A 72089-nucleotide genomic window follows, 5' to 3' on the forward strand; every position below is an offset into this window, starting at 1 on the left:
AGCTTTGCCCCGTCCCCAGAGGTGGAGTCTACAGAGACAGGCAGGCCTCCTTGAGCTGCTGTGGGCTGTACCCAGTTCGAGCTTCTTGGCAGCTTTGTTTACTTAAGCCTCAGCAATGGCGGGCACCCCTCCCCCAGCCTCGCTGCTGCCTTGCAGTTAGATCTCAGACTGCCGTGCTAGCAATGAGCGAGTCTCCGTGGGTGTGGGACCCTCCTGGCCAAGTGTGGGATATAATCTCCTGGTGTGCCGTTTGCTAAGAGCCTTGGTAAAGCATAGTATTAGGGTGGGAGTTACCCGATTTTCCAGGTGTTGTGTGTCTGAGATTCCCTTGGCTAGGAAGGGATTCCCTTCCCCCTTGCACTTTCCAGGTGAGGTGATGCCTCTCTCTGCTTCAGCTCTGGCTGATCGGGCTGCACCAGCTGACCAGCACCGATTTTCCGGCACTGCCCAGTGAGAAGAACCCTGTACCTCAGTTGAAAATGCAGAAATCGCCCATCTTCTGTGTTGCTTGCGCTGGGAGCTGGAGGGTGGAGCTGTTCCTATTCAGCCATCTTGCTCCGGGACTCGTTTCCTCATTTTTGACATTCATTTACTTGAATTCTCTTTCTCTTGTATGTGCTAGAAACTATTCACAAATGATTCAAGCTGCGGCGTATGGCAGCTTGAATGTGTCACACAGGTGGATTAGTAATTCTTTTCTGGTTTTTTATTTTTGCCTCCACAGAATAACTGATTACATTGTAAGGTTAAGAGTAAGAATATATGAGAAAAAATACATTGGTTTTTATTCTGCTAACAGTAGACCTAGGATTTCAGTGCCTTCACTTGCAAGGAAAAGGCTCCCCCAGAGCCTCTTAGAGGCTCCCAACTGTGTGAGCAAAGTTAAGGATAAGAGTGGAGTCATATGAGAAGACCTTAGAATTTATGTTATAGATGAGAGTGTTTGAAATCTTAAGATAATAAGAGGTACAGCGATCACACCACAGATGTGATAGGAGACCTAATATTCTCATTCTGAACCAAAGGTGTCTTCTCCTGTCACTGCCTAAGACAACTGGCATTGAACCCCATCCTCATTTTAGAGGACAATATTCATTTTATCAGGCCATTGTGAGAGATCTCAGCTTAGCATAATGGACAGCTTCCCATTACACTGGGCCACTGGGTTATTCTGGGACTTAACTACCCTGAGTTTTCTCACTAGAAAGTTAGTGATCACACAAGGAAAAGGCACCAAGTACCTAGTGGTCTGGGGTTTACTCCTCTTCTCCAGTCTACACAATCCCCTCTCTCTGCATCTTTGCATACATTTGTATAGGTTTTGGAACCTTTTGCCCCCAAACAAATGTCTACTGTTTGTCCAAGCTCTTGCCGTAAGGCTATAGTTCTTTCTCTTACTTGGGAAGAAAAGTGCTTTGTAATGAAGTAAATGCCGATTCCTAGGAGTTGAAGAGTCCGAGGTCTCCCAGGAGCAACTCAGAGGCTTCATTCCTGAGAGCTGGAACTGGCATGCCTGATAGGGTGAATCCTTGATCTTTAATAGAGAGTACCCTGGCCAGGGAGAACTAAGCTCACTCTGGTTCTTGTGTTTTGGAGGGCTGTTATTTATGTAGAAGCAGAGCCTGTCCTTCCCTTGCCGGTCAAAAGGATTTCAAAGCTGCTGTACCAAGAACTGTTTTCAGATTACTGGTTTCAGAAACTGTTGACCCTTGTCTTCCCTTTCAATAGTGAAATCCCAAAATGGTCCTAGGAGGGACAAGTAAATTCTGACAGCTGCTTAGAGGTCATCTTAGAACTAAATTCCAAAGAAATACTTTTAGGCTGATAAAGAGTCTAGAAAAAGGAGGAGGGAGAGAAAAAGAAAAAATTAGATTAGTGTACAGAATGGTAGCTATTTGCAGCTCACCCAGGTGTGCTCTGAAGGTCAAAACCCTACATCAGCAATTTGTAGCAAACTCTTGAGCTCCTCTACCTCTTAGAAAGCACAATTGAATCAGATATCATGCGAAAGACATACACACTTCATATAATGCTACCTGCAAGTCTCCCTAGAAAAGCAGTTTTCGTAGGTGAAAACAATGAAACCAGGTAATATTCCAAGGAGGCTGTAATTTTTGCAGACCTACCAATAGCACTGATGTAGGAAGCTCATTATTTTAATTTCTGGAGCCTTTTAATTTTTTCTTTAGAAAGTATATAAATAGTTGCAGTGCTGCTTTGCTTCCAAAACTGGGGGTGAGTTCAACAGCGACAACAGCAGCAGCAGCTCTTATCCTGGCCGTCATGGAGTTTCTTGAAAGAACTTATCTGGTGAATGATAAAGCTGCCAAGATGTACGCTTTCACACTAGAAAGGTAAAAGATGTCTGTGTCTGCTTCACAGTTTTCTCTCTTGAATATCATGCAATTAATTCCTATAACTTGTTGCTTCTGAACTGTAAACCTTTACTCTGCTACTTGGGGCACTCTGGAACATTTTTTAAGTTGTTGACTGACATGTATTTTATATTCTGAAAAATGCAATACTTTATATAGTTGATTTGATTCCTTAAATATCCTGAGTGCATAAAGAGCACATTTTATTGATGTGTTTTTCATCTGTAGTGTTTATTCCAAGAAATAGACCTATATAATCTAATGTGTTGACTTTTCCTTTTCTCAATTATTCTCAGTTTTATGATAGATAGTACATTTTATTTAGAAAAAATTAAGACTTCAACTATATGGCATAATTGTAGTTATATTGATCTTAAAATGAGTTGTTGCTTTCATGCTCATAAAATATCATTATTAATATACATACCTATAATAAATATAGCTGATTCTAATGTTCTACAAAGTATTTCATTTCTTTTTAATGTTTCCCACAGTGTCACATGCAATACATTCATTCATTTTTCACTTGGTTAACAATTGTTGATTGAACACACCTGTGCGAAGTGCAGGACTTAGAAAAAAATGTCTAGTCTCAGATCTCTGTCCTCTTGAAACTTAGTCTAATGTGAAATACATATTAGAGCTAGGCAATTACAAAACAGTGTATTTGTGTCATACTGAGGGCATTCAGTAAGAATAACTGGACTTTGGAATCAGAGGAAGCTTTTTCAGAATTAATAGGCTAAGAGCTGAAAAATAAAAAGGAATTAAAGTAGGGTTAGGGATAACCTACATAGAAAATAGGTTTAAGGAAAGGTTTGCAGACTTAGATAATTGCACAGTAAATATACTTTCACATACATAAGATGTGAGCTTGGTTTGTTTGAGGAGTTGAATCCGAATGGGGTTCAAAAAAGAAACACATTCAGTGAATATAAATGAGCTAATGAAAATCTGAAAAGAATTCATGTTAGAAGAAGAATTTAAGAGAATACTTGCCCATTAATAATATGTGTAATGTTCTTGTTTGTTTCACAAAGCCAAATTAATATTCTAAGGAGTAGTGATACTATGTTTGATAGCATTAAATATTTTAGCAACAGCAAAGAGACTTTATAAAAAGGATATTTATAACTTGTCTTAAAACAGAGAATCTAGCAGTCTCACATTGGAATAATTATTTTTCTTAGAAAATAATATTAGATATGATTTATTGAGGTTATTAACATAAAACACAAAGCCTCGTGGTAAGTCAGGCAGAAATTTTGGACAAAAAATTGTTAGCCCTACAGATACTATCAAGAGAGCACCTCCACATTACTGAAATAACAATATTTCCCTTCTCAGTAAGGTAGACTATTATCATTTTGTTGCACAAATAAGCCAACCACTTATAGTTACAAAGTCTCATTCACCCAATAAATAGGTATGGTTTTCAGGACACAGTGTTTATAAGAATTGTCAAACTCATTTGTATTTTCTTGTCAAGGGAAATAAATTAAATCTGCAAGAGATTATTTATCTCGATCCCTCATTTTACCATGTAGGAAACTGAATGCCAGATAGAACAAATGCCTTTCTTGAGGTCAAAGTAAATGCCTTTCTTGAGGGCAGATGGCTAATTACAATGGAACTGTGCTGTGGACCCAGGCCCCCTGCTTGTTAATTTAGTGTTTGCCTTCTCCCTCTACATCTCCTGTCCTCATACGTCCACCATCTGGGCTCCTGAATCCTTAATCTATTTCCTCCTTAGGTCACATGTCCCTGAATTCCCTCACTTACTCACTTTTTCCCTCACCTCTCCCAATCTATCTCATTTATTTTGTTCTGTCTCTATTAGTCATAGACAACTTTGTCCCCTGATATTCCTCCTCTTTTCTCTTTCTACTTCTTTTTCTTTCTACTTATGATCAGTTTTCTATTTAAACTGTTACCAGCTGGTAAGAAACTTAATCTGAAGAAAACTTTATTACCTAATTCCACAAATGGAGTGTTCCATTTATCTATTGCTTTGCAACAAACTACCCCAAGACATAGTGGGTTAAACAACAACTTTTTAAATTATGATTCTGTGGGTCAGGATTTGGGCAGCATTCCATGTGATATTAGCTGGAATGGAAAGCTGCATTCTGCTGGTATCTGGGCTACGCTAGAAGGTTTAAGATGGCTTCACTTACATGACTGAGATCTTTGTGTTGGCTTTTTGCCTGGGGTGGGAGTCTTAATTCTTCTTCCCATGGCTTCTCTCTCTGTATGGTGTCTCACTTTATCTGGTTAGCCTGGAATTCCTTATGTGGCAGTCCAGAGTAGCAAGAGAGCAATAGTGGAAGCTGACCATTCTCAGATAGCTTAATCGCAGAACTGGCAGAGTATCGTTTTTATCACAATTTATGGGTTGGTTAAAGCAAGTCCCAAGTCTCAGATTCCATGGGTGAGGCAATAGATTCTATCTCTTGATTGCATGTGCATATTGGATGACGGGAATTGCTGGAGGTAATCTTTATAGACATTTTACTACAGGAAGTAGTAATATTGGACCCAGTAGGTGCCATGAACTATGTTTTTTACCCTCTCCAGTCTCTCCAAATGTATTTCATTGATGGGATTCTCTGGGCTTTGGGTTCATTGTAGCAAAAAAAAAAAAAGCTGTGTAAACTTGAACTGCAACAAGAAAAATAATCAATGTTTTTCTTGATGCTAGGTGGAAGGAATCAAGTTTCTCTTTTCCCCAGCCATATGTTGAAGAAGTGCAGAGGAAGTAAGGGTAGGGACAGATGATAGAGGTAAACTGCTAGAACATTTTCAACAACTATTTAACTGGTAAAAGTTATAAAAAAGAAATGAAAATCTCTGGAAGTTGTCTTAAGGTCATGCAGAAAATTAAGTATTATTTATTCTAGAAAATCTAAATCTCAGTAAGAAGTGACAGTCTATGGCATTTGAGCCAGGATCTGCTCCATTAACCTCTGCTCTTCCCCAAGCTCAGTATGATGGGAGCTCAACTCTTGAGTGGATGTAGCCAAAAGACAAGGCTCCCTCTCCTCCCAGCTTCCAGTTAAAGATCATGGCTCACCCCTAGAGCAAAAGGCTGTTGGAATCTCTTATTGTCCCAGCCTCAGGTTGCAGAAATTCTCTTCATTGTAGACATGACCAAGAAGACTATGGTTTCTTTCCTTCACCCAGCCTCCTCACATAGGGTATAATCTCTAGCCCAGGAGCAGCAAGGTCCTGAATATCCCTGCCGTGGATCACTCATAGTGTGCAGGACGTATTCCAGGAGGCACAAGCAAAAAAGACTAGGGACTACTATCCGTAATCAGTGCTGTACTTGTGGAGCAAGAATATGGCTCCAGGAGAAGTAGGTCACGGTCTCTTCTGCCAGCTCTGGTGCAGTGGTGTAAAGGTACTATGGGAGAGGCAGGCCATAAGAATAGAGGGTTATGTATCTTTCCCTTAGAAGACTGATGATACACAAGCTGGAATTTTATTTGTGAGAGAGCATGGGGCATTTCAAGCATAGGGACACTGTTGAAAACAATGAAGATTCTTTTGGTGAGCAGTTAAGAGTAGGCTTGTTGCTTTATGATAGCAATAAGCTATTGGCAGACCGGCTAGAAGTTAAACAGAGACAGAAAGAAAAAGAGGTAAGAAATGCCCTCCTGGATTTGGCACTAGCCACAAAATTTGGCCTCAAATATTACCCCTATACAGAAGCCTGTTATAGATTGAATGTTTATGTCCCCCCAATTATATGTTGAAGCACAAATGCCAGTGTGGCTGTATTTGGAAATGGGGCCTCTCAGGAATAATTAAGGTTAATTGGGGTTATAAGAGTGGGGTCCTGATCTGACAGAAGTAATGTTCTTATAAGAAGAGACTCTAGATAGCTCACTCTCTCTCTCTTTTTGGGTGCATACACTAAGGAAAGACCACACGAGGAAGTAATGAAAAGGCAGGCATCTATCAGTCAGAAAGAGAATCCTTACCAGTGAATTTGCTAGCGCCTTGATTATGGAATTCTATCCTCTGGAGCAGTGAGAAAATAACATTTGTGTTATTTAAGACACACAGTCTGTGGTATGTTGTTATAGTAGCTGAAGCAGACAAATTTAATTGGATCAGATTGTTGGTCCATTCATACCTTAGAGTATTATTGAAAACCATAGAGCAACAATTCAGCAAACAATTAAGAAGGCCAAAATCTGGGTGTGATACCAACACAGGCAGAACAATCACTTAACAGCGAGACCATGGAAAGAAAGAAAGTGAACACAAGTAAAGTGATTATTATCCTTTGGAAATGGGAGAGGATAAGAATGACTGTGCGTCTACCCAGTCATGCACCCTCTGAGGAATGACAAAGAGGCTGCACATGGAGGGGAAGTCAGACAACACCTGGTTTAAAAAAAGCAGTTAGTAGAAACAGTCCAGGTGTTGTATTTAGAATTCGAATGTTTCAAAACAGCTATTATAACTAGGTTAAAAGAATTAAAGAAAATCAAAGAACAAAGAATTAAAGATAGGTATGATTAAAATGTCTTATAAAATTGAGAATATCAATGAAGGGTTAGGAACTATTTTTTAAAAAAGAACCAGATGAAAATTCTGAAGCTGAAAAGTACAATAAGTGAAATTAAAAATTCACTAGAGGGGTTCAACAGTAGAACTGTACTCATAGAAGCTGGCAGAAGAAAGATTCACTGAAATTGAAAATAGATTGGAAGATATTATGCAACATGAAAAACAGAGAGAAAACAGAATGAAGTAAAAAAATCAACAGAGCCTCAGAGAAATGTGGTACATTGTTAAATATATTTACATATGCATAATAAGAGGGCCAGAAGGAGAGAGAAAAAGGAGAAGAAAAATAGTCAAAGAAATAATGGCCCCAAACTTTTGAAGTTTGTTGAATATTAATCTATACATTCATGATGGTCAATGAACTCTTAAGAAGAATCAAGCAAATAGTAGATTTACACGCTCACACATTATAGTAAAACTACTAAAAGCAAAACACAAATAAAAAACTTTGAAAGCAGCAAGAGAATAAAAAAGATGCATTATGTGTGAGAGCATCCTGATCAGATTAACAACTGACTTCTACCAGAAGCAAAGGAGGATGGCAGTGAGATGACATTTAAAGTGGTAAAAGAAAAAGAAATTCCTATCAACCAATAATCTTATATCCACCTAAACTGTCTTCCTAAAATAAAGGTGAAATAAAGACAAACAAAATCGAAGATAATTTGTTGTTGGATTCACTTTACAAAAATCAGTAAAGAAAGCAATAGTAACAGAAATATTAAAGAAAACAAATGACACCAGATATTAAGTTGAACCAATACTAAAAAAAAATAGCACCAATAAGGATAATAATGTGGGTAATTATAAAAGACATGATTTGTCATCCTTTTTCCTCTTAACTGATAGCCGGGCGCGGTGGCTCAAGCCTGTAATCCCAGCACTTTGGGAGGCCGAGACGGGCGGATCACGAGGTCAGGAGATCGAGACCATCCTGGCTAACACGGTGAAACCCCGTCTCTACTAAAAATACAAAAACTAGCCGGGCGAGATGGCGGGCGCCTGTAGTCCCAGCTACTCGGGAGGCTGAGGCAGGAGAATGGCGTAAACCCGGGAGGCGGAGCTTGCAGTGAGCTGAGATCCGGCCACTGCACTCCAGTCCGGGCAACAGAGCGAGACTCCGCCTCAAAAAAAAAAAAAAAAAAAAGAGGAAACTGCATAAAATAAAATGTATATAATCTTAGATGAAATGGATAAATTCATAGAAAGACAAACTGCCACATGAACTTAAGAAGAAATAGAAAATCTGATAAGTAAAGATACTGAATTATTAATAAATTTCATAAAACCTTATACAAAGAAAGCTGAAGTCCAGATGTCTTCACTGGCGATTTCTACCAAAATTTAAAATAGAATTAATATTAACTCATCACAAATTCTTCCCCAAAATAGAAGAGGCGTAAATACACTTCCCAACTCATTTTATGAGGTCAATATTCTGCTGATAGCAAAAAAGGAGGAAATATCACAAGAAAATAAAACTATAGAACAATATCCCTTATGAATACAGACGCAGTAATCCTTGAAAAAGACTAATGAACTGAATCCAGCAACATATAAAAGTAATTACAAACAATGATGAAATGGGATTTATCCCAGTAACGCAAGCTTAATTTAACATCTGAAATATAATCAAAGTGATACAACATATTAATACGATACAGAACAAAGCTCACATGATTATCTCACTAGATGCAGAAAATGAATAGACAAAATTCAACACCCTTTAATTATATAAACACCTGCAAAACTAGAAATAGAATGAAACTTCTTTAAAAGCATCTATGAAAAACCTGCAGCTCACATCATAATTTTTTTCATTAGGTTTTTTGGGAACAGGTGGTGTTTGGTTACACGGACAGGCTCTTCAGTGGTGATTTCTGAGATTTTGGTGCACCCATCACCTGAGCAGTGTACACTGTACCAAAGTGCGGTCTTTTATAGTAATTATGGTGAAAGCCTGAACATTTTCCCCTAAAATCAGGTACAAGATAAGGATGTCCACTTTCATGAGTTCTACTCAACATGGTACTGTATGTTCTAGCCAGAGCAATTGGGAAGACGACAAAATAAAAGACATTCAGATTGGAAAGAAAGAATTAATATTATCACGGTTTTCTTTTCTTTTCTTTTTTTTGAGATGGAGTTTCACTCTTATTGCCCAGGCTGGAGTGCAATGGCATGATCTCAGCTCACCACAACCTCCGCCTCCTGGGTTCAAGTGATTCTCCTGCGTCAGCCTCCCGAGTAGCTGGGATTACAGGCATGCGCTACCACACCCAGCTAATTTTTGTATTTTTAGTAGAGACAGGTTTTCTTCATGTTGGTCAGGTTGGTCTCGAACTCTTGACCTCAGGGGATCCACCTGCCTCAGCCTCCCAAAGTGCTGGGGTTACAGGCATGAGCCACCGTGCCCAGCCTATCACTGTTTTCAAATGACATTATCTTATATGTGGAAAGTCCTAAAAGATCCATTTAAAAATTTTAGAACTAATAAACAAGTTTGGTAAGGTCACAGTAAAATAGATCAATATACAAACAGTAATTGTATTTTTATACAGTAGCAATGGAAAATCTGAAAATGAAATTAAGAAATCAACTTCACTTACAATAGCATAAAAAATGTATTTTAGAATAAATTTAACAAATGAAGTGCACAGCTTTTACACTAAAAATTATAAAACAGTGAGTTAGAAATATTAAAGAAAGAATAAAAGATATAAATCAATGAAAGATATACCATGTTTGTGGATTAGAAAATGTAATATTGCTAAGATGACATTATTCCTAAAATTAACATGGAAATTTGATGCAATGACTACTAAAATCCTAACTGTCTTTTTGAAGAAGTTAAGCTAGCCTGATAATTTATATGGAACCAGTAGGGGCCTATGAAAGGCAAAAGAATCTTGAAAAAGAATACATTTGGAGGACTCACATTTCCTAATTTCAGAATTTAATACAAAGCTATAGTAATCACAAGAGTGTGATATTGGCATAAAGACAGACATATACACCAATGTGATAGAATGTATAGTCCATAAATAAGTTCTTATATGTGTGGTCAATTGTTTTTCACCAAGGATTCCAAGACAATTTAATGGTAAGAAAAAAAGAATTTTATTTATTTATTTATTATTTTTTATTTATTATTATTATACTTTAAGTTCTAGGGTACATGTGCATAATGTGCAGGTTTGTTACGTATGCATACTTGTGCCATGTTGGTGTGCTGCACCCATCAACTCGTCAGCACCCATCAATTCGTCATTTATATCAGGTATAACGCCCAATGCAATCCCTCCCACCTCCCCCCTCCCCATGATAGGCCCCGGTGTGTGATGTTCCCCTTCGCGAGTCCAAGTGATCTCATTGTTCAGTTCCCACCTATGAGTGAGAACATGCGGTGTTTGGTTTTCTGTTCTTGTGATAGTTTGCTAAGAATGATGGTTTTCAGCTGCATCCATGTCCCTACAAAGGATGCAAACTCATCCTTTTTTATGGCTGCATAGTATTCCATGGTGTATATGTGCCACATTTTCTTAATCCAGTCTGTCACAGATGGACATTTGGGTTGATTCCAAGTCTTTGCTATTGTGAATAATGCCACAATAAACATATGTGTGCATGTGTCTTTATAGCAGCATGATTTATAATCCTTTGGGTATATACCCAGTAGTGGAATGGCTGGGTCATATGGTACATCTAGTTCTAGATCCTTGAGGAATTGCCATACTGTTTTCCATAATGGTTGAACTAGTTTACAGTCCCACCAACAGTGTAAAAGTGTTCCTATTTCTCCACATCCTCTCCAGGACCTGTTGTTTCCTGACTTTTTAATGATTGCCATTCTAACTGGTGTGAGATGGTATCTCATTGTGGTTTTGATTTGCATTTCTCTGATGGCGAGTGATGATGAGCATTTTTTCATGTGTCTGTTGGCTGTATGCATGTCTTCTTTTGAGAAATGTCTGTTCATATCCTTTGCCCACTTTTTGATGGGGTTGTTTGTTTTTTTCTTGTAAATTTGTTTGAGTTCTTTGTAGGTTCTGGATATCAGCCCTTTGTCAGATGAGTAGATTGCAAAAACTTTCTCCCATTCTGTAGGTTGCCTGTTCACTCTGATGGTAGTTTCTTTTGCTGTGCAGAAGCTCTTTAGTTTAATGAGATCCCATTTGTCAATTTTGGCTTTTGTTGCTGTTGCTTTTGGTGTTTTAGACATGAAGTCCTTGCCCATGCCTATGTCCTGAATGGTACTACCTAGGTTTTCCTCTAGGGTTTTTATGGTATTAGGTCTAACATTTAAGTCTCTAATCCATCTTGAATTAATCTTCGTATAAGGAGTAAGGAAAGGATCCAGTTTCAGCTTTCTACTTATGGCTAGCCCATTTTCCCAGCACCATTTATTAAATAGGGAATCCTTCCCCATTTCTTGTTTCTCTCAGGTTTGTCAAAGATCAGATGGCTGTAGATGTGTGGTATTATTTCTGAGGACTCTGTCCTGTTCCATTGGTCTATATCTCTGTTTTGGTACCAGTACCATGCTGTTTTGGTTACTGTAGCCTTGTAGTATAGTTTGAAGTTAGGTAGCGTGATGCCTCCAGCTTTGTTCTTTTGACTTAGGATTGTCTTGGCAATGCAGGCTCTTTTTTGGTTCCATATGAACTTTAAAGCAGTGTTTTCCAATTCTGTGAAGAAACTCATTGGTAGCTTGATGGAGATGGCATTGAATCTATAAATAACCTTGGGCAGTATGGCCATTTTCACGATATTGATTCTTCCTATCCATGAGCATGGTATATTCTTCCATTTGTTTGTGTCCTCTTTTATTTCACTGAGGAGTGGTTTGTAGTTTTCCTTGAAGAGGTCCTTTACATCCCTTGTAAGTTGGATTCGTAGGTATTTTATTCTCTTTGAAGCAATTGTAAATGGAAGTTCATTCATGATTTGGCTCTCTGTCTGTTACTGGTGTATAAGAATGCTTGTGATTTTTGCACATTAATTATGTATCGTGAGACTTTGCTGAAGTTGCTTATCAGCTTAAGGAGATTTTGGGCTGAGGTGATGGGATTTTCTAAATATACAATCATGTCATCTGCAAACAGGGACAATTTGACTTCTTCTTTTCCTAACTGAATACCATTTATTTCTTTCTCTTGCCTGATTGCCCTAGCCAGAACTTCCAACACTATGTTGAATAGGAGCGGTGAGAGGGGGCATCCCTGTCTTGTGCCAGTTTTCAAAGGGAATTTTTCCAGTTTTTGCCCATTCAGTATGATATTGGCTGTGGGTTTGTCATAAATAGCTCATTATTTTGAGGTACGTTCCATCAATACCGAATTTATTGAGCGTTTTTAGCATGAAGGGCTGTTGAATTTTGTCAAAAGCCTTTTCTGCATCTATTGAGATAATCATTGGTTCTTGTCTTTGGTTCTGTTTATATGCTGGATTACGTTTATTGATTTGCAAATGTTGAACCAGCCTTGCATCCCAGGGATGAAGCCCACTTGATCACGGTGGATAACCTTTTTGATGTGCTGCTGAATGCGTTTTGCCAGTATTTTATTGAGGATTTTTGTATCGATGTTCATCAGGGATATTGGTCTAAAATTCTCTTTTTTTGTTGTGTCTCTGCCAGGCTTTGGTATCAGGATGATGTTGGCCTCATAAAATGAGTTAGGGAGGATTCCCTCTTTTTCTATTGATTGGAATAGTTTCAGAAGGAATGGTAGCAGCTCCTCTTGTATCTCTGGTAGAATTCAGCTGTGAATCCATCTGGTCCTGGACTTTTTTTGGTTGTAGGCTATTAATTATTGCCTCAATTTCAGAGCCTGCTATTGGTCTATTTAGGGATTCAACTTCTTCCTGGTTTAGTCTTGGAAGAGTGTAAGTGTCCAGGAAATTATCCATTTCTTCTAGATTTTCTAGTTTATTTGTGTAGAGGTGTTTATAGTGTTCTCTGATGGTAGTTTGTATTTCTGTGGGGTCAGTGGTGATATCCCCTTTATCATTTTTTATTGCGTCTATTTGATTCTTCTCTCTTTTCTTCTTTATTAGTCTTGCTAGCGGTCTGTCAATTTTGTTGATCTTTTCAAAAAAACCAACTCCTGGATTCATTGATTTTTTGGAGGGTTTTTTGTGTCTCTATCTCCTCCAGTTCTGCTCTGATCTTAGTCATTTCTTGCCTTCTGCTAGGTTTTGAATGTGTTTGCTCTTGCCTCTCTAGTTCTTTTAATTGTGATGTTAGAGTGTCAATTTGAGATCTCTCCTGCTTTCTCTTTTGGGCATTTAGTGCTATAAATTTCCCTCTACACACTGCTTTAAATGTGTCCCAGAGATTCTGGTATGTTGTATCTTTGTTCTCATTGGTTTCAAAGAACATCTCTATTTCTGCCTTCATTTCGTTATGTACCAGTAGTCATTCAGGAGCAGGTTGTTCAGTTTCCATGTAGTTGAGCGGTTTTGATTGAGTTTCTTAGTCCTGAGTTCTAGTTTGATTGCACTGTGGTCTGAGAGACAGTTTGTTATAATTTCTGTTCTTGTAGATTTGCTGAGGAGTGCTTTACTTCCAATTATGTGGTCAGTTTTTGAATAAGTGCGATGTGGTACTGAGAAGAATGTATATTCTGTTGATTTGGGGTGGAGAGTTCTATAGATGTCTATTAGGTCCGCTTGGTGCAGAGTTCAGTTCAATTCCTGGATATCCTTGTTAACTTTCTGTCTCGGTGATCTCTCTAATGTTGACAGTGGAGTGTTGAAGTCTCCCATTATTATTATATGAGAGTCTAAGTCTCTTTGTAAGTCTCTAAGGACTTGCTTTATGAATCTGGGTGCTCCTGTATTGGGTGCATATATATTTAGGATAGTTAGCTCTTCCTGTTGAATTGATCCCTTTACCATTATGTAATGGCCTTCTTTGTCTCTTTTGATCTTTGATGGTTTAAAGTCTGTTTTATCAGAGACTAGGATTGCAACCCCTGCTTTTTTTTGTTCTCCATTTGCTTGGTAGATCTTCCTCCATCCCTTTATTTTGAGCCTATGTATGTCTCTGCATGTGAGATGGGTCTCCTGAATACAGTAGACCGATGGGTCTTGACTCTTTATCCAGTTTGACAGTCTGTGTCTTTTAATTGGAGCATTTAGTCCATTGACATTTAAGGTTAATATTGTTATGTGTGAACTTGATCCTGTCATTATGATATTAACTGGTTATTTTGCTCATTATTTGATGCAGTTTCTTCCTAGCCTCGCTGGTCTTTACATTTTGGCATGTTTTTGCAATGGCTGGTACCGGTTGTTCCTTTCCATGTTTAGGGCTTCCTTCAGGGTCTCTTGTAAGGCAGGCCTGGTGGTGACAAAATCTCTAAGCATTTGCTTATCTGTAAAGGATTTTATTTCTCCTTCACTGATGAAACTTAGTTTGGCTGGATATGAAATTCTGGGTTTAAAATTCTTTTCTTTAAGAACGTTGAATATTGGCCCCCACTCTCTTCTGGCTTGGATAGTTTCTGCCAAGAGATCTGGTGTTAGTCTGATGGGCTTCCCTGTGGGTAACCCGACCTTTCTCTCTGGCTGCCCTTAACATTTTTTCCTTCATTTCAACTTTGGTGAATCTGGCAATTATGTGTCTTGGAGTTGCTCTTCTTGAGGAGTATCTTTGTGGCGTTCTCTGTATTTCCTGAATGTGAATGTTGGCCTGCCCTACTAGTTGGGGAAGTTCTCTTGGATGATATCCTGAAGAGTGTTTCCAGCTTGGTTCCATTTTCCCCTCACTTTCAGGCACCCCAATCAGATGTAGATTTGGTCTTTTTACATAATCCCATACTTCTTGCAGGCTTTGTTCATTTCTTTTCCTTCTTTTTTCTTTTGGTTTCTCTTCTCGCTTCGTTTCATTCATTTGATCCTCAATCGCTGATACTCTTTCTTCCAGTTGATCGAGTCGGTTACTGAAGCTTGTGCATTTGTCACGTATTTCTCGTGTCATGGTTTTCATCTCTGTCATTCGTTTATGACCTTCTCTGCATTAATTATTCTAGCTGTCAATTCTTCCACTTTTTTTTCAAGATTTTTAGTTTCTTTGCGCTGGGTACGTAATTCCTCCTTTAGCTCTGAGAAGTTTGATGGACTGAAGTCTTCTTCTCTCGTCTCGTCAAAGTCATTCTCTGACCAGCTTCGATCCGTTGCTTGCAATGAGCTGCCCCTCTTTGCAGGGGGAGATGTGCTCTTATTTTTTGAATTTCCAGCTTTTCTGCCCTGCTTTTTCCCCATCTTTGTGGTTTTATCTGCCTCTGGTCTTTGATGATGGTGACGTACTGATGGGGTTTTGTTATAGGTGTCCTTCCTGTTTGATAGTTTTCCTTCTAACAGGCAGGACCCTCAGCTGCAGGTCTGTTGGAGATTGCTTGAGGTCCATTCCAGACCCTCTTTGCCTGGGTATCAGCAGCAGAGGTTGCAGAAGATAGAATATTGCTGAACAGCTAGTGTACCTGTCTGATTCTAACTTTGGAAGCTTCCTCTCAGGGGTGTACTCCACCCTGTGAGGTGTGGGGTGTCAGACTGCCCCTAGTAGGGTATGTCTCCCAGTTAGGCTACTCAGGGGTCAGGGACCCACGTGAGCAGGCAGTCTGTCCGTTCTCAGATCTCAGCCTCCGTGTGGGGAGATCCACTGCTCTGTTCAAAGCTGTCAGACAGAGTCGTTTGTGTCTGCAGAGGTTCCTGCTGCTTTTGTTGTTGTTGTTTAGCTGTCCCCTGTCCCCAGAGGTGGAGTCTACAGAGACAGGCAGGTTTCTTTGAGCTGCTGTGAGCTCCACCCAGTTTGAGCTTCCCAGCGGCTTTGTTTACCTACTTAAGCCTCAGCAATGGCGGGCACCCCTCCCCCAGCCTCGCTGCTGCATTGCGATCGCAGACTGCTGTGCTAGCAATGAGGGAGGCTCCGTGGCCGTGGGACCCTCCCGGCCCGGTGTGGGATACAATCTCCTGGTGTGCCTGTTTGCTCAAAGCGCAGTATTGGGGTGGGAGTCACCCTATTTTCCGGGTGTTGTGTGTCTCAGTTCCCCTGGCTAGGAAAAGGGACTCCATTCCCCCTTGCGCTTCCCAGGTGAGGCGATGCCTCACCCTGCTTCAGCTCTCGCTGGTCGGGCTGCAGCAGCTGACCAGCACCGATTGTCCCGCACTCCCTAGTGAGATGACCCCAGTACCTCAGTTGAAAATGCAGAAATCACCAGTGTTCTGTGTCGCTCGTGCTGAGAGTTGGAGACAGGAGCTGTTCCTATTTGGCCATCTTGCTCCGCCCCCCAGAATTTTCAACAACTATTGCTGGGACAACTGGATGTACATAAGCAGAAGAATTAATTTGTATACCTTTCTGACACCATTAAAAAAATTCACTAAGAAATTGATTATAGACCTAAATGTAAAAGCAAAACCTATAGAACTCTTTTTTTTTTTTTTTTGAGATAGAGTCTCGCTCTGTCGCCCATTCTGGAGTGCAGTGGTGCAATCTCAGCTCACTGCAAGCTCTACCTCCCGGGTTCAGGCCATTCTCCTGCCTCAGCCTCCCGCTGGGGACTACAGGTGCCTGCCACCATGCCCGGCTAATTTTTTTTGTATTTTTAGTAGAGATGGGGTTTCACCGTGTTAACAAGGATGGTCTCGATCTCCTGACCTTGTGATCCACCCGCCTCAGCCTCCCAAAGTGTTGGGATTACAGGCGTGAGCCACCACGCCCGGCCAAACCTATAGAACTCCTAAATGAAAACACGTGATCTTGGGTGAGGCCATGGTTTATTGCTATGACACCTAAAGCATAAGTGATAAAAGAAATATTATATATATTGGAGAGCATCAAAATAAAGTATTTTGTTCTGTAAACAATACTAACAGGAAAATAGATAAGGCACATATTGAGATAAAATATTTATAAATTACATATATGATAAGGGATGTGTATAAGAATATGTAAAATAATTGTTATAATTAATAACTATAAATCAATTAAAATACGTAAATAATACTGATAGACATTTCTCCAAGAAAACATACCAGTGTATAATAAGCACATGAAATATGCTCAACATCATTAGTCATTAGGGTAATGCAAATCAAAATCACAATGAGATGCCACTTCATACCCACTAGAATGGCTATAATAAAAAAAAATAATAATAAGTGTTGGCAAGGATTTGGAGAAATAGGAACTCTCTTACACAGTGTATGGGAATGTCTAATGGTACTGTGCTTTGAAAAAGAGTCCAGCAGTTCTACAAAATATCAAACATAAAGTTATCTTATGACTCAGGAATTCCATTGCTAGATTGGAAGAGAAGTGAAAACATACTTCTACAAAATACTTTTATACAACTTTTTATAACAACATTATTTGAAATAGTGAAAAACAACAAAAAAAGAAATGACCCAATATCCATCAACTGACTAGTAAAATTTTATGTATCCATACAATGAAATACTATTTGGAAATAAAAGGCAATGGAATACTGATGACATACTGATATTTGCTACAATATGGATAAACCTTGAAAGCATGATGCTAAATGAGAGAAGCCATTCAAAAAAGTCCTCATATTATATGATTCTATTTATATAAAATGTCCAGAATGGGCAAATCTGTAAAGACAGAAAGTAGATTAGTGGTTGCCTGGGAGAGGGTGCAAGGAGAATGGGGAATTACTGCTAATGAATATGAGTTTTTTTGGTAATGGTTTCACAACTCTGTGAATATACTGAAAACCATTAATTTATATAGATCAAATAGACCATTTCCATAATGTGAAAATTATATCTTTTTTTTTTTTTTGATATACAGTCTTGCTCTGTTTGTTGCCCAGGCTGGAGTGCAGTGGTGTGATCTCAGCTCACTGCAACCTCTGTCTCCTGAGTTCAATCAATTCTCCTGCCTTGGCCTCCCCAGTAGCTTGGATTACAGGTACCCACCACCACGCCTGGCTAATTTTTGTATATTTTTGGTAGAGATGAGGTTTCACTCCATCTCTAGTGAGTGGTCTTGAATTGCTGACCTCAAGTGACCTGCTTGCCTTGGTCTCCCAAAGCACACAAATTTTATAATTTTATCTTGATAAAGTTGTTTAAAAAGGGGTGTGTGATTGAATGCCTGTCTAGGACAAAACATGACATCTGATTCTGTAAATGTTTATATTTCCCACTTTCTCTAGTTCTCACCCTTCAAACTATTTCTTCCACATCACTCATTTATTTCATAAACATTGAGTGAAATATAATCTCAATAAATATGTACTGAATATCTGTTATGCTCAAGACAGGGTCTCAGGCATTGAGCATACAGGACTATTTCTAGGGCAGACAAGGAGAATGGTGAAGCAGGGAAACAAGTGAAGAACTGCTAAGGGATTACAGGAATGTTATTTCCCTCTTTGATATTTATCTTCTGTTTAGGAATGAACAGTCAATCTTCAGGGTCAATTCATGTAAGACTGATGTCATGTCACTGGTGTAAAATCTGGAATAGTGGATGTAGGCAAAAGAGAAACAAAAAATTGGTTTGCTTTTTTGTTATCTAAGTCTTGTTATAAAAATGCATGTCCTGAAAGTTGTTTTGCAGTATAGCCTACTTAATCCTTCCTAAATAACAATGATAATAATGTAATGTGGTTCATGAATATGGTAAAATAATTTTAAAATTTGTGCATGTATCTTGTTCCAGTGACACTTTGAAGTGATTTATATGAATTAGCTAAAATCTCTCAACCAGCATATGAGAGTGATGCTATCATTATTCCTATTTTCAGATGGGGAAATTGAGGCACAGAGAGGTTAAGTAATTTTCTTAAAGTCATATGACTAGTGAGTGGTAAGGTTGGGACTGAGGTGATGCGTTGCCAGAGCCCAATCTCTCAGCCTGTGTACTGCACTGCCTGCTACTCAGCCCCATCTTGGGAACTGGCATTCCTTCCTCCTGGTTACTGTAACCAGAAACCAACAAGTCATCTTTGAGTCCCACCTCTCTATTATTCTCCCTGAACTAATGCTCTTGATTAGCAAGTCCTGTTGACTCCACCTCTCAAAAGTCCCTTAAATATAACTACTTCTTTCCATTTTTATTGTCACTACATAGGTCCAAGCCACCAATGTGTTGGCTGTAGTCATCTCCTAAGGGTTTCTATGTTTTGATCTTCTACACTCTAGTCTTCCAGGCAGCACCCAAAGCGATCATTTTAGAAATGTGAACCATGTAATGTTACTTCCCAGCTCAAAACTTTCCAAATTTTTCCTTTTAGACCTTGAATTAAATTGAACTCTTTATAATGACCTGAATTGTTCTGCAAAATCTGATCCCTTTTTTGACCTCTTTCCATTTCACTCTTTTTTTATGCCACAGGGGCCACCTATGTAGTTTTCTTTCTGTTCAAGACAAGCACTTGAACAAGAAAATCCTTCTTGTCTTTGGGCTTTTGCTCTAGCAATGCCCTCTACTTGTGATAGCCTTCACTTACGTAGGTTTTCTCCTGGTAATTCTGTAACTTGCAGCTGACATGTCACCTCCACAGAGGTGCCTTCCTTTCCCACCACATTTAAGGTAGTTCATCTTCCCTCTTCTGCTCACCATTCATCATACTATATAGCCTCTACTAAAGACAAAGTAAATTGATTCATTTACTCTTTGTCTCCCTCTACTAAAATACAAGCTCCTTAGAGAAGGACCTTTGTTTGTCTTATACAACATGGTATCATTAACACTTCTGCTGCTGCAGGCCCTTTTTAGGCATGCAATAAATATTTAATGATGAATGAATAAAATGTTAAAAATTCATGGTGAGGCTGAAGCTTTTATCTCCCCTTCTAACAGGAATAGTGATTTGAGGTTCTTGGGGAAAGTGATGTGAAACTACAAAATCAAAGTGATCTTTATGTGCTCAACATTTGAAATAAGAGGGTAAAAAATAAAAATTTTACCAACATTATTTTGGAGATAGAAGCAACAGAATTTAATTTCTACCACTAAACAAAAATAGAATTAAAAAATAAAAGTTTCTCCAAGATTGCAAAAATAAAGTCCCATTTTCTAAATCCCATTTTTGCAGATGAAATCAAAGTTTTAGAATATTGGCATCAAATTTTCTAATATTTCCATACTTTTTCATCTCTGTTTCTCCATCTTTTTTTTCTTTGATGCTACAGTAAATTTCTTTGGCCTATTATTTCTAATTTTTAAAGCTTTGGCCATATTTGAATACATGGGAATGTTTTGGGATTTATTCATTAATAGCAGATGCACATTTCAGTGTTTGTTGCATCATAGAACTTGCTTTTTATAACTTTCTTCTTAAAATAATATTGAAAATTCACATCATTGTTGTGATCAAGAGCCATTCTGCATCTAGAGAGACTTAGATAACTTTCCTTTAACGAGATTATGAGGAATATATGTTAATTTTGGGTTTTAACTTCTCACAGACTCTTTTGGAAGCCAAGTGAAGACTGTGTACTTTTGCCTGTCCCATAAAACGCATGCGCACACACACACAAACACACACACACACACACACACACAAACACATTGTATACAATTTCAATGGACCTTATGAAGCCCACTTTTGGATTTCTGGCTTAGTTCTTCAAGAAGCAGTCTCAGCTCAAAGTATACCCATATTTGTTTTTTTTTTTTTTGAGACGGAGTCTCGCTCTGTCGCCCAGGCTGGAGTGCAGTGGCCGGATCTCAGCTCACTGCAAGCTCCGCCTCCCGGGTTTACGCCATTCTCTCGCCTCAGCCTCCCGAGTAGCTGGGACTACAGGCGCCCGCCATCTCGCCCGGCTAGTTTTGTATTTTTTTAGTAGAGACGGGGTTTCACCATGTTAGCCAGGATGGTCTCGATCTCCTGACCTCGTGATCCGCCCGTCTCGGCCTCCCAAAGTGCTGGGATTACAGGCTTGAGCCACCGCGCCCGGCCACATATTTGTTAAACTTAGAATCCAAGATAGGGAAATAGTACACAAAAGTAAAAATTGCCCACATTTTCATACTTTCCTCCTGGTGGCATTGCCCAGGGGCTTTTTCCCAGGTTTGATTCTTGCTTTGGTCTGGCTTCTAAGCTGCTCCAAGATAAATTCTCTTTTTTTTTTTTTTTTTTTTTTTTTTTGAGACGGAGTCTCGCTCTGTCGCCCAGGCTGGAGTGCAGTGGCCGGATCTCAGCTCACTGCAAGCTCCGCCTCCCGGGTTTACGCCATTCTCTCGCCTCAGCCTCCTGATAAGATTTAGGAAAACCTAAAATAAAGCAACACTTCATATGACCACAGCACACCAGGCAGTGCCAGAACAATTGGTGAGCCTGCTTTGCTCATGCTGTCTTCTCAGCCAAGGAAGGAGTATATCTCAACCATGTATTTGTGTTAGTACTCAGGTTCCTCTGAGTTGATGGCCACTGGGGACCCATACTACCATATTCTACGGTTGTTTATTATTAGAATATTGTTATATAACAAAAGCAAAAGTCTACTCATTTTAAATATAAATACTTCATTTGTTACTTTCCAAATTGTTCTTATTCCAACTAAGAAGCTTATTTGGAACTACTCAGAATCCTGAGTGCTATTCACATAATTGATAAAAGAATAAACCAATGATGTAACTTGGCTGTAATGTATATTCCAAAGCTGATTTGGCAATATATGTCAAAATCCTTAGAAATGTAGGTACCTTTTGACCAAGTAATTTCCTCTTTAAGATTCCACTTTAAGGAGATAATATATTGAGCAAAGATTATAAAGATGTGAATCATAGTAGTGCTTATATGAGCAAGTAATTGCAAAAGAACGAGTTGTCCAATAATTTAAAAACATGAGTTATGCTATGATGTAGCTATGTTAAATATATACTGCCCTCCATATTTTAAAAAAAATGATATACAACATTTTATAAATGGAAAAAATGTTACCAATATTTATAGCTAAGAATCAGGTTCAGAAGCTATATCTTTGGTAGGATCCTCTTGTGATGCAATCATCTTATTCACATCCATTCTAGCGCTTCCCCACTGAGGAGCAGCCAGGTTTAGGTAGAATTTTCCCTATTCTCAGCTCTATGAGTCAGCATGGCTGAGTTTTGCCAGTCTTCTGAGTATAACAATGCCTAAGTCAATCAGCTCATCCATATTCCCCTGGCTATAGTGGTGGTTTCTCATTTAGCCAAATCCACATGCACATCAAGACTCTTGTTTAGCAGTTTGAGAGGGGATAATCTTTCTATGTATACGTTAAAAAATAAATACATAGTCTGATTACCTTTGGCAACCATCCCGCTACCATGGGGAAGACAAGCTTGAGGTTGAAGAATAGCTAAGAACCAAGACATGAATCTGGAGACCTCGTCAAAGAGTGTCTGAAACCTGGCCCCTCTAAATGTTTTCAGTTGCAGAACCAATAATTCTTACTTATTAATTATTCTAGCAAGAGTCTTGTTTTCCATACTTATAACCCAAAACATCCTAATTAATATGAAATCTAATTATGTAAAAAGTGTATTCATATATTACAAAGCTACACAATAAAATATCAATAACAATTGTCTCTTGGAGAGGATTACCAGTTATTTTTCCCTCTGCTTTGTGACTTTTCTGTAATTCCAGATTTTCTATAATGAATATATATTATTTTATTCAGAAAAAACATATATAATAATTAGAGTCAGAATAATAATGTTCATCTAAGCCAAAACCATCAGACTTTTAATCCTGAATGGTGATAGGCTAAATGAAATAAAGTGAAAGCTAATATATTGCTAATTTTGTTTGTTTGTTTGTTTTTACCTTTCAGAGTCACGAATGCAAAGTTCTTAATTCCAAGACTCTTACTTATTTCTGTACATGAATTTATTTTTAAAAATTTAAAAACATGATTAGTTCAAGATCCATAGATATTGACATCTGCCTTTCTGCCCCAACATTAGGACACCTAAAATTGGTTTTAGGCATGACAGAAGAAAAACTGGGCTTGGGATTCCCACTCCAAAATTTCCTGGATATTTGATCTCAGGCAATTACTTAAACTCCCTGAACCTTAGTTACTTCAGCCAAGAAATACGGGGTTGCAGTTAAGTGAAATAAGCCAAGCACGGAAAGACACATATCACATGTTCTCGCTTATATATGGGAGCTAAAACAGTGGCTCTCATGAAGATAAGAGAGTAGATTGGTGGTTACAAGAGGCTGAGAAGGGTAGAGAGGAGGAAGGTATGAAGGAAGGTTGATTAATGGGTACAAACATAGGATTTGAGAGAAGAAAATGATCTAGTGTTTGACAGATCTGTGAGGTGACTATGGTTTGCAGTTATCTATTATATGCTTCAAAGTAGCCAGAAAAGAATAATTGAAATGTTTCTAGAATAAAGAAAAGAGAAATATTTAAGGTAATGGACATCTCAAGTGTACTGATTTGGTCTTTAAAAATTATATGAATGTATTAAATTATCACATGTACCCTAAATTAGGTATATTTATTATGCATCAATAAAAATTGTTTAAAAAAAGAAAAAGTGTTAGACCAAATGTTATCTACCTTTCCATCTGTGAAATTCTATGAGTGACTCTAAATTTTGCTTTATATTTGAGCGGAACTGATATTCACTGCCTGCTTTGGGAAGTATAAGTAGGTTTCAACTCTCATAATAACATTGATTAATTGGTAGCCACTGTCTGCAGAGCGGTGGTAACAAGGTCTCAGAGTACATACGGAGTGAGTCAGCAGGAAAAAGTACTATGATCTGTCAATGATGTTGATGAGTATTTGAATCCTCAGTCTGGCTCATATACACATACCGTACAATGTGGCCTGATTTATTTTATTATTATTTTTTGTAGCACAGTGTCCAAATCTTTTGAGAGTGAAATAACTGGGAAGAAATCCCTTTAAAATGTATCTGCTTCTTTTCTCCTATTCCTTTGATATCTCTTAATCATTGGTGGCACTGACTGAATAAGAGTTTGACTGAATAAAAGTACAACTTTTAGTAGTTAAAGTTTAGAAGGATATTTCTTGCTTGTTTCTTACACTTGATATTTTCTTGTAGAAAGAGCTGCAAATGGACACTTCCTAGCAAGTAAGCAAATGTCCTAATAGTGGTTCCAAGTATGGGCAGGGTGGGTCAGTGAGTGGCTGGTTTGCAACTATGTTCACTTCTTGCTTCTGTCAAACTCATTCATAGTGTGGAACTCCAACAGAAACCGGTGAATAAAGATCAGTGTCCCAGAGAGAGACCAGAGGAGTTGGAGTCAGGAGGCATGTACCACTGCCACAGTGGCTCCAGGCCCACAGAGAACAGGGCGAATGAGCACGCCTATGCCAAGTGGAAGCTCTGTGCTGCTTCAGCAATATGCTTCATTTTCATGATTGCAGAGGTTGTGGGTGAGTCTTTCTGCAGACTTTTTTGATTAAACAAGCAAACAAACAAAACTCTGCATCATTATGGGAGGGTTACCTAAGTTCTTTTAAAGTAAGATTTAGTATTTTCTGTAAGTATAAGGTAACAATATGCTCATTGTAGATAAGTTGAAAAACAGTAGGAAACAAAATAAAATTCATCACTATTCCATATTCGAGTCATAGCCTTCAATAATTTTAGGGAGTGTTTTGTGCAATGCATTTTCTGTTCATAGCTCACAGGTTTTATTTTTTAAACATAACAGACCATACTGAATGCTTTTGACCACACTGTCAAATACTCTTCAAAAACATTTTTATGCCTGAACAATATTCTGTAATATGCTCCACTGTAATTTACATAACGATTTCTCTATTGTTAGAAATTTAGGGAGTTTTTTCCTGCTTATGGACAACGTTGCAATGCAAAATCTTAAAGTTCTGCCTGCCTTTCTGGTTAATCCCTTCAAAGAGATTCCTAAAAGTGGAAATAATTGCTTGAAGGACATGAATATTTGTATTACTTGATTCATATTGCCAGAGTGCTGTTGAGAAAGCTAAACAATTCATGTCTACCAGCTCTACTTGAGAATGATTCTGACTCCAAATCTTAATGACAACTAATTTTAATCTCTAAAATCTCTTTGCTATTGTATAGATGAATGTTTTAATATTTATTTATTTAATTGTTACTATTAGACTATTTTTGCATGCTTATTAGTGATCTGTATTTCCCTCTGTTAATGCATTTTCTCCTTGTCTCTTAATGTCTGTTACTCATTTGTTTTTTAGAAAATTTTTTTAATTCTCTATATTGATCTCTGGGAACTCTTTATGTATTAGGATATTAGACCTTTGTTATATTAGTTATAAGTGCTTTTCCAGTTTGTTGTTTAACCTTTTGATGTTTGTGTTGACTTAGAGAAGTTTTAAATTTTACATAGGTAACTGTTTTAAACTTTTCATTTTGAGCTCATTTCTTTTATTACTCTTTTACTGTTTTAGTGCTTAAGAATCCTTCTCCATCTACTGAGAAGATAGCTTTTTTGTTGTTTAATTTTTGTATTTAATTTTAAAATTATGTTGATATTAGATATATTTGTATGCTCTAAGGACTGAATTTTTTCCTAAATAGCTAACAGTTTTCAGCATCATTTATGAAATAATTAATTATTTTCCCCATTGATTTTTGATATTTCTTTAATCACTTATCAACACTTTATAAATAGCAGGTCTATTTCTAAGGTGTTTCACTGATCTGTGTTTCTGGTCTCTGTCAAGGACATAATGTAGATTTATATGTTATAATATCTGTTATTTCCTATTAATGATTTTTAATTTAGCAAAGCAAAGGCTGTTCATCTCTGTTTATTATCCTGATTAAACATGAGAATTGTTCTGTTCAGTTTTCCCCCATCCAATTATGATTTTATTAATATTTAAGTTAATTTGAGAACACAATATCTTTAAGTATTCGGCTTTCCCTCCAGGAATATGTTATGTTTCTCTATTTATCCAAATCTTCTACATGTCTCATCAAGGTTTTATGGTGTTCATCTGACAACACGGACAGCCTACTTCTTGAAAGAGTTATTTCTGATTATTATATGTGCTTGGCTTATTCTTTCCAGGGGTGAGTGCAGTCCACCATTTTTCATATTTTGTTTTCTAGATAATTACTTTTTGTATTCTAAAGTTTTGATTTTTGTATATTCACTTTGTACTCAATTATGCATTTGAATTATTGTCAATTCTAAATATATTTCAGTGCATGTCCCCTTTTCCCGTCTCGTGCATCTTCCTCATCCCAGGACATCACGCTGTCTTGTGCAGAAAACATATTTCTCCTCATTTCAATAGTTATATCTCTTTTGTGTGTTTCATGTTTTTATCATGTTAAACAATACCTTATGCTAAATCAAATCTATGTTTGATTATTTAGCTGTTAAGCAAAATGCTTCTTGAAGGGTTGTTTTGTATTATGTTAATGAAATGTTTCTTTGTTTCAGTTTTGTAATGATTAACAAAGAATCAAGGACGAGTGTTGACTTTTAATCAAATACCTTTTCTTTTGAATTTATTGTTTTTTAAAGCTTTTTGACCCGTGTTTGAGGTGCGTTATATTAAGAGATTTTGAAACATGTTATGATCTTTGCATTTTTGGCATTATGATAATAGCTATTATTTATTTAATGCTTACTGTGTGTTAGAAGCTGTGACAAGTGCTTTCCGTGTATTACCTTAATTAATCCTGGTGAATTCCCTAAGAGGTAGCTCTCGTTAATCTCACTTTATAGAAGGAACTAGAAGCACAAAGAGTAAAGTAACTCTCCCTTGGAAACATACCTGTAAGTGGGCAGGCTGTCTGAATTCCAGAGCTTATATTCCTAAGCCCTAACTATGGTGCCTCTCAAATTGACTGTGGCGGGCCATCCTTTTAATGCCTTGCTGAATTTGAGTCACTGATATTTTTGTTAGGATTTTTACATCTTTATTAATAGTTGAAATTTAACTATAGTTTTCTATGTCGTTTTTCTAGGTTTTTATATTTGAATTATGCATGCTTAAATGGAAAGTTTAATTTTAATAATTTTATAAAGAAATAAAAACAGTTTATATAACATTTTATTATCTCTTCCATTTTAAAAAACTACCTAGTTATTTGTATGGCTTTGGAGACATTTTTGGAGATGATTTTTAGATAAGATTTTTAGCTTCATCCTCACTTATTGATATACTCAAAATTTCTCCATCTTGGGTACACGTTGGCCATTCATTTTTTTTCAAGGTCATTCATCTCATTGAAAATTTCAAATGTATTATCATACCATGGAACATGATAGCCTCATGTTGGTATTAACTTCGTTCAAATGTCCTGATATGCAATGTTATCTTATTATTTTTCCCCAAATAGAAAAAAGAACACTGTAAACTACCTGACATATAGGACCATAAGCTACTACCAATCTGTTATCAAATGTTACCTTCACACTCTGTTACCAATATTTTGGTGGCTACATTTCTGTTATCCAAAGGGGTAAATTAATCATAATCTGAGACTAGAGAAAAATAGACTCTGCTTAGCTATTTTTTGCATTATAATATCTAGCAACCAGAATTAGCTGGTTTCTTCTAGCTATGGAGTCTAACGGCCTATACACTCATATTTGGACATTTATAACTGTTGAAAACTATGAAAGAACTTAGACACGTTTAGTCCAAGACAATTCCAGGGTTGGCAATATCCTTTCAGTCAAAGTTTACAGAACTAACTCATACCACAAAATTCCTGGAGTCAGTTCCTTTGAAGAAGCTGAATTAATAGCTTGATGGAGTCGCAAAGAACTTACTTTTAGCAGTTCTAATCTGGAAAACACCTTTTGGAAATTTACTAACATCTATACCAAAGGGATATTGTTTATCATTATTGGAATTAATAAGTTTATGGATAATATCCAATAGCTTATGTAAAAGATTGACATAATGAAAAACCTAATAACAGAATTCATTTGAAATGTGATTTGAAAAGGCGATGTTCTTGGACATCCAAATAAAATTCTGGCACTACCACCTGCAAACACAGCTCAGGAAGATTCATTGACTGACTTCTTTCTTCCACTACTTTCTTCCTCTGCTTTTCCCTGAATCCATATGGATGCTGAGAATAGATGGCATTGTCCCTCCGGCTGATATCTAATAAATAGTCTGAAAAGAGATGATCTTCTGCTCACAAAATTAATTTATGTTAATGGACAAATAAAAATGATATATATTTAATATGTATAACATGATGTTTTGAAATATGCATATATGGTGAAATGACTAAATCGGGCTAATTAACATGGACATTACCTCACATACTTAACTTTTTTTGTGGTAAGAACACTTAAAATCTACTCATTTTAGCAATTTGGAAGAATCCAGTACATTGTGCTTAACTATAGTCACCATGTTCTACAATAGATCTCTTAAACTTATTCCTTCTATCTAACTAATATTGTGTGTCCTTTGACCAACACCTCCCCAGCTTCTTCCTTCCCCAGCCCCTATCCCTGCCGCTGATGATAACCACACTTGTACTCATTGCTCTATAAATTCAACTTTTTTAGATTACACATATAAGTGAGATCATGTGGTGTTTGTCTCTCTGTTCCTGACTTATTTCACTTAATAAAATGTTCTCCAGGTTCATCAATGTTGCTGCAAATGACAGGATTTCCTTCTTCTTAAAGGCTGAACAGAACTGCATTGTGTATACATACCACATTCTCTTTATCCATTTATCTGTCTATGAACACTTAGATTGATTCCATATCTTGGCTATTGTGAACAATGCTGCAATGAACAGCATTGAATGGCAGGGCAGATATGTCTTCAACATACTGACTTCACTTCCTTTGGATATATACACAGTAGCAGAATTGCTGGATCATATGGTAGTTCTATTTTTAATTTTTTAAGGAACTGGTTTCCATAATGGCTGTACTGACTTACATTGCAGTTTGCAAGATTTCTTTTCTTTTCTCCACATCCTCACCAACATTTATCTCTCCTCTTTTTGGTAATAAGCACTCTAACAGATGTGAGGTGAATTTTCCCGATGATTAGTGATGTTGAACATATTTTCATAGACCTGTTAGCCATTTCTATGTCTTCTTTCAAGGAATGTCTGTTGAGGTTCCTTGCCATTTTTAATCAGGTTATTTGTTTTCTTAGTATTGAGTTGTTTGGCTTCCTTATATATATATTTTGGATATTAACCCCTTATCATATGTATGGTCTGCAAACATTTTCTCCCATTCTGTAGATTGTCTTTTCATTCTATTGATTGTTTCCTTTGCATTTGAGTTTGATGTAATCCCAATTGTGTAACTTCACTTTTGTTGACTGGGCTTTTGGGGTCACATTAAAAAAAAGCATTGCCCAAACCAATGTCATGGAGCTTTTTCTTTATATTTTTTTTCTAGTAGAGTTTCAGATCTTATATTTAGAGTGGTTTAGAGTAGTTTTAGAGTTTCAGATCTTATATTTAAGTCTCCAAGCCATGTTGAGTTGATTTTTGTGTATGGTATGAGATAAGGGTCTAATTTCATTCACAACCTCCTCTTTCCCTTCTCACTTTTATACATTAGAGTCTATGAGTTCTAATCTGACTTTAGGGGCAGAAGTAAGTGATGATGTCAGTAAATAAATTAAATTGATACTGACTGAAAATTATTCAGCATTTGAGCTATATTGAGATTGAGCCAATTTTCCTAAAACATTGCTCTCCTTGTGTTACTTCTGTCTTCAAAGTTTTTTACTGATGCCAGTGCGGTGGCTCATGCCTGTAATCCCAGCACTTTGGGAGATCAAGGCAGGTGGATCACATGAGGTCAGGAGTTCGAGACCAGCCTGGCTAACATGGCAAAACCCCATCTCTACTAAAAATATAAAAATTCACTGGATGTGATGGCACATGCCTGTAATCTCAACTACTTGGGAGGGTGAAGCAAAAGAATTGTGCATGAACCCAGGAGGTGAAGGTTGCAGTGAGCCGAGATTGTACTACTACACTCCAGCCTGGGCGATAAAGTGAGACTCTGTCTCAAAAAAAAAAAATTTTTTTTTTTAACTGGCTCCTCTTTGCTTAGTTCAGGGTTCACAACCTTTTTCCCTTCATGACAAGCGTGGAACATTTTACTGAGCACTGGGAGAAACGGACAAGGGTGTTTGTAGCTGGAAGAGACTGCTTCAGAGGCTCCCACTGTGCTAGGCACTAATTGCTTGCCTCAAGTCAAAAAAGATCAATTATTGGAAAGCTCTAGCATCCTGGACAAAATGAAAAATTCCTACTTCAGTTTTGAAGACACTGCATAATCTGGTGGCAAAACTAGCAATATTCTTGTCTTGCTGTTTCCCTGACTACCCCTGTTTCAGCCACATTTGTTTATTCACTCTCTGCAAGATAATCTTTGCACTTTATTCTTACGCTTTTTTTCTTTGAACAGAAAAGCCTTCTCCTCTTTCTCCATACTCATTAAAATCCTGGTCATTAGTCAAGACCCTGATCCACAGCTCACCTCCTCCCCAGAGCCACTCTTGGCTGTGTTAGAGAAAGCAATTACTATTCTCAGATCACTTTTGAAAATCTGAGAGGTCCTCCTGCAGGATATGGGGTTTGAGCAAGGCTTTGAAAAGTGAATAGGAATGGAGATGTGGCCAAAAGGTAGATGGAGTGGCCTGAAGGAACAGCACACTACTTACTGCTGTGGTCCAGGAGATAGATATTTATCAGGGCTTGCCTTGAAAGATTCCAAGTGCGTGAGTCTGAAACAGGAAAGGAAATCTGTATTCTTAGAAATTTGGGTACCACTGTCTGTAGTAGACTGGTATTTCCTTTCAGCAACCTTGTCATATTCTTGTCTCTGGTTGCAATTTTGGTCCTGCTGGTCTGAGAACCTCATGCTCTTAGGCTGGGCTGGATATGAGATACCAAGATGGACTGATCAGAGTCTCTGGGTCTTTACATAGGGAGGCTGGAAAAAAAGCGTTCTCTCTTTCCTCTACAAAAACTGAGCTGAAGTGATACAGGTCTGGAGCTTTTAGAGGTCTACCTTTGTTGCTGAAATGGAGGAAAAGTCTTTCTTAAACTGAACAATCAAAAGCAGTAGCTGGAGACAGAGCAGACAAGAACATTTTTGAACCTTAGGACTGGGCTGCATCTGATCCAATCCCACTCAGATTTGTTCTCAGTTGTATGAGCCAATATACTGGTATATTGTTGTTGGTATTGTTTAAGCTAGTTTGGGTTAGGCATTCATAGCTTACAACTGCGAAAGCCTATCCAAGGCAGAAGTGTAGGGTAAAATGTGGTCAATGGAGAATATAACCAGAATGGTAGTTGGAGGGCCAAGAAGAGCTGAGGCTCGGCTGGGGAATATGGATTCATTCATAGATTTTGGGGAATAATTGACATTTAGAATGGGGGAGAAGCAGGTCATAGAGCTGTGTTGAGGGAAATAACTTGCAACAGAGTACAGAGCAAACTGGAGAATGAACTAAAGAAGGATATAAGCCTAATGTATCCACCTTTAAGGGACCTTTGAACCTGTTGAATTGGGACTCTTTCTGATAGCTTGTGAAAATTCCTACTTGTAGAAAGGCCAAAAAGAGGTGTTATGTTGCAGATGTCTCTCTCTTTGAATGGATACACGTTCAGATGCTAAGACCTCAGAAGAAAAATAAGCTCAGGTATGGCCTTTGCTGGAAGAAATTGAGAGTAGTTAGGGGAGATATCTGAAGTAGGACTATTCCGAATTGAGTAAGAATAGAGAAAACACGGGCCAGGCACGGTGGCTCACGCCTGTAATCCCAGCAGTTTGGGAGGCCAGACGGGTGGATCACGAGGTCAGGAGATCGAGACCATCCTGGCTAACACGGTGAAACCCCGTCTCTACTAAAAAATACAAAAAACTAGCCGGGCGAGGTGGCGGGTGCCTGTAGTCCCAGCTACTCGGGAGGCTGAGGCAGGAGAATGGCCTGAACCTGGGAGGCGGAGCTTGCAGTGAGCTGAGATCCAGCCACTGCACTCCAGCCTGGGCGACAGAGCGAGACTCCCGTCTCAAAAAAAAAAAAAAAAAAAATAGAGAAAACACCAGATTATCAGACAGGAATTCAGAGCTGGGAGCAGCCTGGGGAAGACGGTAAGTATCTGAGTGAAAAACTTCTCTTTTACTAAGAGAAAGATATTGCTGGGTGGTGTGATAACCACAAGTTTTATTGATCAGGGCACTTACCTTGTTCTACACAGCCAAGGAATTATAGTAGCTCAGGCCTCTTATATTTTTGGAGGTTCCTGGTATTAATATTTTAAGAAATGTCAAAACATGGCTGTGAGAACTGTGATATATTTTAAACACAGTAAGTCCTCACTTAACATCATGGAGAGGTTCTGGGAAACTTTGCCTTTCAGTGAAACCGACATATAACAAAAACCAATTTTACCATAGGCCAACTGATAGAAACGAGTCAAATTTCCATGCCATATTACTGGTCACAAAAACATCACAAAACTTCTAAATAAAGGCCAAAACACTTCAAATATTAAACACTGAAATAAATGTGAGCTATACATACATCTAAGAAAGATGATAAACACAAGTGATACAATTACGCAATTGTGGGTGAATCAGTGAGTGAGGGTGGTCCTAATGGTGGTGGTTACATCAAGGAATAAATGTTTACAAAGTGAAAATTGTCAGGAGTGCCTCCTGCCACCACACAGTTCAAACCCAAATAAAAAATGAGCTGGGCTTGCTGAGCACTTTCATACTCTTTTTTGTTAGGCATCTGTATGATGATCATCTACCTTCACATATTTATTTTACAATCATTTGTTTTCATTCATTGTTTTTTCAGCCTTCCTATTCCAGTTTCATAGCTGGAGCCTTTCACAGCTCAGGGCTCAAGGTGGGAAACAGCCCTGAACAGGATGCCTCCCATTACAGGGCACAGTCACACCCACACTCACTCCTGCCAGGACCAGGATGATGTAGATGCGCCAGTGAACCTCACGTGCACAGTTTTGGAATGCGGGAAGAAACTCTAATACTCAGAGAAAACCCACGCAGACATGGGGAGAACATGCGAACTCCACACAGACAGCGGCCCTGGTCAGGAATCCATTTTATTTTCTTATCGACGTTATAAACAAAGGATGTTGAATGAAATGATGTTATTTGAGGACCTGTTGTATTTGTTAAATAACAACTCAATGGGGTTTTGACACAACATATAGTATAGTATCATAATACTATTCACAAAATAATTAATTTTAAAAAATTAATTAATAGCACACAACTGTGTAGCCCAGCAATGGGACACATGGCTAATGTTGTCAGATAAACATTTACTTCTTTCATTGCTGTCAGTAAGTCTCTGTTCTCCATGGAAACCCGCATGGGGAATTAACACCATCTTAATTGGAGGTAGTTTGTGAGACCCAGGCCCCATAGTTCCTCTGCTCTATTGCTGTCACCTTCACCCCACAGGCCTTAAGTAAAGTCTTCCAGGTCTGAGTCTTTTCTGTGTGTCTCTTATCTTGGTATAAGTGTACTGCTCTCCACATCTTGTCAAGTATTCCAGAAATATGACTGCTGCTGCCCTAGTTCATGCCTTTATCATAATTTCCCTTGGCTAACACTGTCAAGTCTTAACCTCTAGCTCCTCCTCTCTCCAAAGTCATCCTCCATATTGCTGGCTAAGACGTCTCTCTTAAAAACAGATCTCAACATACCACAACCTTGCCTCAAAATAATAAGTAGATCCCCTTAGCCATAGAATCACATTCAAACCCCTTGGCTTGACATATAATACCCCACACAGGCATTTCCAATGTGCTTTCTCAGGCTCATTTCCCATTTTTCCTCCAACCCTCCATACCTTCTGCTTTTCCCGAAAAGTGCTATGTTCTTTCACTCTATTTTAGCCCGTGGTTTTATCTCTTCCTGAAAACCCCTTCTGTTTTTGCTAATTCTTACCCCTCTCTTTGTGAAAAGTTCCTCACTCCTCCCAGTGAGAGCAGCTCTCTGATCCCTTAGCCCATTACCTTGTCTCTGGTACAGTGAGTGTTAAACAAGGAGATCACTGAAGAGCGGCTGTGATTTGTTTATCTTTGTATACCCAATCCCCGGTACCATGCACAGTAAGGGCTCAATAAATATTGGCTGGATAATTGAATTAATTGTCAATAATAGTCCATGCTTTCAGAAGCAAATGCAAGATCAGTCACAAATTACCTCTTGCAAGCAGTTTGCTCTATGTGTCAGTGATTGCCTACAGTTTTCTGGATGGCTCCTATAAGTAGCTCTGAAGGTTGCAAAATGGTTCTCAGTTTCCAAGCCTCCATAGTAACATGCTTTCTTCCAAAGCAAGCCCTTTTTCTTTCTCAGGTGCTTCCTGCCTCAGCTGAGACTGTTGAAGAGACTTTATAAGACTGACTTCATTTCCTTGATTTAGACTGTATTTCAACCCAGCATGTAGAATCATCATCACTCATTGCTGTGATTGCAGCATACTGCTTATCTGCATGGAGTTATTCTCCAGGCAAGAAATAATGCCTTATTAACACAGTTTTATCATCAGGACCAAGTTTGGCAGATAGAGCAACATTAGAGGATAATTGGAAGGACAGCTGATTTGTTAGCAAAATGTTGCTTTTTGGCTAATGAATCATTCTGATTTTTGCACTGACTGTTCGGTAACAGGCTCAAAGATTACTTTGCTTCAGCCCATTAAACCTTGACAAACCAGTTATTAACTACAGCTAGAGCCAATGGCCTGTGGGGATTATTGCAATTATGAGCTATCTATGTAATTTTTAAAAATCATTAGGCGAGACAAGGTGAGTCTGATGATGGCGGGGCTGATGGCTGACAGTCTCTGCTATTTTGTAGTACACAAGGCAATAAACAGCTATAGGGAGAACTAATCAGTCAGCAAAAGCCCTTTGCTGAGAAGATGTAGTAAGAGCAATAAAGGTTATTGCTCTCAAACAACAAACCGTGTCCGGGAAGGAAAGGGCAAGGTTTTTCTTTAAGTTCTATTTTGGAGGCTGGAGGTCTTTTCTCAAAGGAGGATTAGAGGGAAGTAGAGGGAGCACATCAAATAAAGGGAAAAGCCAGGCAGGACTCTCATGGCTTACATTGCATCCCTGTGCTTTATTGGATTGTAGCACTCAAGACGCCCATTGGAAGGTACCTGCCCTTTCTCCTTTCTGCTCTCTATTATTTATTACAGGGATTTCAAGCTCAGGTGGATAATATGAATTAATAGAGAAAAAGGATAGGGTAAAGATGATGATTAAATTATAAGTCAAATAAAAACACATCTGTGGGCCAGATCGCAACATCTAGTTTATAAACAAAAGTCCATGTCCTCAGTTTGGATTATGAGACTCTTTGAATCTGGCCCACACTGCTTCAGCCTGATACTCTTGTATTTTTCTCTTTTGAATCCTCCTACCCCAGTCTAACTAAGGTGTTCTCCAGATGTGCCTGCCCCACACTTTCTAATCTCTATGTCTTTGCTACCCAAGGAATGGCTTCTCCTTTGAAATTGATTTCTACATGTTCAAATCATATCCACTCTCTGAGTTGCAGAAGGAGTGAATTAAATCAACTTTAAGATCTCTTTCTCCTCTAAAGTTTTGTGAGTCTGCGGCATTTTCACCCACGATGGTTAGCATGTCTATGAATCTAGCTGCATTCTGGGGCCTTAACACAGTGTACTATTCTGCATTCTCTAGGTGGGCACTTTGCTGGGAGTCTTGCTGTCGTCACAGATGCTGCCCACCTCTTAATTGACCTGACCAGTTTCCTGCTCAGTCTCTTCTCCCTGTGGTTGTCATCGAAGCCTCCCTCTAAGCGGCTGACGTTTGGATGGCACCGAGCAGGTACAGTTCATAGAGTGAGCAATAACAGCAGGCTGGTGCTGCAAAGTCAAACCAAGGGTAAAAATGGAAGATACAAAGTAAAACCTTGTTGGAAAAATCCTTAGAGACACATTTCTGATTCACAGGATAAAACAAACGTCTATGTGGGAATGTGTGTTTTCAATATTAATTCAGATAACAGATTAATGGTGCTGTCTCTAGTCCTCTGGGACAACAGGGCACGTGTATCACTTCAGCAACCGCCCCAGCCTCAGGGACTCTGTGCATGGTGACAGACATAACACAATTCACTAAATTACTCTGCATCCCTGGAAGAGAGGATAGGAGTAAAGCTTCTGCCATATTGCAAAATGAGGCACGGAGCACCCAAGAGAGTTACAGAGATTGAAGAACTTCTTATAGAGGATTCAGGAATAGAATATAGGCTTCCTGCTCACACACAGCATTTAGCCATTCAGTGGATGGTCTAACTGAATATCTTGCTCACTCAATCAACAATAATGCAAACAAGGAGGAGGAGAAGGAAGAGGAGAGGATGAAAGTTTACTTTTTCTCCTTTCTTGCAGCTGGTTCCTTCACTGAGTAACTGCTTACTCTTGTAGAGGAAGTAGCCAAGGTAATGATAAGGGGTGTGTGTTCATTTTTCATTGCTCAGTTGACTGTTGTAACAGGATGAAAGCAAACATGTGCTGAAACGTGTGCCTGAGCCTTGCCTTCCATTTATTTAATGTGGTTCACATGTGCTTCCTTAAATAATTTCACAACAATAGACAAATCAATCCACTCTGATTAAGAAAGGGAGAGAAGAAGTCCAGGGCAAATTCCAGCTTTCTCAACTAATAATTATAGGGATTTCAAAGAGCATGTATGCACTAAAACAGACATAAATAACTTAACCAAGCAGCATAAACAAACAACTTGGAGGTCTCTAAATTTGGTCTGTAACACATTTGACTGTATGCTTTTATAAATTTTAATGTTAATAAATTCTGGGGTACACGTGCAGGATGTTTAGGTTTGTTACATAGGTCAACATGTGCCGTCATGGTTTGCTGCACCTATCAACCCATCACCTAGGTCTTGATAAGGGTTTTTACTTTGACTCATTTTTACAATCCCTGCCTTACCCACCCCCACAACCCCACACTCTGTAACTTCAGTTCTCCTCTGTGTTACTCCTTATATCAGCTGGAGGAGCTTCTGACTGAATATTTTGTGCAAATCATGTGAACAAATAGCCACAATTCCACATTTTCACAGTGGTTGAGAACCTCAATGTAGAGGAAATCGGAGAGCTGAGCAAGGGTGGCCAGCCTTCACTGAAAGGGCTGCTAGACACGTGTCACAGCTTGTAGACTGACACCTGTGGACTGCAGTTGCTTAAGTTTAGAATGGTAGGAAGTCCTAATTTCATACTAACCCATTGATCATCACAGGTGTTTTGACTTGCTTCCCTTTAACATCCAGGAGACGAGGCAATAAACAGCAGTAAAGAGACTTCGTGACAATGTGATGTGAGAATGCTTTTGCCGGTGCTTGAACAGCACTACACTTGGAAAACATGGACCTCTGGCTAAGCACCCACTATTTGTCGGTGTAAAGTTTTACATGTACTTGACCCTTTCTGATACCATTTGTCAAAGCAGTTTTGTAAACCTAAGATGGTTTGAAAACGTAGGGTGAACTCAGAATTTAGATCTCTGCTTGTACTTTGGCATCGTGGCCATGGAAGACCCTGAGCTGTTCATAGAACTCTCTGCTGCGAGGGCAATATTCTGTGATATACAGTATGATGTAGCTATTGAGCACTTTAAATGCGGCTAGTGCTACTGAAGAACCAGATTTTTAAATTTACTTAATTTCATTTTAAACAGCCATGCATGATTGGTGGCTACCATATTAAACAGCACCTCTATAGACATAGAGGTGAGTCCAACACATTCATACCCAACACACCCATCATCTGGTCAACCCAATGAGCCCAGCTAAGCTATTTTTTTTTTTAAAGCAATCATGGTAGCATTTACCAATGATCCTCATGTGTCTACTGTTCTAACTAGTTACTTTTGGATTTTTGACTCTTTGTTTCGTCTTGAGATCTGACTCCTGACTCTTGCTGTTGGTATTGAGCTTTACACCTGCAGCTCTTTTCCCACTGTGCTTCCTAACCATGGGTTTTGAGTTAGACATGCTCCACTTTCACACCCTGATTTGGATTTTCACGGGTAGGAAACACATTTCCTGACATCCACAGACTCAACTTCCATTTCCGGCAAACCAGAAATTTTTGGGCCTGTTCCTCATAAACTTCTGCAAAGGGGAGTTGTAAGTAGCCTGAGTAGACTAATAAAATAACAGATTCTTGAGTGTTTGCTATATGTCATATTAGGTTCCTATGGCTACCTTAATAATGTACTACAAATTGGGTACATTATTTTGGGGGTACATTATTAATTTTCATAACAAATTATGAAGGTTTTCTATGAATGACTGAAGTCTGGGAAGTAATTGCCACACGCTGGGTAATAATACATTACTCGGTTTTAAATACATTTCTGTTTCAACAACTGACATTTATTGCCTCACAGTTATGAAAAACAGAAGTCTGCCATTGGGCGTCAGTGGGGTTGGTTCCTTCTGAGGTCTGTGAGGGGAAATCAGTTTCAGGCCTCTCTCTTAGCTTCTGGTGGTTTTCTGGCAAACTTTGTCAGAAACTTTGTCTGTCATTCCTTGGCTCATAGAGCTCTGCTTTCATCTTTACATGGCATTTTCCCCATTTGCATGTCTATGTCCAGGTTTCCACTTTAAGTAAGGACACCAGCCATATTGGGCCCATCCTACTCCAGTATGATCTCATCTTAACTAACTTCATCTGCAATTACCCTATTTATTTCCAAATAAGGTCACAATCTGAGGAATTGAAGATTAGTACTTTTTTTTTTTTTTTAGACAGAGTCTTGCTCTGTTGCCCAGGCTGGAGTGCAGTGGCACAGTCTCGGCTCATTGCAACCTCCACCTCCCTGGTTCAAGCAATACCCCTGCCTCAGCCTCCCGAGTAGCTGGGATTAAAGGTGCACACCACCACGCCCAGCTAATTTTTGTGTGTGTGTGTGTTTTTTTTTTTGTATTTTTAGTAGAGATGGGGTTTCAACATGTTGGCCAGACTGGTCTTGAACTACTGACCTCAGGCAATCCGCTTGCCTCGGCTTCACAAAATGCTGGGATTATAGACATGAGCTGCTGCACGCGGCCAAAGATTAGTACTTTAACATATAAATTTGGGTGGAACATAATTTAACCCATAATCTATGTATATTCTATTATTCTATTATTATAGTCTACATATATTATATCATTATAATACATGTAGATAAGAACATTCAGGCTCAAATAGGTTAAGTGACTTGTCTAAAGTCACATAGCCAGTCCATATACGTCCGACACTTGAGCTCATGCCTTAAACATCTGCATCAGCATTTCCCATAGTGTGAGAAATGCTCCACAGTTGGTTAGTCAGATAATTTTAAGTATCACATGGACAGTACTTACACATCCTGATGCCCATTACAAAATAAACTAGCACATCAAATATGTAATTTCATGGATAACATTGTTTAGGAAGAAGCTAAGTGTAAAAAGGGAATTTATTTGAAAAAAATATTGAGTGGTTAATAAGGCAGGTAGCATGTGGATTTGGAAAACGTTATGAAGGTTGTCTGTAAATGACTAAAGTCTGGGAAATTATTGCCACACACTGGGTAATAATATATTACATTGCTCTGCTTTAAAAGGAGCTAATCTCTGGGATTAGCTTAAAGTGGGGAAGGACTAAATGATGGATTGTACCTGACCACGGACTCAAAGAATGTTTCTAGACCCTTCTGGGTTTTTAGAATCTATCTATGGTTTTGAATTAAAGGTCAGAATGAAGTGTTAACTCCTAAGTGAGCAAATGCACTTTCCTCAGTGGGCAGATTGAACACCATTTTATCTTTACATATTGATGTAAACACTTCTGTTCTGATGCTTCTTTTCCTTACTGTTACTCTTAAATGCAGTCAGAGTGTTAGTAAGCCTCTGAGCTCACCTCTGTGTTTATAATATGTTGCATTGGCAAATAAAACTCATTTTCTTCAAGTGCTCTCTGAAGCTTTCCCTTTTCACTATTTTATTCCATTGAAGGTGCTGGCACTGGCAGGTTGTAAATGTTTTATGGTGAAATTAAGAGTTTCTAAACACATTTTACTCTCTGTGTCTCATTAATTTACCTCCTAATAAGTTTCAGTCATTTTAGCACCTGTTTAAATTAAGATCCCCAAGGAAAACGGTGGCAGGGTGGTGGAGTGGGTGGGGGGTGCGGGGGGTAGGCAGCAGTTAATATGTTCTAAAAATTTGCTGGAAATTACTTAGTAACATGGAGCATAATGACTCAGACGCTGGTGTTTTATGAATGCAACATTAACATTCCTTCTCTTAGTTTTAAAATCTGTTCAGACTTTTACTTTGTGAATCACTGAGTGAACTAGTGTGAAGCCTCTTTTTGGGGGAAGCGGCAAAGAGTCTTATGACTTTTGGGGGTGTAGGTGATGGAGTTATCTGTGTGTGGGTTTCTGTATGTGTTTGAATTCCTAGAGATCCTTGGTGCCCTGCTCTCCATCCTGTGCATCTGGGTGGTGACTGGCGTGCTGGTGTACCTGGCGTGTGAGCGCCTGTTGTATCCCGATTACCAGATCCAGGCGACTGTGATGATCATCGTTTCCAGCTGCGCAGTGGCAGCCAACATTGTGTAAGTCATCCCCTGGTCCCCGCACAGTGCCCGTGAGGCTCTCCTGTAACTCTACCTGGACAAAGACTTTTTAAAAACTCAGTACTTGTGAAGATGGTAGAGGCCAGACAGACTGTTTGAATGGCTCTAAGAGTGAAAACAAGGTTGACTGCTTTTGTTTAAGCTAAAGTGTTTTTTAATACTGGCTTCTGCTAGCGATCATGTTTTGAAAGCTTCTGGTGTGCCGGAGGCAGGGTGAGGATGTTTGGATATACATTACCAACTTTAATGTTCACAACACCCCTATGTTATAGATCAGGAAACTGAAGCCCAGTGATGTTTAGTACAGAGCCAGGATTTTAATCCAGATTCACAGGCCTAGAATTGAGCTCCTTTACATTCTGCTCTCAGGCATGTTGATGGTTCCACATGGGGCGTGACTTACTACTGTTCCATTTCTGTGAGGTGAGCAGATGATGGCCTCCCAGTGGGCTGCGTTGGAAGGGACTCTAAAATGTATTTACTTCAGTCCCGTTTTACTTTTGCATCCTCTTTTGCAGCATTTCCATAAAATGGTCATTAGTTTCATATATTTTAATAGAACTCATAAAAGGAAATTTATTTCTCTCAAATACAGCCTCTATTATCTTTGCAGCATTGTGACTGCATGAAAATTCTTCCTTGTGCTATGTTAGTTAAATTCTCCCTTTGGTTTCAACCTGCTGGTCCATTCTTTATCTAGGCAGTTTTAAATCATCTTACAGGAGATGAGCATATGTCCCTTGACAAATGAGTCTGCCTTTCCTAAAATGAGCTACTGGATTGCTCAGGCAATGGGGTTTTGAGGCCAGGACTTTGATCTTTTTGAGTTAAATTTCTCCTTCCCATTTGAGGGTCTAATTCTGGGCAACTCTACTTAAAACTTCATCCATCCATCTCTCTGTCTAGTGATCTAGCTAGCTATCATGTTGGTGGACAGAATAATGACCCACTCCCCTAAAAAGATTTAAACATCCTAACCCCTGGAACTTCTGAATATGTTAAATCATATGGCAAAAGGAACTGTGCAAATGTGATGAAGGATATTAAGATAGGGGATTATCCTGGATTATCCAGGTGGGCCCACATAATGACAAGCATCCTTATAAGAAGAAAACAGGAGATCAGAGAGGAGAGAAGATGCTGTATTTCTGGTGTTGAAAATGGAGAAGACAGACTGGAGCCAGGTGACCTCTAGAAGCTGGAAAAGACAAGAACATGAATTCCCTTCTAGAACCTCTAGAAAAGATGCAGTCCTAGAGACCCACTTTAGACTTCTGACCTCCAGAACTATAAGTTTGTGTTGTTTTAAGCTGCTAAAACATCATGGTAATTTGTTACAGAAGCAATAGGAAACTCAGCCTATTTATCATCTGCCTATCTATCTTGCAATGCAACTTGATATATGCTCTGAGGTAGATTTTCACATGAAGGTAGAGAAGACAGTGATCGAAAAATGAAGTTTTAAACAGTGGATTTTAAGAGGGGGCACAATGGCATCTCTGGAATTCAAGAATAGCTGAGCACGTACACTTTGAAAAAGGTCCTCAGGTCATTCTAATAGCCTTGCCCCTTGACATCTCACTTACCCAGCTCTCAGTTTGTGAGCCATTGCTCAAAATCTCTGAGCTAAATAATTAGAAGAATGGTGTTTGATCTGCTGTCAGTGACTAGATCCCCATCTTCAGCCAGTTAACTTGAAAATGTGTTTCACATTGGCACTGGGAGAAAAAGTGTGAGTAGATCAATGTAAATCTATCACCTCTAGGAGACAAATATGCCAGAGCACACATATTGCTGACTACGGGTCAATAATGTCTGCTTTGCATAAGGAGAACAATATGGTCTTGAGGCAGAAAGAAGAATACAAGTATTAACTTCCTGAGAGTCATATGTCATGTAGGCTGTCTTGATGCTACACAAAGATGAAGGCTACAAACCTACCCAACTATCACATCAGTCTGGGGCCTCAATGATCAGGTTTGATTTTCTAAACGGATATCATCCAAATTTTCTTTTTCTTGTAACTGCTTTTGAACATTGACCTTAACATTGCAGGTGCTTTTTACACTCAGAAAGTCAAGGCGGTTGGAAATCTCTGCCTTCTTTGTGCGAGTAGTTAGTTATTTATGGATAAGAATGCTGAGTGACTATAATATTTTCTCCAAAAACTGGGATTACAGGTTTCAAATGCTGCTAGATGCTGTATTGTTTGAATATAAAGATATCAGAACCGTGATTCAGGAATAAATCTATTCCTTGGGGACTCAAAATCAGGACAGAAAGTTCCAATAGAAGTTGTGAAGAGATGCTAGGATGAAGGTTATAAATAGAGCCTGAAGGCTATTGCCTGCTAAGTTTTCACTGCCTGAAACGTTTCCCTCCCTCAGCATATTTAACTCTAGCTTAAGCTTGTGAGTTCAACTCAGCTGTTACGTCTTTCTAACTAAATCAGACTCCTCTGTTGTATTACCCATAGTACCAGTTCTTGGTGGACTTATTGTAATTAGAATTTTCCACTTGTGTGTGTGGAGGGGAGGAGGGTGCTTAAACTTTACCTTCTCCAGCACATTTAAAGCTACACTGGGGAATGACCACATCTGTTTTCACTCACCTTTATGGCCCAAGATTTTACAAGTGTCTGCATATGAGTGACTACATACGTTTTTATCCCGTCTCTTTTTGTCAATAAGATGAGTAAAAGAATGAATGACAATGTGATGAACACACGTGGCAGATCAGATGACGGTCTGTGATCTGTCAGCCATATCAGGCTGTCTAAGGGACCTTAAATGGTAACTCCTAGTTGAGAGTGAATTTCTACCCAAACACTGAACATCTGAAAACTGTACATTCTGTAGTGATCAGATCTTGATGCCTAGTGGTCATTCCACTTTGTGGTGATGACCTGAGATTTAACAGACACTTTACCTGAAAATAGAATGGAATACATGATGTTGAACAATATGTTGCTGTTTTTAAATATTTGTTCCAAAATGTTTAGAAAAGGTTCAGAAAGGCAAAACACTGAGCTGTCAATGAAAATGTTCTGATTTTACCTTTAGTCTAATACCTCTTAAAGGTATAGATAAACAGAATTATGTACATAGTTTGTAGTATTTGCTATTGATCACTTTGAGACAAGAGATGCTCAGCTTTGCAGTATATTGTGTGTATATATATATATATATATGTACACATACCAGATCATTTTTAATACATTAATATATTTCTACTCCTGGATTAAGAGCTTTATATACATGAGCACAATATTCTCATCATTGGACATTAAAAAATCATTCAAATTTCAAATTCTTTTGAAAATGCACAAAATTAAGTAAAATAAAAGGTAAAATAAAATCTCAATAAAATTCACTACTTATTTTATTTTTCCCTTATTTATCCCTTCCTGTGTTTTTTGCATGTGAAACCAGTACTTTTAATTAAGCTCCCAATGAGGCTTGATTTTAAGTCAGCTCAGTGCCTGACAGTCAACCTTCAATAAAGATTTTCTCCCTTCATTGTCAAATGCTTGATTTTCATCTAAGAAGTGATGCTTTCCAGTTTCAATGTGAAACAGAGAAATATTAGGTGGATGAATGAGTAAACTGGGTGTGTCTTTGTGGTTTGTTTTTGTATAAAAGTATTAAAATGTTATGACAAGTGTATTTAAACATTAGTCAAAGATAGTTCTTTTTAAAGCATAAATACTTCAACTATCCATCATTTTGGATAATGCATGTTATTGTCAGCTCCTTCATTATGCTGCCTACATTTTGAAAACTGATCTCATGTGTGCTAAGAACATTGTTCTCTCTTTCAGACTAACTGTGGTTTTGCACCAGAGACGCCTTGGCCACAATCACAAGGAAGTGCAAGCCAATGCCAGCGTCAGAGCTGCTTTTGTGCATGCCCTTGGAGATCTATTTCAGAGTATCAGTGTGCTAATTAGTGCACTTATTATCTACTTTAAGGTGAGTTTGAGTTTACCCACCATCATAGTACTTACGTAGATTAGGTAGTATAGAAGTTCCAACATTAACTTAAAGAGAATGGGCATCCTCTGTTTACCTATACAAACTACTTTGCAAAGCTAAAGCAAGCAAACAAACCCTCAACTATGGTGTTTAGATGAACAGCAACAAAACTGAATACCTTCAGGTTCTTGGATTATAAGCAATAGGGAACATCTCTGGCTCACTTTAGCAAAAAGTATATTTATTGGCTGAAATTTACTGTGTTGTGCTCCTAGACAGACGTCAAAGTAGAAATAAGGGCAAATTTTGATATCTAGATTTTAGAAACGATCCAACTTCTGTCCGAGACACCACACTGAAATAAATGTGTCTCAGCAAGTTTTTTTTTCTGTTTTTGTCACTTCCGAAGAATGATCTTTCTGTGAACGGGAGTCCAGTTGACCTAGGTTGTGTCTTGTGTCTGCTGCTTGGCTGAAGGGAGGTTAGAGTACCTGATTTATTGTTCCACCAGTATTGCCCACAATGGGAGAGAAGTAGCTTCTCTCCCAAAAGCCAAAGTGCTAATAAAAAGTGGGAAAGACTCCCCGGTAAGCCTCTGACCCTAAATAAATAAATATCCACTACAGATCTCTACCTGGTAATACTGATAAGAGAGATGGGTTAGCAGGCACAGAATGGAGAAGAACATTTAGCTCTGTCTGTTTGCATCACAATTGTCTAATTTGCAGAGACTCACAGCTTTTCCTGAAAAAGGGAAAACATGTAAATAAAAATTACAAAAATATCTGAATTCAGTTGAGCAAAATGATCACTGAAAGCTTTAAGTCTAAGGCAAAACTGGTTCAAAATTATAAGGGTACGTGGAGTTTGAGGGTCCACTTACAGAAGTTGAGTTGATGCTGAATTTCTTAAAGAGAGTGGGGCACAGTCTTTTCTGTGGCAAAGGACTTCATCAAGGGTAGAAAAGCAGACATTTCACCCTGAGGCTAAGGGTTCCAGTGAGGAGACTGAGCAAGGATGACACTTTGGTTCACACCCTTAAGACTGCATCAAAGATGCCAGCCTTGAGTATGTGCAATACTTGAGAGGCAAAGAAATAAACTCACTCCAGTCAACCAAGGGTATAGTCCAGCTGTATGCTGGCCATATGCAATTTCTGAGCAAGTAATATCCTTTCTTCTGCTCATTATAATTAAGGCCACAAAACGTCATTGGATCTTGTGGGCATATCTGTGCATACTTTCATCACATACTCTGTGCTTTTATTAATCTTCAAGAAGTTAAATCAGGGCTCTTGAGAGCAAACTTAAGAATATTCTTCCTTTTAGTTCTTAAATTATGGGGAGAGCATGTCTTGTAGTCTCACTTCTTTATTTGCTGGTAGTTTAAAGCTAAAAGGAAGGATTGAGTCTTCAAAAACAAAGTCTTGCCTCTGAGTTGGATGACACATGTCAAAAGGGTGAATGAGTGACAAAGAAGGAAAGACACAGGGAGGTTTACTTATTTTATTAATCAGACTTTCTGGAAGAGAGGTATGAATTCAGTTAACCAAAATCCTTGTTTTTTTCTAGCCAGAGTATAAACTAGCCGACCCAATCTGCACATTCATCTTTTCCATCCTGGTTTTGGCCAGCACCATCACTATCTTAAAGGACTTCTCCATCTTACTCATGCAAGGTAGGAGTGATTTTATTATTACTCCCAGGGTCAGTGTTTTCTCTTCCCTAGAATCACAAAAGGGAAAGACTGCAAGGCATGCTCACTGTTAATCTGAATTATGGGAAAAATTTAAAGTGATAAGGAATTTTTGTGAAAACGACCATTTGATTTTTTTCATATGGGAACAAGTAAAAAGAACTGGCTTCTATTCCTGCTCTAGCAACTGTTATGTAATATCTTACAGTGTAAAAACAGTAAGTATAAACACCATGAGGAGATACTGCAAAAATATAAATTATTCCCTAAATATACCTGGAAAAGACCTAAGAAAAAACTACATAAATTTACCTCCTAGGCTGCATTAGAGCTAAACATTTTTTTTCAAATTGTATCTCAGAGTAGAAGAAAACAAGGGTGACCCTTTATTTGTTTGGCAAGTGTTTATTGAGCCCCAACTCTGTGCGAGGTAATGTGCTCAGAACTAGAGTTACAGAGATGAGCAGAGCAGAACACAGCTCTCTTATGAAGTTCTGGGCTGTAGTGTGCTCTGAGGTTCAGGGGTGTCTGCACTAAGTTCAACATCAATATGGCCTCCTGGGAACAGGGTACCACTAGGTTGCCTAAGGAAGGGTGAACTGGCACAGATCAGAAACAGAGTGGGTCAAAGCTCTTGTGCTGATCAGTAGTGGGATTGTGCCTGTGAATAGTCACTGCCCTACAGCCTGGGCAGCATAGTGAGACCCTATCCCTCAAAATAAAGTATAGTGAAATGAAATATGGGCTGGGCACAGTGGCTCATGCCTGTAATTCCAGGAATTACAGTTTGGGAGGCTGAGGTGGAAGGATTGCTTGAATCCGGGAGTTTGAGACCAACCTGGGCAATATGGGAAAACCTCATCTCTACAAAAAATACAAAAAATTACCTGGGCATTGTGGTGCAAGCCTGTAGTCCCAGCTACTCAGGAGCCTGAGATGGGAGGATCACTTGAGGTTGGGAGGCAGAGGCTACAGTGAGCCGAGATGGCGCCACTGTACTCCAGTCTGGGTGACAGAGTAAGACCCTACCTCAACAAAATAAAATTAAAAAAAAAATAAAAGCTTTGTCCTCATGGGGATAATACTTTAATAAGGGGAGAAAGAGATTATTCAAAAAATTACACCGAAATGCAATAGTGGGAACTGCTACAAAGAAGAGGTGTGGGTCTTTTATTAGAGATCTTAACGTGGCTGGAAGCAGGGGCCAGTGGTCCCAGAGGCTTTGCTGAGGCCTGCTATTAGGCCCGAGTAGGATCTTACATTATTAACCTCATCACTTACAGCCCCATTATCATTATCCTTGACTACTCTCCCGGGCCTGTGAAATTTCTGTGTGGCTCTTTGAGTCTTCCAACTATCCAGGAACAGATCACATAAATAACCCTCACTGCAAAGAAATCCATCCTTATGCCTAAAGCTTACTGCCTGCCTCCTTTCCTCCTTTCCCCCATTCTGCAATTTGGTGATTTTCTTTTCCTTTAGCATATAATGGTTGAAGAACTACTGGTTTCTGCCCTTTCTAGGCTACATCTTTACTGGCAGAGTTAGCTCAGAGAGACACATCATACAGTTGAAAAAGCAAGGTCTTTGTATCAGACCCACCTCCGTTCAAATGCTAGTCATGCAAGTTTCTAGCTGTGAGACCTCAGGTAACCTCCTCTGAACTTCAGTTTCGCCACTCAAAAATGGGAGTATCACATCCACAATACAGTGTTGTTGAGACCATTAGATGAAATAAATGGCATTACGCTAGAACACAGTGGAAGCTCGGTAAATATAAACTATCGGCTAGCATTTTTGTGTTGACTGGAATATAGGAAATATGAAGCTACACTGTGGAAATAAACACTGTCCTGTATTTTTATCTGCACAGGGAGAAATTCCCAATTCTTGGTTATAGACTGTGGCAATAGCACTAGTCAGCCATAGATGCTCATGGCCTCAGAAAGGCCAGATAAGAGAGTCTTGATCAGAATAAATCCATCTTCATCACCAGAAGAACTATTCAGTGGTACTTGGAATGGGAGAACTACTGACTCCCGTTGACATTATCTTAGAATATTAAAGTATGTCAGAGAGTGACATCAGCAAGATGGCTGACTAGAGATGCTGGGGCTAGTCCCCCCAACAAGGAAGGGCCAAGGCAACAAATAACCAGAGGAGATTTGACTGGAGCATCAAAGGGAAAGTGTGGTAGTACAACCTAGGAGTCCAACAATAGATCAATGGATCAAGAAAATGCAGTGTATATACACAATGGAATACTATTCAGTGATGAAAAAGAATGATGAAATCCTGTTATTTGCAGAAAAATGCATGGAACTGGAGGACATTATGCTAAGTAAAATAAGCCAGGAAATGAAAGTTAAACATCACATGTTTTGGCTCATATGTGGAAGCTAAAAAAAATGTTCTCATAGAAGTAAAAAGTAGAACAGATAACAGAGGCAGGGAAGGGGAAGAGTAGGATAGGGACAGAGTTGTTAAAGGATGCAAAATTACAATGAGATAGGAGGAATAAGCTCTATGTTCTATAGCACTATAGAATGACAAGAATATAGTTAATAATAATATATAGTTTCAAATAGCTAGAAGGAAGATATTGAATGCTCCCAACACAATGAAATAATAAATGTATGACATGATGAATTTGCTAATCACCCTCATCTGATCACTATGCATTATCTGTATGGCAATAGCACTGTGTGTCCTATACATATGTACAATCATTACGTCAACTTAAAACTGCTTAAAATTTAAAAATAAGGTTTATTGGAGACCCAAGGTACTCAATTATATTTAGAAGGTGATTTATCATTGCTACATTGACCATTTGTAATTAACAAATGATACTACTTTCCATCCCACATTCCAGGAAAATAGGTATTATGAAGGACTTGCCTAAAACCCTTATTAGACTAACCCAGCAGTTCTCAAACTTTAGTGGCATGAGAATCATCTGGAGGGTTTATTAAAACACAGATATCTGAACCCACTCCCACAATTCTTAAGTCAGTATATCTTATTGGGGAGTAGGAGGGGCAAGAATTTGAATTTCTAACAAGATGCTGGTGCTGCTGGTCCCAGGACAACATTTCAGGAACCACTGGACTAATCTTTTCGTACCACTGACGGGATTCCCACATGCTGGCCCTGGGAATGGCACCTGTAAAATTCAGCCAGAGCTGTAAGTTTGCATCATATCAAATATCTGGATGATTGAAATATCCAGACAGTAGCTGATTTTTTTTTTTTTTTTTTTTTGTCCAGCACATTTTGATATAAGGTAGATCTGGTCTCAGAGTGCAATTGCCTTTAGTGACAGCTCACATTTCATTAGCGTTCACTGCTAAGTATACATTTAAAGGTTTGTTCTTGGTGGTCACTACAATTGTTGAAAGATGATAGTGTTGACAACAGTGAAATGGATAATGGAGTCAAATGTCACAGAGTAACAGTGAATTTTCTGGCTCTAATATTTGGTTTGTCAAGCCACAGAAGCATCCATTTTCTTTCCTGAGCACCAAGTGCTGAGCCGCAGCTGTTGTTGCTATTATGGAAGTTATTGACTTAAAGAAAGATAAAAGACAAGTTGGTGTACAATTTGAAATGAGTTATATTCCACTTTTTTTGTGTGTCTCACTATAGCTCTTCCTTGGTGATTATCTTCCTTATTTTACTTCAGGAAAAGTGCAGCGACTGGTCTACGTCAGCTAATTATAGAAACTGGCAGATAACTCCTTTCTGGAAGACACTTACTTTTTACCTCAGGTTTTCAAATTATGTTAGTATAGTACTTAGTAAAATTTAAAAATAATACAGAAAAGTATGCAATAATTTTAAAAAGTCTCCTTATATTTCCATCTTTGACTTCTTAGTCCTATTCTTCAGGGATAATACCTATTAATAAGTTGACATTTATCTTTCCAAAGATATTTGTGCATTTGCATATATATACACACACACACGTATATGTATATGTGTATGTGATGTATGTGTGTGCCTTTTTTTATAAAAATGGGATTACATATTGATTCACATTTTTCTCTGCACCTGACATTTTTCACTTGGAGATCTTTTATATTAGCACATAGTTATTATATGTATATATATGTTAATATATGCTTATATATGTTAATATATGTTAATATAAGTTATTATATGCTAATATAAAAGTTATATCTTTTATATTAGCACATACATAGATATCCCCCATCCTTCACAGCTGTCATTACTCCACAGCATGGAAGGACTTGCTTGTGATGGACATACTAAACAATGATGTAATTATCATCCTTGGATATATATTTTTTTAGCACTTGAATATCTGTGGAATAATTCCTAGAAGTGATATTGCTGTTTCAAAACTTACATGCTGTATTAGTTTGTTTTTGCACTGCTCATAAAGACATACCTGAGACTGGGTAATTATAAAGAACAAGAGGTTTAATGGACTCACAGTTTCACATGGCTGGGGAGGCTTCACAATCATGGCAGAAGGCAAAAGAGGAGCACAATCACACCTTACATGGCAGCAGGCAAGAAAGCTTTTGCAGAAGAACTCCCATTTGTAAAACCATTAGATCTATGAGACTTATTCACTACCAGGAGAACAGTATGGGGGAACTGCCCTCATGATTCAATTATCTTTACCTGGCCCCACCCTTGACATGTGGGGATTATTACAGTTAAAGGTGAGATTTGGGTGGGGACACAGTCAAACTATATCACATGCATTTCAGAATTTGATAGATACTACCATTTCTACCAAAGATATAGTATCAATTTCCTTCCCCCCAACAGCATATGAAAATGTCCCTTTCCTCACATCATCACAACCACTGAGTATTATCAAACTGTTCATTCTTTTCTACTCTGATAGGTGAAATATTGTATCTTATTGATTTCAAATGCAGTTATTTAACTATGAATGGTGTTCAGTGGTTTTTAAAATACATTTATAAGTCTGGGAAGTTATTTATTAAACACTAATTTAGATATTTTTCTGGATGCATTAATATTTTTTTCAGACTTCCCCCCAAGCAAAAGAAAGTTCTAGGATGTGATAGAGCATTGAGGCCAGTAGGGCCATGCCTCTTGCCTGGCAACACTATTTCTTATAATAAAATAAGTCATGGTGGACCTATGTTCTCTATAATAGTAATGAGATGAAGGAGACAAGTGAAAAAAGGGTAGTGGGATCATGACTTAATTTCAAAGGGCCTAGATGAATGATAGCAGGTCTTCAAATGATAATTCCCCAAAGAGATGACACACATTAGGCATAACAGACAATGTTTCGATTGCAATTCCTAGACTGTAGTATTTGCATAACACTTTGTACTCAGAGCACAGACGTTGGGATCTGATATCCCTGATTCTGCCACTTCTCTTTGTGGCCTTAGCAATGTTCCTTAATCTAACTGACCCCAATTTCCTCTCCTCTAGTTAAATAAGAATTGTAACCTTAATAACTAGCTTCTAAAGTTTTTAGGACTATTAAATGAGATAATTGCTATAAATGAAGTACTTTGCACAAACTTTACACATAGTGGGCCCTCAATAAAAGTTTGTTATTATTAAAACAGTTTTACCCATGACTTTATTCACATTGCATGGCTAATTTGAGACAAGAACTCCTTTCATCTGCTTCTAGGAGCCTAGGTCTCTTGCCACTCATAGAGTAAAACAGCATAATGACCAGCTCTTTGTTACTTCCCCAAACAATATTAGGTAGGATCAAACACTCCGCTTATGCTGTAGAGAATTTTGAGTTAACTTCAAGGAAGAAATGCTCCATAAACAAGGTTCTTAGCCTATTTATGCCTAGTGTTCCATTAGTGGAATGCTAAGCATGTGGGAGTTATTTATATCCTACTGCTTAAGGTCATTGCCAAGGTCTGATTACAAAAATTCAAAAAATTGCAACCTCAGGCATAAATGGGTTAAATTTTTCAAAAGGAGGGTTAAGCGTTCCCTATTTCTTTAAGTAGATGGTTCTCAGCTCTAGTTGCTCATTATCATCCTCTGGGAAGCTTTTAAAAAATACTTATGCCCAGGCTTCCCATACCCAGTGTATTAGGCTGTTCTCACATTGCTATAAAGACTGGATAATTTCTAAAGAAAATAAGTTTAACTGGCTCATGGTTCTGTAGGCTATACAGGAAGCATGGTGGCATTTGCTTCTGGGGAGGCCTCAAGAAGCTTCCAATAGTGGCAAAAGGCAAAGGGGAAGCAGGCACGTCACATGATGAGAATGGAGCAAGGGCAGGGAGGTGCCACACACTTTTAAATGACCAAATCTTGCAAGAATTCACTCGTCATCCCAAAGACAGCACCAAGCCATGAGGGATCTGGCACCATGACGCAAACACCTCCCACCAGGCCCCATCTCCAGCATTGGGGATTACAACTTAACATGAGACACTGGCAAGGACAAATATGCAAACTATATCACCCAGAGATTCTGATTTAATTGTCTGGGGTTGGGGCTGGCTTTGGTATTTTTAAAAACATGTAGTCAGGCTAGAGAACCACTGCAAAGCAGAGCTGCTCAGTGGCTCATGAATGTTAGTGCAGTGGTTCAATCTCGGCTGCCTGATAGAATCACCAAATGAGCATTGATGTTGGGCCTTATCCAGAGAGATTCTGATTTAATTGGTCTTGGATTATAACTTAGTCATCAGGATTTCTAAAATCTCCTCTGGTAATACTAATGTGCATCCAAGGTTGAAAACCACTCCGAAAGACTCTAGATTTTGGAGCTTCATCCATAGAAATTTCCTTTTAGGTCTGGAATGGAGTCGTGGTACATTTATTTTTAATAAACACCCCAGGTGTTTGTGTTGCTTGTACATAACTGAAGTAGAGGCTAAAAAAGGGCTGTACTTAGACATCTCTTATACAACATCCTCCAACATAGCTAAAATAATGGAAAACTTACAAAAGAAATAAGATGGTATTATACAATGTTAGGATCTTCTATTAGCACAGTTCACTAAATGACCTGTTGGGTAACTAATCTTTGTACAACATTGCCATTCATAATGTTTAGATATTTTCTGAATTGCTCCTCAAAGAGTTCTGTGATCTATGTGTTGTTCTTATCAACCGTATTTTACTACAAATGTGCTGAGGATCAGAGAAGTTCTGGGATTTGGGTAAATTCACAATAGTTGTCATCAGCATGCTAACCCATGATTATTTGATACCAAATTTCATGTTATTCATGTTACTTTCCAGAGTGTATATAAAGATAGTTGGAAAAGGCACAGTTATAGTATACCATAAAAACTAAGGATAATTACCGTTGTTGGTTATTGCATAGTAAATTCTGCAAGTATTCTGAGTGGGAACTTTTGGTTGATGGTAAACCTTGAAGTAGTCAGGTAAATCTTCTTTGTAAACATTTGAAGTAAGAAACCAGCAAAGGGATAAGCACATTGAAATTTGGGTGAAGACTTTGCAGCTTGTTTAGGTAATTCCATGAACTGTATTTAGTTGAATAACTACAGCCTCCATCTCTTACCTTTTGTCAGGTGTGCCAAAGAGCCTGAATTACAATGGTGTGAAAGAGCTTATTTTAGCAGTCGACGGGGTGGTGTCTGTGCACAGCCTGCACATCTGGTCTCTAACAATGAATCAAGTAATTCTCTCAGCTCATGTTGCTACAGGTCAGTGAGTTTTGTAAACACCCTGGAAAAAAATTCAGTCCTTGTCCTGTAAAGTCAGTAATTTCCCTCCTTTTTGTAGAGCTGCCCTTATTGTCTGTTGCTTGTCAAAACACTATAAAGTGTTTTCCATTACCAAGGGCCTTTGAAACCAGCCCACTTATTGATGTTGTCATAGCAACAATGATACCCATGACATTGTTGGGGCTGACTACAGAAGGCCGAGGACAGACAGAGCAAAGGGCTAAAATGCAACCCCATTTCAAGGCCTTGGACTCTGACAATTCAACTTCTTCTGTTTGGCTTGGTGTCCTATCAGTCAAATAATAGGAATGAATTAAAAACTTAATCTTAATTGAGTATCTCCTCTATATATGATGTTTTTCCTAGCACTGAAAATAGGAAGATGAAAGAGACACAGGCCCCACTCTTCACTTTCTAACAAGCGAATGGATGTGCTAATAGGAATTATGGCAGGTCCCATACTGTGTGGTTAGAAATTCTGTAGCCATGTGAGAAAATTCTTATAATACTAGGTTTATACTAAAAATTACCTTTTCAAGAAGTTAATTTTGTCTCTGATATGTCCTAGAGCTGGGAGACTAGGTAGTGAGAGAGCATGTACTGCCTCAAGAGAAAGCTCAGGCCAAGGATGATACATTAGGCTGCTAAAAAATGACTCAAGAAGTTACTTAGGGGCAGTGGACAGGAACACTAGTGACAGTCATTTGAAAACTGTGCTTTCTCAGGCATCCTCATCTTCTCGATGGGGCTCAGGTCTGACTTCAGGGAATTTACAGCATTCACTATGCCAATATTTCACTGCAAATGGAAGAATCTAGTAAACACTCAGGTTGCTATGGAGGGGACTTTACAGCCTGCTGATAGCATTTGGGACAGGAAAAAAATACGGCAGTGAGGGTTGCTGCTCTAAGAAAGGTCTGTGGGGAGCTCTAAACGCTTCTTGGTTCCTGTCACTATCCTTGATATAAATTCTGATTACATACAAGGCCTGCAACCCAGAGATCCCTGGGAGCTGGTGAGCAGGGCTGTATAAGAAATAATAGTTCTGTCTTGGCTTTTCCAGGGCTTGTCTCCCCTTCCATACTAAGCTCCTAGGAATGCCAGACTCCAGAGATAACAGTGGACAGAGAGTTCCCATAGCGACAGGGCACTTTCCTGCACTAGAGTTTCCCCTGCCTTGTCTGTGTGAGTGTAGCTGATTATCAGCGCCAACACAGCTTCCTCTGAGTGCCCTGCCTCTGCCCTGCCCCAGGAGGTCAAAGACAAAGTACTTGAAGTTGGAGTCACAGCAGTCACCCAAGCGTGTGCAATCAGCGCTAATCTCCCTGTGGTTCTTTATCAACAGCAGCCAGCCGGGACAGCCAAGTGGTTCGGAGAGAAATTGCTAGAGCCCTCAGCAAAAGCTTTACGGTGTACTCACTCACCATTCAGATGGAATCTCCAGTCGACCAGGATCCAGACTGCCTTTTCTGTGAAGACCCCCGTAACTAGCTCAGTCACACTGTCAGCCTCCCAAATTTGACAGGCCACCTTCAAACATGCTGCTATGTAGTTTCTGCATCATAGAAAATAAGGAACCAAAGGAAGCAATTCATGTCATGGTGCAATGCACATTTTATCTAGTTAGCTAGCTCCATTCACCATGAAGGAAGAGGCACTGAGATCCATCAATCAATTGGATTATATACTGATCAGTAGCTGTGTTCAATTACAGGAATGTGTATATAGATTATTCCTGAGTGGAGCCGAAATAACAGCTGTTTATAACTATCAGCAATAACAAAATTCATCTCCCTCCCAATAATGCATCTTGAGGACACGTAGGTAAATTTGAACTCAGGAAAGTCTTACTAGAAATCAGTGGAAGGGACAAATAGTCACAAAATTTTCCCAAAACATGAGAAACAAAAAATAATGAGAGCCAACTCAGGAATAAAATGACTCTGTATGCTTACACCCCATTAGAACTTGGTTCTCTCACCAAGCTGTAATGTGATTTTTTTTTCTACTCTGAATTGGAAATATATATGAATATACAGAGAGGCACTTACAACTAATTTTTATTTACTTGTCACATTTTGACAATAAATCCCCCATTTCTAAATTCTAACTTGTTTATTTCAAAACTTTATGTAATCACTGTTCAAAAGAAAGTATTTTCACCTACCAGAGTGCTTTAACACTGGCACCAGCCAAAGAATGTGGTTGTAAAGACCCAGCAGTCTTCAAGAACAGCCGACAAAAACATTCGAGTTGACCCCACCAAGTTGTTGATACAGATAATTTAGATATTTACCTGCAAGAAGGAATAAAGCAGATGCAACCGATTCATTCAGTCCACGAGCATGATCTGAGCACTGCTTTGTACTAGACATTGGGCTTAGCATTGGAACTATAAAAAGAGGAATCAGATGCAGCAAGTGCTTCTATGTCATGGTAGCAACTCAACACTATCTGTGGAGAGTAAACTAAAGATGTGCAGGCCAACATTCTGGAAATCCTATGTCAATGGGTTTGGTTTGGAACCTGGACTTCTGCATTTTTAAAAGTTACCCAGAGATGCTTCTAAAGATGAGCCATAGTCTAGAAGATTGTCAACCACAGGAGGTCATTGAGCGGGACACCTAGACACATACACAGGCAGCTCCAGTAATATCTTGAATTGCAGTGATATAGTGGTGTATAAAAGGAAAGCAATAGATATTGCTGGATGGGCATGGCCAGTGAGGTTTTATGTCACTGAGGTGACAACCCTGTTGGACTTTGAATTACATATGGAGGTTCTCCAGGCAGATGAAGAAGAGAAGGCATTCTAGACAAAAGGAAGACTAGGCACAAGGCACACTTACGTTTGTCTGTTAGCTTTTAGTTGAAAGAGCAAAATACGTGATGCAAAGAAAACTCTCCACGCTGTGATTTTTAAAACTACATACTTTTTGCAACTTTATGGTTATGAATATTGTAGAGAACAGGAGATAGGTCTTAGATGATTTTTATGCTGTTGTCAGTCTCTAGCAGGGTACTAGAAACCTAGCAGGCATTAATAATTGTTGAGGCAATGACTCTGAGACTGTATCTGGGCCTTGTCATTATTTATCATTTATATTTGTATTTTTTTCTGAAATTTGAGGACCAAGAAAACATTGACTTTGACTGAGAAGGTCACATCTGTGCCATCTCTGCAAATCAATCAGCACCACTGAAATAGCTACTTAGCATTCTGCTGAGCTTTCCCTGCTCAGTTGAGACAAATATACTCATCCCCCACCTCAATGAGCACGTTTAGGCAACCAGGATTAGAGCCCCTCAGGTTCCCAATGTCTCCTGCCACATCAGAGTCTCAAAATGGAAAGAATGGTTTATGCCAAATCATTTTTCCTGTCTCAAGGACCACTGAATGGTTTTGCTTTTCCATATTTTGCATAGGACACCCTAAAGACTAGGTGACTTGGCAAACACACAAGTTTTAGTATAATTCTTTGCTTCTGCTTCCTTTTGAAAACCATGTTTAGATTTGATTTTATGTCAGAAATTCACTGAATGTCAGGTAATCATTAGGGAGGGAGATTTGTGTGTCAACCAAAGGAACTGTCCCATGGCCGCAGGGTGCTTCTGCTGTTTCCCTGAAATTCTGCTTTTTTAGTGAGCTAGACTGAAAACTCTGAACAGTAGATGTTTATGTGGCAAAATGCAAGGCAATCTACAACAGAGATTTTAAGGATTTTGAGATGAAAAAACAGATGCTACTCAGGGGCTTTATCCACCATCCATCAGTTCTGAAGTTCTGACTCCCATTACCATTTCCCCAGTGTGGTTAGAACTCCAGGCCACCAGAAGTAAGTGGAATAATGTAGTTGAATTCTTTTACTTCATGGTGTTGTATCCTCTCCAGCTATCAAGACGTTAATGATCTTCTATGTCTGTTCTTTTTTTAGTATTATTATACTTCAAGTTCTGGGGTACATGTGCAGAACATGTAGGTTTGTTACATAGGTATACACATGCCATGGTGGTTTGCTGCACTCATCAACCTGTCATCTACATTCCTTTTATGTCTTTCAAAGCAACACTCTATTCTTCTGAGTGGTGAAATCAGGTCAACTTTACCACCACCCTCCATTTTTAATATGCTTTACCGTCATCCAGCACCCACTTAAGATTTATCTAGGGCTCTATGGTGATGTTAAGACCCATAAAAGAAATGTATGCCTTCCATATGTTTGGTTACAGATGTGAAATGGGAATGTTGAAGGACATGAAAGAAAGGATGTTTACACATTAAGCATCAGTTCTCAAGCTAGATTGCCTGAGTTTGAATCTTAGTTCTTCCCTTTATTAGCTCTGTGACCTCGAGCTAGTTACTTAAGTGCTCTGATCCTCTATTTCCTGATCAGGAAAACCTCCCTATTCAAATGTGTGAGAGTTTAATAAATTAGGACACTTTAAAAGGTTGGAGCTGTGCATAGCATGTAGTTAGCATTCAGTACATGTTAACTGTTATTTTTTATTATGTACAAACATGAGTGGGCACAGAATTTTAAATCATCTAAACTTTTGAGAAATTTTGAGTTATCAACACAGTTCCCACAAGACAGTGGCAAAATTATTGGTGAGAATTAAACAGCTGTTTCTCTGAGGAAGCAATGGAGGCTTGCTGGGATAAAGGCATTTACTGAGAGGCTGTTACCTTGTGAGAGTGATGAATTAATTAAAATAGTCGAATCCCTTTCTGACTCTCTCTGAAAGCTTCCACTTTATCTTTGAAGAGCAGAATTGTCACTCCAAGGACATTTATTAACAAAAAGTACAACTGTCCAGTGCGATGAAGGCAAAGTCATAGGTCTCCCAAGTCTTACCCTATTCCTGTGAAATACCATGTCCTTGGCTTTTCTCTGTCATGTAGCCTCAACTTTCTCTGACCAGGTGCATTTCCTTCTCTGGTTTCTAAATTGCCAGGGGCAAATTTGGATCACTTAATATCTGTTAAATTTTGTGACCTGACAAAGTCTTTTAGCACCGTAGTGTCAAAAAGTAAAACACCTCCCAGGCATATACATTTTATCGATTCCTGGAGAATGTTGCTCTCCAGCTCCATCCCCACCCAGTGAAATATGATCCAGAGAGTCTTGCAAAGAGACAAGCCTCATTTTCCACAATTAGCTCTAAAGTGCCTCCAGGAAATGATTTTCTCAGCTCATCTCTCTGTATTCCCTGTTTTGGATCACAGGGCAATCTGTTTAAATGACTAATTACAGAAATCATTAAAGGCACCAAGCAAATGTCATCTTTGAATACCCATATCCCAAGTTTTACAAATCCTGCCTGGCTTGACAGTGATGAGGCCACTTAACAGTCCAGCGCAGGCGGATGTTAAAAAAAATAAAAAGGTGACCATCTGCGGTTTAGTTTTTTAACTTTCTGATTTCACACTTAACGTTTGTCATTCTGTTACTGGGCACCTGTTTAAATTCTATTTTAAAATGTTTGTGTGTGTTGTTTAAAATAAAATCAAGAAAGAGAGAGTTTGGGTTAAGTCATCATCTTTTTGTCACCAAAATCATGGCAGAACATGTTTTTCATGACACCAATGAGGACTGTAATGAGAATACATTTTTCACTCTCAGTCGTTTATTGGAAGAAGTAACTCATTTGGGGAACATACTTGTCTAGAGATAATGTGTTAGAATCAGGAGTGCTTTTGAAATTATGGGCATAAAACCCCAATGGGGGAAGAAGATGGTGGTCAGATGTGGCAGGATCCCTTGACAGTTGTGAAAAACAAACTTGTGCTTCTTCAACCATAAAGCCAGGAAGTGATGAGAGATGTTAAGCTGAATTGCACCCCTTTCAGGAGTGTCAATCAAGTCCTGGAGACAATGTATCATTATAATTGCCCTATCCTTTCTTCAAAGGGATACCCATTTGTCAAAAACATAATTATCCTATTTACAGCCATTAAAACCCTATGGTTGTTATACACAGTCCAACAGTACTATCAAACATTATTTCGCTGAATCTGTTGAGTTTAGGAGTATTTTGGGATATTGCAGAAGAAGAAAGGGCACCAGCTGTACTGAAGATATTGTAAACCATGGTGAGTTAACCTGTACAATGGAATTAGGATCAGATGCGATTTTAGGGTCTCCTTTGAAGTTAAATTGTGTTCTTCAAATGGGAATCAGTAGAGATTTAATGAACCAATGCCCTGGTTTGTTTCTAACTCCTCCTCCATTTTTATAGAGATGAATAGGGGATTTTATTGGGCATATACGTGAGATTGATGAACAAGAATTTCTGTCATTGCCTTATTCTCCACTCCAAAATTGCCTCTGACATGGCAGAAGTCCATGGTCAGGGAAATAAGAATACCCTGTGTTGGCATTTCTTTACAGCAATACTTTCTATGAATAATTTATGCCCCAGAAAGACGAAGCCTTTTTTTCTGGTTTCCACCTACTCATAAAGTTCAGCACCTTGTATCAACTTGGATGGGGAAAGGAGAGTAGATTTCCCTGGCTCAATAAGCTCTGAATTCATAAACAAGAAGCAGATTCCCTTTCCATTCAACTTCCAATCCTTTATAAAGATAAAGCTGTAGAGATGATCTTGCAGGATCTTAGATTAGATTATTTTTCATGTTCTAATAAGAAAGTTAAGAAAGTTCTGAGGGAAGCACTGTGATCAAACATAGCTGATGAGAATACACAATTATTTTTATTCTTTTTCTTCTCCTCCTCCTTTTCCTCTTTCTGCTCCTCCGCCTCCTCTTCCCCCTTCATCTTGGTAGCTCTTAAACACTGTGGAATTTACCACTTAACCTTCAACGAAAGAATTCTTTTTGCCCGAGAATAAACATTTGCACAATAGTAGAAATATTACAATATATAGATTTTGGAAAAAAAAAAAAAACCTCTCAAATCCTATACCCTGAGACTTTTAATTCATTAATTCAATTAATGTATTCATCAATCAACTGCAAGTCAAAACAACAGCAGGGAGTAGAATATTGCTTTAGGTAAGTTTGTATTTGTCTAGAAGAGTTTTATTAATATTTGGAATTAAAATATTACTGAATTGCTAAACCCTAAGGGTCCTGAAAAAACTCAATACTGGTATGGTAGGCATCAACTTTAGGAAGTCAACACACCTGCATTGCTTCTCCCTTGAAAACTATATTTCATAAAGATACTTTTCAGGGTAAGCAAATCATGGAGTAATTTATATTTCCTGATGAAATTTTCCTGTTTATTCCAGAACTTGGTATTTCACTTTACTTTCCTTCTCTCATTACTGAGGTGACAGTTTCTGCATTGTCCAGTGGTAAATATTGGGCAATGATGTGAATGTTGGTGTTAGGCTTGGACTGTTAGTGCTGGAATAGATCTTAGAAGTAGAGCCAAGAAAGATTAGAGGGGAGGATGCCTATAAGATGGGGCAGGATTAGGAATTTGGTATTGGGCAAGTTGAGTTATTAAACAAGCACATAAAGATGTCAAATAGGCAGTTGTTTATATGAATGTGGGCTAGAGTTACAAAAATAGTATTTTCATCCAGGAGAGAAGTCTGGGCTGCAGTTACAAAAGTCATTATCTTGTGAGGGCCACACAATTACACAGGTGTTCATAATAATGAAGGCCCATCCATCTTGTAATTGCACCATCTGGAACATTCTTTAGCCTCTGAGATAGCAAAGGAAGAGAGAAAAGAAGGGAAACCACATCTTAAATTTGTTACAGTGCCTTTTAAAATGGATGCTTTTCACTTCTGCTTGGAGGCCATTGAGCAAAATTAATCACATAGCCCTAACCTAACTGAAGGGAAGCTGGGAAATATAGAGAAACACATGGGTTTCTGATGGGTATTAACTGCCACCAACTCACAAGAGAGGAGAGAATTGCTGGAGTGGTATACACGAGGAAGCAAGAAATGATGGAATCTATGCACAGGTCATGTACCTGGTTCTAGATGGGGGTATTTATGTACAACACAGAGCTTTTACAATAACAGAATTCTGCTGGTAGATGGCTAGGTATGATGGAGGCAATCTGGCATTTTCTTCTGATTGCTTCATTCTTCTAAGTGAAGTAGGAAGCAAGGTTATTAACTGAGTGTGACAATGAAAGAGGAGGTATTAGTGATGTCAAACAAGAGGAGCAAGAGTGAAACTGTCATCTAGGAGAGTGGAGAGTGAAAAGGCCATAATGAAAGTAAGATTGCCTGGTTGTGCCAGTTTTTAAGCTATTGTCTCTCAGCCCCCAACTCTCTCAGGTATTCTTGGCTTCATGATGCTGGGGGCAGGGACTGTGTTAACTACATTTCTCCTTTGCTGGCTGCTCCTTGTTAGGAGGCCCTAGAGGGGTATCAGAAGCCTAGAGGGAGGAAAAGGGGACTTTCTTCTTGTTTTGTTTCCTGCTTGATCCTCTCTCAAACAGTGTCAACCCAGTAATACTTCTTCACCATGGCAGCAGTACTTCATTCTCTTTTCCTGCAGTATTTCCAGTTTGCAGTTTACCCCAAACTCAAAGAACCAGCCTCATCACATCCCCTCAGAGAAAAGCACCAGGTTACTGGACTCTTTCCTTGGAGGTCTAGATCCCAGCTCCATTGTGGCTCTCCCTGGCCAAGATAGCAGCATTAATTAATCAGTGTCTCCTCCTCAGAGGACAGTGTTTTAGCTTGGGGTTTACTCCTCCAAGCGTCTGGGTTCTATTAGTTCCCTAAGCCTTAGGAGGGTTAACTGCTTTATGCAATTCTACTTCTGTTATTTTTTTTCTCTTTTTGCTTTCAATTTCTTCAATATCTGGCTAAATTTTACATATAAAATAATTGTTGTGATCATGTTGGACTATGTTTGATACAGTGGTTGTCTGAGCACCAGCAACCTAGTCAATCTATCTGTCTCAGTTTTTTACTCAGTGAAGGAATGAAAACTACCCATTTTAGAATAGATGTGAGGATTAAATGAGAAGCTGTATGTAAAACACTTAAGGCAATTCACTGCTCATAGTAAGTTCTCAATAAATTCTAGTTATCATTTTTTGAGAATCCATTCAGATGGCCCCTTGTCCAGAAAGCTTTTCCTAATATTCTACCCAATGCCAATCATTCCATCTTCAGTGCTGCCTTTCAAGCAATCACCTTTTTGTGTTCTTGCTTTTGTCACTTTGTGTCTTGTGTGTTTTGTTTTTCTATGTTCCCCTCCTTAAAGTATTAGTTTCTATTTATCTCTGAATAATAACACCTAGCACTGGGCCCAGCACAGAGTAGTAGTATTACGTTATCTGCAGGAACACACCTTCATCTAGCAGACCTCAATAGTTATCAATAAGATAATGAAGCATTTTAATTCTTTCAGATGTTTCATTGTAAACACCAGACATCTGTGTCTAACCTCTAACATTATATTCACTCAGCCCCTGCTTCTAATCCAGTACATCTTCTTTCTAGCCGCATGGTTTTGGCCACACTGTGAAGCAGGCTTCAGTTACCTCAATAAAATGGGGAAAACGACACCTATATCACAAGGTTGTTGTAATCGTTAGATAACTAATGTGCTGCTCTCAGCACAATGGCTGGTGTATAATGTGAACTGAGAGCATTACAATTGCTTTTTCTCTGAACTGAATCCCTGCTTTTAAAACATCACTGATGGTGTCATAGAAGGCATGCGTTCCTTACTTAAAGATTGATGGACTATTTGAAGAACCAAGTGATCAAAATATGCCATAAAAAGTTGTTGTGGCATATATCAAAGGACCTTTAAAATTAGATTCATTCTATTGGATATACAACTATTTTAAGGAATTGGTAGAAATAAATAGGAGGTGAAAAGATAGAAGGCAAAAAGGAGTTTTTGTTTTTATTTTTTAAAAAAGGAAATAGGTAAGTGGAACAGTTACAATGCAAATGTGTAGGGTCTGGCAATATTCAGAAAGTGTTTATAATAAATCAGAGATCATACTTAAGAAGTGCTTAGTGCGGTACTTGGTATGGAAGGGCGTTATACCAGATAGTGAGCTAAGCGTACATTCCTTCCCTATCACTCACAGAAATAGACTAGATTGGGAGAATGGGGACATGGTGGGGAGAATGGGGACATGGGGAGGAAAATGGGGTGGAGTGAAGGGTCAGGAGTTGGGGGTAAAGAAATAAAATTGATTCACAAGTTACTTAGATGAAGGACATTAAAATAATGTGATGAAAGTGAGATAATATATAGCTGTTTCTTTGCGTAGCTGGAAAAGTCAAGTAGAAATTGGGGTGTTTGAAATATTGATGCCAATAGAGGCAGAATTGGACTCTCCTCAAAACTACCTTTGCTTTTTCTTTCACTTTTTTATTTAATGGGTGACTATTCTGTGCCAGGCCTTGTGGTGAACATGGGGATCCCGGTAATAATGACACATTATAGTGGGAGATATGGACACAAAACAAATAAAGACCAAAATAAGACATTTTCAGATAGTGATAAGTGGTAAGATAGAAATAAAACCAATGGATATGGTAATAATTGGGAGAGGGCTAGAGCGAGGCAGCTATATCTGCATGACCTTTATGAAGAGGTGACATTTGGGCTGAGCCATGCAAAGTGGAGGAGGAAAAGGAAGGATAGCTTCGACAGAGGCCACAGGTAGGAAGAACCTGGGAGCCTTGAGAAAAAGAAAGGAAGCAGATGTACTGAGTGCAGCGAACAAGGCTGGGGGAAGAGGGGTGATGTGGGCTGGACTGGGCAAAAGCCCTGTAGGCCATGAGAAGGAGCTAGAATTTTATGGTAAGTGCAGAGCTCTTGACTGAAAGGAAGAACCACAGCCAAAGTGTGGCAGGCTGCAGTTCTTTAGTTAGGTTTGCATTATTTTGGCAAAATACATTTTCTACCAAAGTTGTCAAAGAGGTACCAAGTACCCCAAAATCCCTTGTAAAGAAGTGCTTCACATATTTATTTATTTATTTGGTATTTAATACTTACTGTCCACATACACTCACTGCAAAGCACTAAACAGGGAAATATAACCCACAGTCAGTACAGGAGAATCATCAGGTGGAGAGGTGGGAGACTGGAGAATTAGTCCCTCCCATCTCCATGCTCTTGAGACACATCTCTTCCTCAGAGTCTTTCTGCTATCTGCCATCGCTAACATATAAATGAGATTATAAGATTATAATAAATTAGAACCATCCTTTTTTTTTTTTTTTTTTGACATGGCTTCCTTCTCTGGGTCTGCACAAGCTGTCCCTTTTCTTCATGTGGCCACCCAGAAATAGCCACGGCACCCAGACAATCTCCACTATTGATCTCCAGGCCCATATCCTATCTACGCCTGTCTTGGAACAAACTTGGCCTTCTTCCACAGAAGGCATTTCAAATATTGATGTACTTGGTGCTTGGTACTGACCAAGTACTTAGGTGAAATGCCTATTTACAAAACTTGTTTTTTAAAAAGTTAAATTCTGGAAATACATATAACGCACAGGTTTAGGAACTAGATGTCTCAGTATGGAGCCATCTGGCCTGATTTTATTCTGTAGTCTCACCTATTACCAGTTCTCCCAAATATCCTATAATGTAACACACTGAGCTGCTCATCTTTTCACAAGTAGGCCATATTTGTTCATGACTCTGTGCCTGTGCTCATTTCCCCTTACTCAAATACCCTCCCTTCTCTTCCTTTCTCTTCTCTGCCTTGAAACTCTTATTTATCCTTTAAAGCCCTGCCAAAGATCAACCCTTTCTGAAGTTTCACTGACGTCCACTCTCAGAAAAGTTTATTCTTCTCTCTTCTTTGCTTATTGAACACTTTGTAGGGACTTACCACATTACACAAAAATATTTACAATTTTGACTTCTCCAAGTAGACTTTGAGTTCTGCAAAAACAGTGATCTTTATCTTATTTAATGTTTTCTCTTCCTCCACAATGCATTATGGTGCCTACTATCTAAGTAATCACTGGATAATTTATTCAATAAATGATTATGCAATATGTCAACTTTTAAAGTATAGGAGTGGATTCAGTGATCCCGGATTGAGCCCTTAAGGAAGAGAAGCATCAGGAGCAGCTGAGAATATGTGATAGGGAGTGTAGCAGAAGTGTCAACATGGCCAAGTCTGTCACTGTAAATTGCTCACAGCTGACTCTAGGAGCTCTGCTTCCCCGTGGATAAAACAGGAATAAGAATCCTGATCCTTCTTCCTTCAATTGTTATGGAGATCAAATAAGATACCATAGGCAAAAGTCCTTTGTGAACCATCAACCGTCAAATAATCAGCAGTTAGTATCATTATTAACTGAAATGATTCCTGTGGCAACATACTGTAGACATTTTACAATAGATTTACCTATTTTCATGGGACTACAAATATTCCTCCTCCCCTCTCCAACTTACAACATGTCTAGAACACACACATTCATACCTACATTGACTATTTGCTTGTCTGGTTACGCGGAATTGCTTTTGAGACCTTCCTGTAATACTACCTAACCATGAAGTTTGGAAATAAATACCAGTGGAGCTAAAGTTGCAAATAAAAACCCATGGAAGCTGAGGAATAGTTCTTTTGGTTGTACTGAATTTAGCAGACATTGGAACAAGCACGTTCCATGTGCCTGTCACTGTATCTGGGGAAGTAAAGATAATACCATGAAACATGAGGCAGAGGGTCTGATCTGAACTTTCCCTCAGCATTTTAGGTGAAATGGGTCAAATTTATAAGATAGGGTTTTAAAAAGAAGGTCTTGCTTAATTCTCTGTGGGAAAGTGGATACTAGACTTCCCTGAATACCATTTGTCTAGGCTGAAGCAGGTAATGAAGTAAAGAAAGCAATTACAGGATGCATTTTGTGACTTAGAACTGAACCCTGTCACTAATCAACCTGTTGGAGGGGACAGCTTCTATACTAATGTTATGTACAGAATTCAGAACACCCTTGGCCTTAAAGCAGTTTTTGGAAGGTTAGGAGGTCATGGACTGGGCAATACTAGAAGCAATGCTTGGCCCTTTTTCTAAAAAGAAAGGGAAATTGGCATTTTTTCAGTAGAATTATTATTGGACTGGCAAGGCCTTAAGTCCCCAACTGTGTTCAGGGCTCTTAAAGCGAGAGTTTGGCAGTGGTGTTCATTCAAATTAGGGTTTTACTTTATTTTAAGGGGAAGGTTTTACTTTATTTTAAGGTCTCTGTTTTCCAGGGGATCAACCTCGCTGACAGAGGTGAGATGAGGCAGAAGAAAAGAGCAACTTGATTGATGTGGGTGCCTATACTTCACATGCCTCTTTAGGATAAATTAGCATCTTTGACGGGAGGGCTTGGAGAATGTTAATGTTAAGTTGATTAGAAGCCAAATAACTTAGTTTAGTCAGAGGCCCCACAGATTTCCTGGGAACCCTGGTTGCACGGTCCAGATGGTCTTTTTTGGCTGTACTGTTCTCAGCCACATATCCAGCCAGCTCCAGGTTTCCTTCTCCACTCAGAGTGGGAGAGGCTGCCCCTACCTCCTTCTGTGTTCCCACAAATGCTGCATTCTCTCAGTGCTCAGTGAATACTAAATAATCAAAATGGCAATAAATCCTGAGCTTGGCACATTCCTTTAGAAGTCTTGAACAAGACACTGGTAATGCTGAACTGGCTGTTGGAAGGAAAAATAGAGTCCTAACCTTTTCTCATTATAAATTATAATTGCAATATGTTATTAACATAATATCAATAATAATGATAGTAATGCTTGGCAAGATGTCAGGCACTGGGCTGAGAAATTAAATTCATATACTTATTTAACCCTTAGTAAAACAATGATGTATGTATGATAACCTCCATGTTACAGATGGAAAATAGTTCAGAGAGTTTAAGTGACTTGCCTAAATCTAATAAACAATAGAACTAAGATTCAAATTCTGATTTGTGTCATTCCAAATCATGTGCTCTAGAACTTTATTCTATACTCCTCCTCTAGTCCATTTTCTATTGTGGCTACATGAATATATGAATAACTTTGGATGGCAAGAATGGGCCTTCAACCTCCTCATTTGGCACCAAAGGAGCAAAATTTCTAAGTAGTAGTAGATGGTGAGGTGAAGACTTGTTGGGGCTGGAGTGAACAGACTAATAATAAAGAAGGGAAAATCACACTATGGTTTTCATTTTCTGTCTCTTGAACCCACTACCCCAAGACATAGTGCATTTTGCCTCATTAGAGAAAGACAATTATACTAGTAATAATGGTGATTATAATGGCCACAAAACTTCAGAGAAAATGTTCCCAGTTGTTGAATAATACTAAAAATATTATCAAGATTAATTGGCTATAGAATTGTAAATGCAGCCCCCATATACGATGACCTGGAAACATCAAATGGCCTAAGAAACTTACTGGCATTAAATATGCCCCAATTTATTCTACTTAAATGAGAATCTAGGATTTGTGCATGCACTTAGCTACTGTTGAAATAGAAACTGAGATGGCTGTATTTAAGAATGTCAACATCTTTCACATTCTCTTTTAGGTTGTCAGGAAAAACAAGTAGACTAGGAAAATTAAAACCTTTACGCTCCATTTTCAGTCACTCTAGGAGATGGATGTAATATTGATTCCAGTATATGCATAAGACTTTCAACATTAGCTAGTATTGAGCAGAAGATGCATGTGAAAAAACGAAGAAGCATAGAGAGAGGACCAGTACGACAGAAAAGGCAGATCTAAGACTTTTACTTGTAGCCAAAATGGAGTACCAGAGACTTACCATGATGTCAAACAAATAAAACGTGGACAAAAATCAATGGTCCTCAAGACATTGAACACCAGTCAATGAAGGACAATTATTCCCAGGAGTCAGGGAACCAAATAGCCCAATAATTTCCCTGGTTTATTGTGTTGAAAAAGTGTCCAGACTGTGTCACAGGGCAGGGAATTGTAGACAGTCTGGCAGTCTCCCTGAGTGGGAGAGATAGAGCTAAGAGTCTGAGGATGTCCGAGTAGGTAGAGTTCACAGGACATGGCACTAGAAGTGAGGGAGATACACAGAGAGAGAAAGAGAGAGAGAGCGCCAGAGATCTGCAGGAAGACTCCCTCAAGTCCTCAGCTGAGGAGTGATCAGTGTCTGTCAGTGGAAACACTAAGTCTGGAAAGGACCTACTGAAAGAATAAAAGGGAATCATTCATAACTCAAACAAGGCTGAAATAGTGCTTGTTCCCAACACTCAGATAGGAAAACCTCATAAGGTAGGAGGCTTTAGTTAGAGTAGTAAAAATGGGTCTTTATTCAATAGCAGAGAAAATCAACCCTAGACTAAATGGCACTCAGCTAAACAAAGCTAAAAAACAAGGCCCAAAATGATTAAATTCTTTTAAAGTAGTCTACAGTAAAGGAGATTAAAACAGCTATTATGAGTGTATTCCATAAATTTGAGGAGCTAGATTGGGCATGTAAAGCAGAAACAAGAAAGATTTATAAAAAGGCCCAAATCAAACTTGTAGAGATGAAAACTGTGTCTAAAATGAAAAATACATTGGATGAGATTATCAGCTGAACAGACATTGCAAATAAAAAGTGATGTATTTGAAGATATAGCAATAGAAACTATCTAAAATGAAACAGAAAAAGGACTAGGAAAACAACAACAACAACAAGAAATTGAGCACTATTACACTGTAGGGCAAACTTAAATAGTCAAATGTGTATGTAACTAGAGTCATTAAAGGAGAGAATTGGGGTGATGAGGCACACAGAATATTTGTGAACATATCAGCCAAAAAATTTTTCAAACAGTGAGCCCCCAGGTCCAAGAAGTTCAACAAATGCCAGTGACAAAATATGAAGAAAACTATAACAAAACTTATCACAAATTGCTTAACCCAGTGATAAAGAAAAAAATCTTAAAAATGTCAAGAGAAAATATGCATTGCCCAAAGAGGAACAACAACAAGGGTAATATTATATTTCTTATTTGAAACAATGCAAGCTAGAAAACATTAGGAAAACATTTTTAAAGTAATGAAAAAAGTTTTCTGTCAGTCTGTACTTCTTTAGACAAAATAAAACATTTCAAAAATAATAAAGCTGAAAGAATCCATCTCAAGTAGACCAGCACTATGAGACGTATATTTTTAAAAGTTCGTGCAGGAGAAAAATAATATGAGACAAAAATGTTGAGCTCCACAAGGTAATGAAGCACACTGAAAATGGTAGTTACAAAAATAAAATGCAGATATTTCTTCTTATTAAATTCTTTTGAAAGATGGTTGACTTTTGAAACAAAATTATATATGGAGTTTATACAATATGTTGAAGTAAACAAAGGGCAACAATATCCGAAATATCAGAATAGAAGAATAGCAGTAGATTGCTGCAGTATGTTTATGGTACATGTGATGTGGAAGACTATCACTTGAAGACAGACTGTGATAAGTTAAAGATGTATAGCATAAGTCCTAGCAACCAATAAAATAATACAACATAGAGTTGTAGCTAATACATCAAGTGATGAAATGAAATCATTAAAAAATATTAATTTAACCCAAATGAAGGCAAAAAATGGAAAAAAGGACACAAAGAACATAGAGAACAAATAAGCAGGATGATGGATTTAAATGTAATACAATTCAAATCACATTAAATATAAATGGCCTAAATACTCAATTTAGAAGGCAAAAATTATCACACTGGATATAAAAGACCCAACTAAATGCTACCTGCAAGAAATTAACTTTTTATATAAACACAGAAATACACAATTATTTAGACTTCTTGGGTAGATATAAATTAACCCAAATATTTAAGAGAAAGAATTTTAAAAATTAGAAAGAGGTAAAACTATCACTATTTCCAGACCATAGTGATTATGTATTTTCCTTGGAAACCAAAGATAATCAACTAAAAACTATTAAAAAGAATACAAGTTTTCAGAAAGACATACTACTACAAAATTATTAAATTAGTATTTTTATATATTAAAGCAAGAATAAATTATTAGATGTGATTACATAGTCTTATTAACATAAATAATAGCAACAAAAGAGATAAAATACCTAGAAAAAATAAGAAATATGCAAGACATATATGAAGAAAAGATAAAACATCATAGTACGTCAAAAACAATTGAAAAATTCGATAGATACTATGACTTGAGTAGGAATAGTCTACATCATGAAGAATGTCAAGTTTACCTAAGTTAATTTATAAATACAATGCTAACCTGATAAAAGTATCACCATTTCAAAAACCAGATAGACTGTTTCTAGGGTCATATAGCAATATAAGGAAATAAATATATAGGAATAGGAAAAAAATTAAGTGAATTTGAGAAATCAGTCTATTAGATTATTGAAACAAAGAATACATTTTGAAGAGTCAATAAAAAAGCAGCATGGTGCTGAAACATTAGTAGGAAGACAATCCAGTGGAACAGAAAAGAAAAATCTGAAAATATTAATTTGAGAGTTTATTATATAGATACTAATTCATATTAATGTGCAACTATGTTATGTAAAATGGTGACATTTCAAATAAATAAAAACAATAAGTTTTGATAGACCAAAAAAATCAGAAAAAGATTACTGTAAATCTTTCTTACATCTTACTCCAGGATATACTTCAAATGGATCAATTACTTACATGTAATAGATAAAAGCATAAATGTTCTAGGAAAAAAAGACAATGGAAATTCTAATTGCCTTAGCATAAAACAGACATTTCTATTTATTGCTAATAATCAGAAACCATATATAAAAATCTCTAAATTTTACCCAATAATATTTTTAAAAATCCTGCATAGCAAAAAGTTTTTTAAAGAAAAAGCCAGGTTGCATTTTCCCTAATTTAAAAAAATGCTTTTGTAACTACATTTATAACCATATTGTAAAACATCAGTATCCTCATTAAAAGATAAGCAAGGCTTAGGAATAAACACTGAAAACAGTAGACCCTGAAAATGGCTCCCAAAACATGAAAATGGCTAGGCCCTGAAAATGGCTCCCAAAACATGAAAACAATGCTCATGGTTACTAATGTGGAACTAGTAAGAAGACAGGTATCCAAAAATTTGATACCGCTCAGCTTCCAAGCTTGTGATCAAATGTTCAGTTTCATGCATGACTTGCAGAAATGTAAATGGATTCCAGCTCTACAGAGCTTT

General features: G+C 38.3%; 1 protein-coding gene across 2 annotated transcripts; it reads left to right on the top strand.

The window, feature by feature from the left end:
- The first annotated feature begins 1952 nt into the window (after positions 1 to 1952).
- SLC30A8 (solute carrier family 30 member 8) lies at positions 1953 to 59488 on the top strand. Of its 2 annotated transcripts, XM_033202950.1 has the most exons (9): positions 1953 to 2354; positions 24013 to 24042; positions 24148 to 24347; positions 35650 to 35796; positions 40429 to 40582; positions 44424 to 44574; positions 46149 to 46254; positions 53811 to 53945; positions 55312 to 59488. In XM_033202950.1, exons 1-9 carry the CDS (start codon positions 2284 to 2286, stop codon positions 55455 to 55457), a joined length of 1140 nt encoding a protein of 379 aa, XP_033058841.1. In that variant the 5' UTR covers positions 1953 to 2283; the 3' UTR covers positions 55458 to 59488. The 2 variants fall into 2 exon arrangements, with proteins under 2 accessions (XP_033058841.1, XP_033058842.1); XM_033202951.1 differs by lacking the exon at positions 24013 to 24042.
- Positions 59489 to 72089: the final 12601 nt, after the last annotated feature.

The sequence above is a fragment of the Trachypithecus francoisi genome, unplaced genomic scaffold (assembly GCF_009764315.1).
Source record: "Trachypithecus francoisi isolate TF-2019V2 unplaced genomic scaffold, Tfra_2.0 Lachesis_group7, whole genome shotgun sequence".
In the NCBI taxonomy this organism is placed as follows: Eukaryota; Metazoa; Chordata; class Mammalia; order Primates; family Cercopithecidae; genus Trachypithecus; species Trachypithecus francoisi.

Excerpts from the sequence above, each read along its gene's own strand:
- SLC30A8 (XM_033202950.1), top strand. The coding sequence starts at position 2,284 with ATGGAGTTTCTTGAAAGAACTTATCTGGTGAATGATAAAGCTGCCAAG. Across the intron at positions 2,355-24,012 it reads TACGCTTTCACACTAGAAAG|AAAGAGCTGCAAATGGACAC; the intron begins GTAAAAGATGTC and ends ATTTTCTTGTAG. Across the intron at positions 53,946-55,311 it reads CTCAGCTCATGTTGCTACAG|CAGCCAGCCGGGACAGCCAA; the intron begins GTCAGTGAGTTT and ends CTTTATCAACAG.